Source organism: Pan paniscus, chromosome 5 (genome assembly GCF_029289425.2).
Source record: "Pan paniscus chromosome 5, NHGRI_mPanPan1-v2.0_pri, whole genome shotgun sequence".
NCBI classification, from domain to species: Eukaryota; Metazoa; Chordata; class Mammalia; order Primates; family Hominidae; genus Pan; species Pan paniscus.
In genome coordinates this window covers 37,947,160-38,019,248 of record NC_073254.2, presented here as the reverse complement: position 1 = coordinate 38,019,248, position 72,089 = coordinate 37,947,160, and the positions used below count along the sequence as shown (strand labels likewise).

General features: G+C 37.4%; 1 long non-coding RNA gene across 1 annotated transcript; it reads right to left on the bottom strand.

Annotated features, from left to right (window-relative positions):
• Window positions 1-17,078: 17,078 nt before the first annotated feature.
• On the bottom strand, window positions 17,079-49,336 carry LOC134730541 (uncharacterized). Its single transcript, XR_010112330.1, has 4 exons — window positions 49,232-49,336; window positions 45,188-45,297; window positions 37,514-37,640; window positions 17,079-17,342 (listed from the first exon to the last, which is right to left on the bottom strand). It is a non-coding gene; the product is annotated as an uncharacterized LOC134730541 (long non-coding RNA).
• Window positions 49,337-72,089: the final 22,753 nt, after the last annotated feature.

Below are 72,089 nucleotides of genomic sequence, written 5' to 3'. Positions count from 1 at the left end.
AATTGTGTCTTATATGGATATTTTAATAGAAAATTTGGATGTTATTACTGATGCTTTATACATCTATGCAGATGTTAGATCTTTTGTTGCAATTACACTTGACCCTTGAACAAAATGGGGGAAGGGACACTGTCACCACCACAGCTGAAAATCTATGTGTAACTTTTGACAACTCCAAAATTTAACTACTAATAACCTACTATTCACTGGAAGCCTCACCAATAACATAAACAGTTGATTAACACTTATTTTATATGCTGTACAGTATGTATTACATACTGTATTCTTAAGTTATAAAAAAGAAAATGTTACTAGGAGAGTCACAATAAAAGAGGCCAGCCCCAGTGGCTTATGCCTATAATCCTAGCATTTTGGGAAGCCTAGGCAGGAGGATCACTTGGTGCCAGGAGCTCGATACCAGCCTGGGCAACTTAGTGAGATCGCCATCTCCACAAAAAAGAAAAAAATCAGCCGAGTGTGGCGGTGTGTGCCTGTAGTCTAGGTACACCAGAGGCTGAGGCAGGAAGATCACTTGAGCCCAGAGGAGGTTGAGGCTACAGTGAGCTGTGATTGCTCCAGTGCTGGATGACAGAGCAAGACCCTGTCTCAAAAAAAAAAAAAAAAAAAAAAAGAAAAGAAAAGAAAAGAAAATATATTTACTATTCATTAAGTGGACCTGGATCATCAACATAAAGGTCTTCCTCCTTGTTGTCTTCACTTTGAGTAGGTGGAGGAGAAAGAGGAAGAGGAATGGTTGGTTTTGCTTTCTCAAGGGTGGTAGAGGCAGAAGAAAATCCACATGTAAGTGAATCCATCAAGTTCAAACCCATGTTGTTCAAGAGTCAACTATGTTTAACTGGTTTGAGGGCACATACTAACATGGTTACAGATTCGGCATACTTAGGGGCCGGGTGATTACATTATTACGGACCATAATCTAACTCCAGCTATGCTTCTTCTCTTTTGGGATGTATCAGTCAAGTCAATAAACATTTATGGAGCCCCTACTTAGGAAGGGCTTGGTTCTAGGATTGGGAAAGTTAGCTTACAGTATAAATTAAAAAGCAAATACTACAACTAGAAAAAATCCTCATATCTCCCATTCTACTGACAGTCAATCAGTAACATTAGCTTAGTAAATTGAGAGATGATGTCATCTATCATTAGAAAAAGTTAACATTCCCCTGAAATTATTATGGTCTAATCTCTCTGATAGCAATATTAAACAAACACTAGCTGTAACTTTTTCATTTCACAGACTGAAATTAAACTTACTGTTCTAGTTTTGGAAAGCTATCAAATAAAGGTCTTGGGAAATTATTTTGGCAGTTTCTCCAATTATAAACACAGACTTTCTCCAACATAATCATTGATTAGAGACATACAAGAAAAAGAATGGGTGACTAGATGTAAACATATCTCACCTAGCGTTACTATCCTATTTAACACTGAAATAAAAGAAAAATAATTATGGATAAATTATCAAAAGTTTTACACATGCTAACAGAAAAATCATTTTCAAAGGTTGTTAGTAATCTAGTTTACAGAATATTGAAGTTTACATTTTTTTACCTACTTTAATCAAATTTATCTTTTTCTATACCAAGGCAGTAAAAAGTTAAAAAAAAATTGAAATTCTGGATCAACTTAAAAATAATTTTCGCCTGTAGTCCCAGCTACTTGGGAGGCTGAGGCACGAGAATGGCGTGAACCCGGGAGGCGGAGCTTGCAGTGAGCCAAGATAGCGCCACCGCACTCCGGCCGGGGCAAAACAGCAAGACTCCGTCTAAAAAAAAAAAAAAAAAAAAAAAAAAAAATTTGTGTGTTTTTCCTTTTCTGTCTGCCTTTTAAAAATACTCCAAACTAAGTATGTTCAATGTCCTCAATGTGCGATTTGTGTTCTCAATGTGTCTTTTGTTTGTGACAAATATCTCTTCAATAAAAACTTCAATAGACAATGTTGTAAAAGTATCCAGAATACTTTTATAAAACCAAATTCAGGCCTAACTAACAAAATAGAGAGGATCCTGTTTGCACAAATGCCATTGTTCTGGACTCTTTTCCAAAATCCTCTCTACTTCACTTCTTAACTCCAGCCTTTGCTGCCACAAATATGGTAGCCAGTATACACATATGGCTGAGAACTTGAAATGTAGTTAAACCAAAATGAGATGTGTTGTAAGGATAAAAATACATATAAAATTGTAAAGACTTATTTAAAAAAAGGAAAATATTAATAATGATTATTTAAATTATGTTGGGTTAAATTATTAAATGTTATATATAAAACATACATAGGTACAAAATATATTAGTAAAATTATTTCAATCTATAGCATTTGAATCTTTCATATGAAAATTTAAACATGTCTGTGGCTAACAATATATTAATCTACATTATTTGGAAAACAAGTACTTATAAATAATTTATGGTGAAAGGAGAAATCACAAGGGATATTCAAAACTTTCCAACTGAACAAATATGAGAATGTAACATTAAAAATTGTAGAATGATGATGAAACAATGCTTTGAAGAAAATTTATAGTTATTGGTTTATTGATTGTAAAAGAATGATGTACAGTCATCTTAGTTTCTAGCTTAAGAACTGAAACATTATACCAATTTTAGGGGCAGTCAGAAAAACCTCCCAACCCATTTTATGAGGTTTCTGTACTGTTGAAACAAAGTCTGACAATGACAACTCAGCCAAACAAAAAGTTTAGATCAGAAACTCTCAGACTACACATGCAAAATTCTATAATAATCATTAGCAAATCAAGCCCTCTAATACATCATGACATCATGAAAGAAATACACCGTGACCAGTGGATTTACCCCAGAAATGTAAGCTTGGTTTAACATTAGGAAAAATCAATCAGTTGATATAATTCACCATATGAACAGAATGAAGAGAAAACCCCTATGATTATCTCAACTGATGCTGGAAAGAGGTCTTGACAAAATTCAACACCTATTTATAATAAAACCTCTCAGCAACTAGAAAATGAGAGAAACTTCCTTAAATAATGAAACACATCTATGGAAAATCTACATCTGACATTATTAGTTAAATATTAGAAGAGTTTCACCAAACTTGACAATAAGAAAAACCTAAACACTGAAAAGAAATACAACATTCATCCATCTGGAGAGTCAATATTTTCAATATAGTCTTTCACTCCAAATTTTCAAAATTTCATCAGGGTTTTGGTAAAATTGACAAGCTAATCAAAAAATTTCCATGTATTGTAAACCACCTAGAACAGGTAAAGGAATTTTTAAAAGAAGAACAAAATTGAAAGATCTTTTTATTATCTGATTCCAAAATTTGCTACAGTGCTGTGGTAATCGTGAGAGTGTAGTAATGTACTAAGCACACAAAAATGGATAAATGTAACCCACCACAAATAGACCCTGTAGAACTAATTTATGGCCACAGCACCAATTCAACTTAATGGGGATATCTTTCAACATACAGTGTTGGAACAAATAAATAAATATTTTTACTAAAGACAAGAACCGTGACCTAGATGTTACTTAATGCACAACTTTAATCCAGGAAGAATTATAAACCTAAACATAAAAGCTAGAACAATAAAGCTTCTAGAAAAAAAAAAGGATCATATGTTCATCACATTGGAATAGGACAATTTTTTACAGGATATAAGAAGCACCAAAATGAAAAGGACAAAAAAGAAAAAAATGACAAGTTGGAATTCATAAAAATGAAAATTTAAAGATGTAAAAATCAACCACAAAAAAACAAGTGACTGTGGTAGGCAGAATAATGTCCTCCACTTCAAAGATGCTTATATTATAACCTCCAGCACCTGTGACTATGTTACCTTGCTTGGCAAATGGCACTTGTAGATGTGATGTGATTGAATTAAGGATCTGGAGATGGAAAGATTGTCTTGGAGGACCTGGGTGCTCTCAATCTCATGACAAGCCTTCTTACAATTGGAGAACCTTTCCTTGCTGAGTTCAGAGCAAATTACTTTGAGTGACTACTCTGTACTTTAGTTAGTCAGGGATTTGTGACTACAGAAGAATGGTTAGAGAAATGCAACAGGCTTGGCTTGAAGACAGAGGAAGGGTCCACCGGTAAAGGAATATGTGCAGCCTCTAGAAATTGCAAACAGCAAAGAAAGGGACTCTGCTCTAGAGCCTGCAGAGAGGAGTGCAGCTCTGCCAACACCTCGATTTCAGCCCACTGAGACCTGCATCAGACTTCTCACCTACAGAACTGTAATACAAAATAAATTTGTGCTGTTTTAGGCTACTAAGTTTGTGGGAATTTATTACACAGCAACAGAAATGAAAAATGGGCAAAGACTTGAACAGATACTTCACCAAAGATAAAAAATGGCCAGTAAGCAAACAAGGTGCTCCACTTCGTTAGTCTTTAGGGAAACACAAACTAAAACTAGAATGAGATACCATTCTACACCCACTAGAATGATTATTGTTTGAAAAAACAACAACAACAGGAAACATATTCCGTTGGCAAGGGTTTGAAACAACTCATGGGACTGTAAAATGGCCCCATCATACGTAAACTGCTCAGCACCATTGTGCTAGAGCTAAATATGTACTCTATGACCCAGGAATTCCATTCCTAAGTGTTTACCGCCCCCAAAGAAATATAAACATATTTCCACAAAAAAACTGGTACAAGATTTTTCAGAGCAAACTTATTCATAAGGCCACAAAACGGGAAGCAACAATGCCATCAATAAGGAACTGGATAAGCAAATAGTGATCTATTCCACCAGAAAAATACTAGCCAACAATTTTTTTTAAAAGTGTACTACAGCTACCCATCATCACGTGGATGAACTTCCAAAACGTTATGTTGAGTGACAGAAGCCATGGACAGAGGAACATATACTTCTTTTTATTACATTGTTATAAAACAGATAAATTAAAATTAAATCCCCACTTTACAGTGATAGAAGTCAGAAAATAGTTGGGAAGAATTGAAGAGAAAGAGAATTTAGAGCCCTTCTAGGGTGATGGTAACAGTCATATGAGGTGATGGTTTCGCCTGTAATAGAAGATGCTCAACACCCTTTTAAATGAACCCTTACGATCTGTTCATTTTACGTAAATTTAAAGGAGAAATTTACTCTAGTCTTGCATAGGTATATGTGGGTGACACATTGCCTCACTCCTGTACTGCATACCTCCATTCTCTGCTGTAGCTCTTCTGAATGGCTGAAATGGGGGAACGGGGAGAATTTGCTCTGCTCTCAGGCATACACAACCCAGGAGTGGAGGAGTGTGAATGCCCATTTGACCATCATCGTCCAGCAAATGACGGGAGACAGCAGATAAAAGCTTCTCTTCTTTCATTCCCTAGGGAAGGAGATCTAAGGTCTATTTCATTAGTGTCCTCTGAGGCTTCTTTTGGGATAGAGTGGCTAACACAAAGCCTCACCCACATGTTGCTTTTCTCTGCTAGATCTTTTATACCACAATCTGAATCGCCAACTCCCAAGACACATTACCACATACACTGACTGAATACAAGAATTTGTCTCAATCTCTTCTTGGGGAGTGGGGAACAGGCTAAAGTGTCCTATTAAATGTAACTCCTCCTCCCCAGTAGTACGGATATATATTTTTCCTATCACTGACCCTTTTGCAGCTATGGTATTTTTAATAAAGAGGTTGCCCTCCTAATATAATACTTACATATAATAATTGTATTGAAATTTATGTATCTTTTTTAGATTTATATAATATAAACAATCGTAATCAGAAATTACTACACAGGTTTTTAAAGGTCAAGTTTATTACAGCATGTTTTATATGTTAACTATTTAGAATACTTGCAGAAATGTTTTGTCTACTACTCGCAATCCTTTGATATTGGCATATATCTCACTGCTTAGGTCCTGATTTGTGATTATACATATGCTGAGTATTCCTTTCACATCATTTACATATTAAAATCAATACTACAGTTTACATCTGCAAAAACCTTAGCCATAATTGTGATCAAACTTAACTTAAAATTTATAGAGTTTTAAAGTTGGAAGCTTCTTTATGGCTACTTGACAAAAAGTCATTCAAATAATATTTAATTCCCATGAACCAGCCTGGTGTGATGCCAGTTTTGTGAAGTACCCCAGTTTGCTTTCATTTTGTCTTTTTATGAAATTTTATTTCCCTGAAGATGTCACCTCTCCATCAGGATGTATTAGTCAGGGTTTTCTAGAGGGACAGAACTAATAGGATATCTATGTATACAGAAAGGGGAATTTATTAAGTAGTATTAACTCACACAATCACAAGGTCCCACAATAGGCTGTCTGCAAGCTGAGAAGCAAGGAAGCCAGTTCAAGTCCCAAAGCTGAAGAACTTGGAGTTTGATGTTCGAGGGCAGGAAGCATCCAGCATAGGAGGAAGATGTAGGCTGGGAGGCTAAGCCAGTCTAGCCTTTTCATGTTTTTCTGCCTGCTTTATATTCGCTGGCAACTGATTAGATGGTGCCCACCCAGATTAAGGGTGGGTCTTCATTCCCCAATGCACTGACTCAAATATGAATCTCCTTTGTCAACACCCTCACAGACACACCCAGGATTATACTTTGCATCCTTCAATCCAGTCAAGTTGACACTCGGTATTAACCATCACAAAGGGCTACTCCCATTCAGCTGGGGTTAGTATGTCCTTACTGTTGCATAATTGAAAGAAGGATTTGTTCTCTGCCCCAGACCTTACCAGCTGTGGATCTGCTGAGTAAATCTCTTAACTACTCTATACTATAGTTTCCTCATTGGAGCATATTATATTTTCAAAACAACATCATGGCAATATTTCTGATCCCTCGTGCTCTTCCAGAACCTCGCCCACTTCCTATCAAGAGGTGAAGCCTCCCCTCATCCTCCCTTTCTGCTTGGACCTGGGCAGGCTTTCCACTTTTATTTCTGGGCAGAAATAATACTACATGACTTCCACAGCTAGATTAGGAAAGACCACATAGCTTCCTCTTGGCTGTCTTTCTCTTGGGATATTTGCCCTTGGAACGCAGCAACCATGCTGAAGGGAAGCCCAAACAAGTTCACTTAGAGAGGTCAAATGAAGAGGCCCACAGGGAGAGAAACCAAGGCTCCCAGACCAGTCAGCATCAACAACCACACATTAAGTGACTTCAGTACCTTCAGATGATCCTAGTTCCAAACTTCCAGTCTTCCACTGAGACCCCAGAACACATCAGGGAGCAGAGGAAGCTATCTCCGCTGCATTTTGTCCAAACACCTGAACAACTCAATCCATGAACATAGAAATGGTTGCTTTATGCCACTAAGTTTTGGGATGCTTTGTTATGCAGCCATAGTAACTGGAAGAGATTTGGGTACTTGGGACTACTGGGGGTCTACCACTACAAACCCTAAAAATGTAGCGGTACCTTGAGGACTAAGTGGCTGCCCAGTCTGAAGGACCTTGGAGAGTGTTCCCCGGGTGTGGCCCCACTCACAGCCCAGAGTAACAACAGGAACTGACAACTGTCTGTGGTTTCGATGATGCCTTGAAGTGCTTCCACATCTGAGGGGAAATAGAAAGATGGGAGTTTGGGCATGGTTACTGGGAAATAACTTTCTTATTGACAGCATTAGGACTGATTTCCTGTTTACTATATTTTCGATCCTTCTGAGGCTTGATTTGTCTACTTTTGGTTCAGAGATATAGTATTTGATAAAGAAAGAATACGATATTTTGAATTTCATTGTTTTCTCAAGTGATAAGAGATCACTCCCTATATGTGATTCTATCACTTTCTCAATAAACATTTTCCTCTCCTTCAAGTCCCTTTTATTTTCTTATCCTTTAAATCAATCTACTCCTATCCCAGAGTTTACGGTAAGAAAACAGCTGACAGGGATACAATATAATTTATCAGCTTTACCATTTTCTGCAGTTTTAATAGTTCATTTTTCTTCCTATCTAGACAGTAACTCAGCTTGACTGTTCCATCTTCAAATGCTGAGGAAGCCATGGATACAAAATTCCTGCAAGATTCCTCATTCCTGGATCCTATGCTGGTGAAAGAGTGAACTGAAAGGGATATTATTATGATGTTAGCAATAACTCAAGTTTGTGAGCTCTGTCTATTCTTTTGTTGCCCTTTTTTTGTTTCAATTTTTCTTTCCTGTCCTTTACTCTTTCCCTGAAGTAAAAATGCGATTGTCAAACTGTGCACAGGTAAAGATAAAATGGTTTAAGGAGCACCAAAAAGGTGCTTTGTGTCTTTCAAATAAACGCAACAACTAGAGCCCAGAGAGATTTATCATTGCACTTTGTAAAATCCTTTTGGTTCACTTATTTATTTATTTTTATTACACCTGCCTCTCCCCCTCACCTTCCTCCTTATACTCTATGGCTGCTGGTTCCTGTTTATCATTTATTTAAGGGGCATGTTTTCATTTATTCACAAAAAGGTGACATCACATCTATTTCAAGTGACAGCTACCAAATAGCCTGGTCTAGCCTGATTAAGTGCACAGATAGTTTATTTCCTTTTTCCCTAAAGAAGAATCATCCTCATAGATTGGAGGTAGGTGAGGAAGAAGTAGAAGGGCCGTTGGAACACATTAATCTTTTAATAATAATTGTTAAAATTTAGCTAAGTTTTAAGGCTTTGTAGATTGGGTACATTCTATATTTCTGAAAATATTTGTTTAATTGCCTGAAAAGGGAGAGCTGCATTTACCAAGGTAATTATTCAGTAAACATAGGTAACAATGAGCTACTTGGAGGACTATAATTTTATACTTAAATAAAACATAAACAGTTCAGTTAGCCAGGCTAAGACCAATTTTCTATGAATCAGTCAAGTAAAGATTCGGAAGGAACAGGGTACAAATTTTGGCAAATATATAACCTTGCTAAAGTAGATAGGAAAAGCATAATGACAACCGTTTCTTAGGCCCTTTAAAAGTGGGAGACTGGGCATTCCTCCTCATGTAGAATTAAGGTATTAGTTAAGCATGCTAAGGAAACTAAATTAAGAGACTGTCTAACTTTCTGCACATTTAGTGGTTAGAATTCTGTTTTTTAAAAGTCTAGATGAAAACAAAAATCGCTAATGCCAGCTAGAGACTGGGTGCATATTTTTTGATGTCAGATGGTTCTATCTGGTTAGTTTCTTCTGTCCTGAGAGCAATAGAAACTTGGATAAAAGCAACCATTTAGGTCTGTTAGCCTCTCTGGCTCTCCCTCATGCCTGGAGAGAATTGTGTAAACTGTATATCACTGTACATATCTCCTTGAAATTCAAATATATTGTTTATTTGTTCATGTTGTTTGCTTTCCCACATTTTACAATTGAGCCTCATAAATAGGCAGTCCAGGATTTTCCTCTCAAACTGCTCATCTGAAAACTCTAAAGACACATGGAGTCATACTCAGTTTAAAGGCATTAGGGCTATTTCCAAGTGCCAGAGGGAATCAGAAAATGAGTGTCAAATCAATGAAAGTGATATTCTTGCCTGGCTCTTTTCATGGTGCTGTGTGTGGGACTGTGTCTACTACAATGTCCTTATTAGCTCAGTTCTCTGCACAGGACCTGGTGATACCCCAGAATTGGATGTAAAAAAAAAAAATAGGTTTTTTAGTTTAGACTCACAGACTTGGCTGTTCTCTCCCAGTCATGGCATTATGGCAGGGTAACTGAGCCCTGAGTGTGTATAGCTTCAGCCATGGACTCTGCTGCCATCCAGCCTTCTCCACAAAATGCCAGAGCTTGCTGAAAAACTCAGATGGCCAGTCCAAGCTCTGCTATCCCTACAGGGTGTTCTCCTCTGGGGCCTGTATTGTCCTTTACTGCCCCCATATCACAGTCACAGCCACTCCCATCCATCCACTGAATCTCAAAATGGAGTCAGGTTTGAAATTTTCACCCAGAAGGTCTCCTGAATCCAGGGAAGATTTACCCTGTGACTTCCAGGAATGTGCCAAACAAGAATGGTAAAAACAGTAACACTGGTTCAGCTAGAGAAACGTTTCAGAAGGGAAAATGACACCTCCTAGATTTGCATTTTTATAACTAAAAATGATCATTTAAGAGCTTTAGAAGGAGGCAAAAAAGTTTTCTACCCAGACGACCTTCTATCTAAGTTGCTAAACAGAGAAACCTGGCAGGATGTTTAAAGCTTATCTTACCAGGAGACCTATTTTATATGCTTAGTTGAGTTTTTGTTTCATTATGTTATTATTTGTGAAGATCCCCAGTATATGACACTCATAAGTAACCTCAGTAAAGTTTCAGTTTACAAAATCAATACAGAAAAATTGGTTCCATTTCTATACACCCATAATGTTCAACATGAGAACCAAATCAAGAATGCAATCCCATTTACAATAGCAACACAAAAAATACCTAGGAATACACCTAACCAAGGAGGTGAAGGATCTCTACAAGTGGAACTACAAAACACTGCTGATAGAAATCATAGATGGCATAAACAAATGGAAAAACTTTCCATGCTCATGGACTGGAAGAATAAATACGATTAAAGTGGTCATACTTGCCAAAGAATCTACATATTCAACAATACTCCTACTAAGCTATCAACATAATTTTTCACAGAACTAGGAAAAAAACTATTTTAAAATTAATATGAAACCAAAAAAGAGCCCAAATACCAAAGCAATTCTAAGCAAAAAAGAACAAAGCTGGAGAGGCCTCACATTACCTGACTTCAAACTATAAGGTTACAATAATCAAAACATCACAGTACTAGTACAAAAAGAGAAACAGAGACCAATGAAACAAAGTAGAGAACCAAGAAATAACACCACACACCTACAGCCATCTGATCTTCAATTATATTGACAAAAAAAAGCAATGGAGAAAGGACTCCCTATTCAATAAATGGTGCTGGGATAGACAGCTAACCATATGGAGAACGATGAAATTGGACCCCTACTTTCACCATATACAAAAATTAACTTAAAGTGGATTAAGTATTTAAATATAAGACCGCAAACTCTAAGAATTCTAGAAGAAAACCTAAGAAATACCATTCTGGACATTAACCTTGGGAAATAATTTATGATTAAGTCCTCAAAAGCAATTGCAACAAAAACAAAAATTGACAAGTGGGATCTAATTAAACTAAAGAGCTGCACAACAAAAGAAACTATCAACAGAGTAAACTGACAAGCTACAGAATAGAAGATTTTTCCAAACTATGAATCTGACAAATGCCTAATATCGGGGATCTATAAGGATCTGAAACAATTGAACAAGCAAAAACCAAACAATCCCATTTTATAAAGGGGCAAAAGACATGAACAGACACTTCTCAAAGGAAGACATACAAGTGGCCAGCAAACACATGAAAAAATACTCCACAACACTAATTATCAGAGAAATGCAAATCAAACCCACAATGAGATACCATCTTACACCAGTTAGAATGGCTATTAATAAAGGGTGAAAACCCAACACATGAGGGCAAAGTTGCAGAGAAAAAGAAATGCTTAAACACTGTTGGTGGGAATGTAAATTAGTTCAGCCACTGCGGAAAGCAGTTTGAAGATTGCTCAAAGAACTTAAAACGGAACCACCATTTGATCGAGCAATCCCTTCACTGGGTATGTATCCCAAAGAAAATAAATGTTTCTACCAAAAAGACTTAGGCACTTGTATGTTCAACACAGCACTATTTACAATAGCAAAGACATGTAATCCACCTAGGTGCCCATCAGTGGTGGATTAAAGAAAATGTAGTACATATACAACATGGAATATAACACAACCATAAAAAAGAATGAAATTATATTCTTTGCAGCAACGTGGATGCAGCTGGAGGCCATTATCCTAAGCAAATTAATGCAGGGACAGAAATCCAAATGCCACATGTTCTCATTTATAAGTGGGAGCTAAACTCTGGATACTCGTAGACATAGAGATGGCAACAGTAGACACTGTGGACCAATAGAGGAGGGAGGGAGGGAGCAGGGCAAGGTTTGAAAAACAAACTAATGGAAACTACGCTCACTATCTAGGTAGCAGGATCATTCATATCCCAAACCTCAGCATCATGCAGTATGCCCACGTAACAAACCTGCACATGTACCCCTGAATATAAAATAAAAGTTGAAATTACTTAAAAAATAAGCCCTTTTTTTTTTTTTTTTTCCTTTGAGACAGGATTTTGCTCTGTCACCCTGGCAGGAGTACAGTGCCATGATCTCGGCTCACTGCAACCTCTGTCTCCTGGGTTCAAGTGATCCTCATGCCTCAACCTCCCGAATAGCTGAGATTACAGGCACCCACTATCATGCCTGGCTATTTTTGTACTTTTAGTAGAGATGGGGTTTTGCCATATTGGCCAGGCTGGTCTTGAACTCCTGGCCTCAGGTGATCCGCCCGCCTTGGCCTCCCAAAGTGCTGAGATTATAGGTGTGAGCCACTGTGCCCAGCTCGAAGCTCTTCTTCTTATAGGTTTCAAACTCATTTATATATTTAAAAAATCAATACATGGGGTACGGTATACAGCTACATGGCAGTATAATCCAAATATAACTGTTAGTAATTTTAAAAAGGAATACATTAAGTGTTCATAGCAGCCACTTTTCAGTTGTTTGATAATGCATTACTCCTCTTAATTACTAGTATCAGAAATAAATGTATATGATTTTATAATGAGAAAAATACTAATTTGACATGTAAGAGTTGGTAACTGTGGTTTTTCCTTATTGTTTTTGAAAGTAGAAGTAACATAAATTTCCAAAACATATGTATATAGTCTAAAACATAGAACTATAGGGATTTTTATATTGCTCTATGGTATAACTTTTTAAAGGAGAGTATCTGAAAATAGAAAACAGAAGGAAAATTGGTAGTTGCTGTTCACACAATTCTACTAAAATATTATTAGCTTCTATTTACCCTCCTATTTATCACCTGTTAATTTAAGTCAAATTTCTTAAATTTAGTCTAAGAGTCTCTAATAGCAACACATTCCAGGTGTTTACTTGCAACTGTGTAAAACTGTACTGATCTTAAAACTCTTTCCCTTGCAGTGTAGATTTCATCACCTTTAATACCCTCCATAATGTTGTGTACTGCTATTATGTATTAACTTGCCTTTCACTTTCCCTAATGAAAGATCTTGCTATCATTTTTCACTGTATTCTGTACCAGGAAATGGCTGAAATCTCTTCATAATTTAATTTGTCTTTCTTATAACAATTTCAAAGTTTTCTGGAAGGGTGCTGACCTGACCTGTGTAGGAAGTGTTTGTGGATTGTGTTTTCTTGCTTTTTCAAACCTGGCTAAGATAATTCATTTGACATTATTTTGAATGTCTCTTTTAAAAAATGCCTCAATCAAAAAGGGACTCTTTAGGGAGGGCTTTGGCATCACAGCTCTGCTTCCCACATGCCCCCTCTGCTTTTATTTTCTCTTCAAATATATAAACAAATAAATGAACAGTCTGGACAGCACTTAAGTGAGAAACACAGAAAAATAATTCAAGTAATTTTTAGCAAATTCAAAAGTTAATAGTATTTTCCTATGGTTATATCTGGATTTTGCATATGCTTAATCTCTAATTAGCTCTAGTTCATAAAGAAGGTAGCTCTGGTCCTCAAAGCTTTACTATGAACCCACTCCCGTCTTTATTTATATGCCAACAAACAGCTAAATTTGTTTGTTGGCCTCAATGTTTAGGTTATGTTGGAGTAAAAAAATTATAAAGGCATTAATTATATTCAAATATTATTAAAACCCTTATATTAATCATTTTCTTTGTCTTGCATTTATATATATATATTTATTTGTTAAATTGAAGCACACAAACTAATTTTGTAAATGGAACTTTCTTTCTTTCTCTCTTTCTTTCTCTCTCTCTTTCTTTCTTGGTGTGGGGGACAGGGTCTCACTCTGTCACCCAGGCTGTGATCACGGCTCACTGCCACCTCGACCTCCTGGGTTCAAGTGATCCTCCTACCTCAGGCTCTCAAGTAGCTGGGACCACAGGTACGTGCCACCATGCTTGGCTATTTTTTTTGTTTTTTGGGGTTTTTTTGTTTTTTAAGAGACAAGGTCTCCCTATTTTGCCCAGGCTGGTCACCAACTCCTGGGCTCAAGCAATCCTTCCACCTTGGCCTCCCAAAATGCCAGGATTACAGGGATAAGTCACCATACCCAGCATGAACGTTCTTTTGGTAAAAACAACTACAAGCTATCAATTGATGCTAGAACTACTGAGTGCAAGATGTTGGGATACTGCATATTTACTGGGTTTAAAAATATCATTCACTCATTAATGGAACGGGTGCCTTTATAACACGCAGATTGCACAGTGCCACCTTAACCAAGTGATCAAATTTAGCACCACCAATAGTGAAATAAAATTGAAGTTAAGTGCTACTTGCTATGAAGCAATAAAAAAAGTACACAAGGTCCCCCATGTGGTATTTTTGAAAACAAAAAGTTAACATAAATGTAATCAGTTATGAGGAAACAATCAAAGAGACCCAGACTGTGAGACAGTCTACACAAACTCCAGCCTGAATGTTTAAAAAAAAAAAAAACCATGTCGGGGCCAAGTGCAGTGGCTCACACTTGTAATCCCAGCACTTTGGGAGGCTGAGTCGGGTGGATTACGAGGTCAGGAGTTTAAGACCAGTCTGACCAAGATGGTGAAACCCCGCCTCTACTAAAAATACAAAAAAAAAAAAAATTATCCAGGCACGGTGGCGGGCACCTGTAATCCCAGCTACTCGGAAGGCTAAAGCAGGAGAATCACTTGAACCTGCAGGGCCGAGGTTGCAGTGAGCCGAGATCACACCACTGCACTCCAACCTGGGCGACAGAGTGAGATTCCGTCTCAAAAAAAAAAAAAAAAAGACATGATTCAAAATATGGACTAAATATCAGTATAATTAGATTTACTGCTCACATGTGTTTAATTGTGAGTATTCTGGTTATATGCAAAAATGCCTTTATTCTCAAGAAACGCATGACAAAGTATTTAGAGGTGAAATATCACAATGTCTGCAGTTTACCTTCAAATGGCTGTCCACCACCATTAACAAAGTATTAGCATTTAAGACAGGGAGAAAGAAAACAATAATAGCTAAATATTGAATTAATTTTTAAGTGAAGAATAGATGAATGTTTGTTGTGCTATATTTCAATTTTTTATAGATTTGAGAACTTCCAAAACAAAATATGGGACTGAAGAAAAAAAGAACACTAAATGTGGCAAGAAAATTATCCCTTACGAATAAAGTTGCACAGAGTCCTGAAGTTGCATTTCTGTTTACTGTTTTTGCACTTAGAAACATTGCCCTGATGTCTCAAAAGGAATTGTGTCCTCCTACATAGTTAATGTGACTGCTTGTTATGTTTGCCATTTCCTGAAGGCATGTATTTAGTAGATGCTGAATGATCTCTCCTACTCTTAGCTAAAATATTTGAAAACAAACAAACTGAAGGCAGCTCAAAGCAGCATGTTTCCTTCCAGGGTTTCTTTGCGAGCCATGTGTGCAATTCATTCATAGTCAGGTATCTCTTAATGGCTTGAGATTGTTTAGAGGGTGAGTACAGAATAGATATCACAGAGAGACATCTGGGAGTGAAATTTGTGGCATATGTGACCATAAAAGTATGAATATAAATGTGCGGGTGTGGATAAGAGAGGGAATATATATGTATATATCACTATATGATGTTTATAGCTGTAGTAAATTTAGAAAGAGCTATTTATAATTAAGAGCATATTGAATGGCTTCAGATCATCTATAAGACTGTGCACATTCTCACTCATACATGATTTTTCAAGGTGCATGGGAGAATGACAGGAAGATCAATACCACTCCGGTTGATTATAAGAGGCTGGAAAGATTAGGTTGAATATTTTCACAGACTAAATGACAATATAACAAATCAAAAATGTTGAGGTCGAATAAAAGGCAGCTTAATTCCCACACCTCTGTGGATAGTACTGAGATCATACCTCAGCCTGACACAGAATTAGCAAACACAGATACTTGCTTATATATTTCACCTCTTTATGTCACTGGAAGCCATTGTTCCTATTATCTCAAACCTTCTCTAAGACCAGCGAAAGGAAAGGCTCGTTTTCCCTTCCAGTTAACTTACTATTTCAATTCATTTTATTCAAAAAACCTTAATATTACAAAATACAAACACGGAAGTAAAATCAACTTGAAATTTCTTTGGAAAAAGAATCACTCCTTGGCCATATGTTAAATATATTCAAATAGGTCTGGCAGAATGTTGCATCTGTTCTTGTCTTCCCTTATAGCTTTATCAGCTTTAAAGGTCAGTTATGATGGTGTTTATTAAATAAAAAGAACAAGGGAGTTTGCTTCACTTTTAAATCTTCCACCTACTTTGCATTAGGCTCTCCGCTCGAGACAGATAACCCATTAAAGCAATTTCACCGTATTTGTAGATTATATATCCTGCACTGGTTTTTCTTCCTTATGAAAGGTCTTATTTTCTTTTTAATTATTACAGGTTAATTCAGAGTGTGAGTAATAACTGGAAATTGAAAAAAAGTGTTATGTGCATGTATCTTGAATTAAATCATTAATATTGAATAATATTCTTCTTGAATTACCAGTCAACATAAGTACTTGGGAATTTTGCAGATATAATTCAGTAATGGACACAAAGTGAGATCATCAATGTTTTTGCTTGCATATTATTTTTAATAAAAAAGAATATCATTTTAATAAAAAAGAATATCCATCCAAATTATGTTATTCTTTTAAGGAGAAAAGTGAATATTTTCTATTTATCAACTCCTTTTAAATCAACTCCTGAGTAAACTGACTGGAAGCCTAAAGAAAACTTTAACATTTAGGTAAATATTTTGTGTGGGACAAAGCATTTCTGGAGGTTATGATTGTTTTTGGAATTGAGGTAGATACATTGGCAAAGGAGATGGGGAAGCCATGCCCAGAGACATAGGCTGGCATCCAGGAGAAAGTGACATAGTGGGAATCAAGGACAGAAGGAGCCTTGAAGAAGTCAAGAATGCCAACTGGGTCAAATGCTGCTGAGAAAATATGATAAGGTTGGCAAGGGTCCATTGGATTTATTGTCATAGAAGTCATAGGCGGCCAATTTGGAGGAATGGTGAGCACAAGAACCAGACTGGAGTGGCTACAGAAATTCAAACCAGGAGCCAGCACTGGTTTCAATGTTGAGAACCCCTTACATCCTTCAGAACCGTCTGACGGTGAAATGGACTCCTTAAGAGATCATGTGTTTCCTGTACATGGAAATGCTCAAGGCAAGGTTGAATTGCCAGTTTTCAAAGATGTGATGGCATGAATTGAAACATCTGTTGAGAGATGAAGAAAGGTATCTATTTAATACTCCTAAGGATCTTCCAGATACTAAAAACAAGCTTTCTAACTTTTACAGGGTTTGGTCTTATTCAGCCATAAATAATAATATTATCAATAATAGCATGTATTATTATTATTATTTGAGACAGAATTTTGCTCTGTCGCCCAGGCTTCAGTGCAGTGGCGTGATCTAAGCTCACCACAACCTCCACCTCCCAGGTTCATGCAATTCTCTCACCTCAGCCTCCTGAGTAGCTGAGATTACAGGCGCCCACCACCACGCCTGGCTAATTTTTGTACTTTTAGTAGAGACTGGGTTTTACCATTTTGGCCAGGATGAACTCCTGACCTCAGGTGATCTGCCCACCTCGGCCTCCCAAAGTGCTGGGATTACAGGCGTGAGCCACCATGCCCGGCCAACATGTATTATTGATAGTTAAGTGCTTTATAGCTTATACAAAATAAGTCTTGCTTACACAGTTTGCCTAATCCTCACAACAATCCTAGAAAGTAGGTAGGCAGTCATTAACAGTAGAGCTGTTAAATGTTAAGGCAAAAGCTTCATCCCAGGTCTTCTAACTTTAAATGCAGTGCTCTTTATACCACATTATAATTCTTCACATTTATTCACATGCTTCTGATTCATTCTCTTTTGATTCAGTGGCAGCCAATGTTGCACTTTGTGAGGTTACAAATGGAAGAAAACCCTCTAACCACATAGTTCAGTATTCTGTGCTACAACCATGTCTGAACCTTGGGTCATCTGAGAAGAGGCCCAGGATAGGTGGCAGGAGTGAGGTAATGTACACTGACGATAACCATTGCATTTTTAATCACAAGGAACTATGACAAGTGGCTACCAAAAATAATGGCTGTTGACCCTGCTAAAATAGCAAAGACAGATCATTTATATATTGAGGGTACAGCCTCTGGGGCTCAGTGGATGCCCAATATCTTTTAAACTTAGCTGCTCTCACATTATTGAATACAATATATTTCTTGTGAAAATGAGCTCCATGCCCTTGATTTCATTTCTGGATAAACGTCACTAACCCCACTTTCCTGTCTTGGACAAATTTGTGACATAGGTGAATACCAGGGATGCTCATTTTCTACTAACAGATTCTGAAGGGAAATTGAAAATTCAAATGAAAAATTCAAAAGCACATGCATCAGTACATCATGGTATTGGTATATGCTGACTATGAACAAATATGCCAGATGCCCATTTCTAAGTGTCACCTTCCTAAGCCCTATTCAGAGGTAGGCCATGTCATGGAAAAGGCCTACCTAGATGCTAGAGAGTGGAGAAAACCCTTTGCTACTTGCTCCCTTGAGTCTTTATTGGCAAAGTTGTTGTTGAAATTAACCACAGTTGTAATCTCATAACCACATACATGATGGAAGTTCTCAAAATGGTTTTATAAGGGTCAGGCAACAAAAAACAGAGGGAGAATTTTTGATGTTGGTTCACAATACTATTAAAATGAAAAAATAATTTTTGACTTGAATATTACCCTATTATAATTAATATAACTTATAACCTGAAAATGAGAACATGTACATTTTGATCTATCTAAACTCAATGAGGAAAGACAGTTTATGAGCTAAAGAAAATATAGGAATTTTGTTTATATTTCTATATATTTCCATGCAGCCTTCTTATGCTTTTAACTCTAAATTAGCAGTTACAGATCATGATAGAGATGTACAGATTCTGAGAACTGGCTACAAGATTAAGCAAATAGAAGTCTCATGTAGTTGGAAGGCAAAAAGGAATTAGAAATATCTACAAAATCGTAACAGAAACATCATTCCCTCAAAATTACTGGGGAAAGAGAGATTTTGGTTGACAAATATACAATCCCTCTAAATATAATCTAGAATAATAATGCCTTCAATCTAAAGTAAGTAAAAGTAAGAACGAAAAAACAAACAGAGAAAGTAGGAAGAACTTTGGCCTTAAGAAATTAAAATATATCAATAAACAAAATTTTGAGTATAAACATAAACATATTTGTACATGAGCAAAAAATGGATTGTTAACAGCTAAAAGGTAGATAGTAAAAGTGTCAAAGTTATTCTGAACAATAGTAGATCTCACAATAGGAGATATTCTATTCTGAAACACAAAAATACGAAATATCCTGTCTGTGGCTCCCCATGTCAAAGAAGGCATGGTATTAATAGGTATATGAATATGGGATTAATGTAACAAATATTTATGAATACCTACTCTATCCAAGGCATTTTTCTGGGTACTAGGGAAATATCAACAAACAAAACCGAAAAAAATCCCTGACTTAATGGAATCAGTGTTCTAATACAAGACATCAGCAATTAAAGGATCATTAACTAAAATGCTATGCTAGAAGCAATAAGCATCCAAGGGAAAAAGTAAAATATACAATGAGATATGCAGTGTCAGGGAACAGGAGCCAACATCTTAGATGGGTGCCAAGAGAAGACATCACTAACAAAGTAACTATTTTAGCAAATGACTGAAGAAAAAGAGGGAGGGAACCAGAAGAGTGTCTGAGAGAAGACCATTCCAGGAATAGAAAAACTTCTACCTCAATGCACACTTGAGGTAGAAGTGTGCATGTCTTGTCAAGGAAAAGCCAGAGGCCAGCATGTCCAGGGCAGCAGGAACAAAATGGAGAATAGTTGGGGATGACCTCAGAAAGATAACGAGAAGTTGAGTAGATCCAGTAGGGCTTTGCAGTCGTTGTATGGATTTTATCCTTTACACCAAAATGACAATCCACCAGAGGGTTGAAACAGAGGAGTAATGTTACCTGTCTTAGATTGTAAGGTTCTCTCTGACTACAGGGTTGGGATTGCACTGAAGGGTAGCCCTTGAGGAAACAATTAAAGGGTGACTTAAAACTCCACATGCTCATGCTGGTGGTCTGAGCCAGGAGTATGACTGTGAGGATGGAAATAAATGGTTGCATTACAGACACATTTTGGAGACAGAGCTGACAGTATTGGCTGAGAGATTTTCTGTAAGTTGTGAGTGAAAGAAAAAAGTCAAAGATGGCACCATAGCCTTTGAAGCCTGAACACTGAGAAGAAGAGACAACCCATTTCCTGAGATGAGGGAGGAGTTCATTTGGGGGTGTGGTTAGGTTAAGATCAGGTTCTCCTCTTTTAGATACGTCAAATTCGCAATCCCAAATTAAACATCCAGCTGCAGTTCTTAAAAAGGCAGTTAGTTAGAAAAGTCTGAAATTCAGAAGAGAGATCTGGGCAAAATATAAATTTTGAGACTCATCAGCATATACATGGTAATTAAAGAGTTAAATCCGTGAGAGATGATGATATCATTGAATGAAACCTTTATAGTAATTTAAAAAAAAAGTATAACTAAAATATCAAATGATTTTGTCATGATTTTATATACAAACAGCCCTTTGTATGTGTGGGCTGGGTTCCCACATCTTTAGATTCAACTAAGCATAGATAGAAAAATATTCAATAAGTAAATAACACAATAAAAAAGTACAAATTTAAAAAATGGTATAACAACTATTTACATAGTATTACATTGTAGTAGGTATTATAAGTAATCTAGAGATGACTTAAAGTATATAGGAGGCTGTGTGTAGCTTAAATGTAAATACTACACCAATTTATATAAGGGACTTGAGCATCCCTGGATTTTGTTATCTCTGGGGGTCCTAGAAACAATCTCCCAAGGATACAATTGAACCACTGTAACTTACTAAATGTGCAGATGTCCAGTCACTGTAGCTATGCATGCATGGGTATATATGCACACACTTTTATATATACATATGCATATGTATGTGTATTAATATTGTATAATATTAAAGATATTAATACTGTAAAGAAAAACTAGCCATTGTATGAAAAAGTTGTTCATATGTACACCTAAAGAAGAAAAATATCACAGAAGTGTAGTGTTTCTTTTGTAGAGAAGGCTATCTCTACAGTCAGCTGTCTGTCTATCTATCTATCTATCTATCTATATCTATCTGTCTGTCATCTATCACAGTCTATTCCCACAAGCACCTCATTATGTGACATCTATTACCTTGTGGAATTTACTATTCATTCAAAGGTTGGCTGTCAGCCTTATGGTCTCAGAAAATGGATTTTATCAGTACAATGAGCCTATATTGTGATAGGCTGTTAGTGGTTGAGCAAGGCTATTTTTTCATCTTCTTGGGGACATACTAGACTATATTGCTCATCTCCTTTGCAGTTATATGTGGCAAGAAGCAGTGGAAGTGATGTATGCCGATTCCAGTGCTGGCATCTAAAAATATCCCAGGCATACTTCTCTATGTTCTTTTCTCTTTTACTGAGTTGAATAAAAACTGTTCCAAATGATCTAAGAGCTACATCTGCATACATTTTTACTGTTTTGTTATTCCTGTACTGTTAAGTGAATAAGAACTAAACGTTTATTCTTTCTAAGCCATCATTGTTAATCTATCAAATAAGTAGATTTGCATTAATCTTTCTGTTCTGAAATATAAAACAGAACACCATTGAGAACACCAGCTTGAGCCTACCAAGGTTTCCATAAATTCTTCCTGCAAACCTACCCAATTTAAATGCAACCAAATTTTATTTTAAATTTTCACATTATTTGAATGCAGCCTTGAGCCTCCCCTTTAATTCTATACTTCCAGCTAATATCTCCCCAGATTGAAATTTTAAAGCTTCTAATGTAGATGTGTATAAGAAGCTAAAACATAATCAAAATGTTGCTTGGTGAACACATATTTGGAGCAAAGAGAACTGAGTGAATTAAGTATTTATCAGGATAAGATGGCCAAATATATTTATTTAATAATAGAATAGGGATACATGTGGGTGGTGCCAAGATGGCTGAATAGGAAGAGCTCCAGTCTACAGCTCCCAGCATGAGTGACAGAGAAGACAAATGATTTCTGCATTTCCAACTGAGGTACCGGGTTCATCTCACTGGGGATTGGCAGACAGTGGGTACAAGACAATGGGTGCAGCGCACCGAGCATGAGCCGAAACAGGGCGAGGCATTGCCTCACCCGGGAAGCGCAAGGGGTCAGGGAATTCCCTTTCCTAGCCAAGGAAAGAAGTGACAGATGGAACCTGGAAAATCGGGTCACTCCCACCCTAATACTGCGCTTTTCCAACCATCTTAGCAAACGGCACACCAGGAGATTGTATCCCGCACATGGCTCGGAGGGTCCCACACCCACGGAGCCTCGTTCATTGCTAGCACAGCAGTCTGAGATCAAACTACAAGGTGGCAGCGAGGCTGGGAAAGGGGCGCCCACCATTGCCAAGGCTTGAGTAGGTAAACAAAGCAGCCAGGAAGCTCGAACTGGGTGGAGCCCAACGCAGCTCAAGGAGGCCTGCCTGCCTCTGTAGACTCCACCTCTGGGGGCAGGGCATAGCCAAACAAAAGGCAGTAGAAACCTCTGCAGACTTAAATGTCCTTGTCTGACAGCTTTGAAGAGAGTAGTGGTTCTCCCAGCACGCAGCTGGAGATCTGAGAATGGACAGACTGCCTCCTCAAGTGGGTCCCTGACCCTCGAGTAGCCTAACTGGGAGGCACCCCCCAGTAGGGGTGGATTGACACATCACACAGCCGGGTACTCCTCTGAGACAAAATTTCCAGAGGAACGATCAGGCAGCAACATTTGCTGTTCATCAATATCCGCTGTTCTACAGCCTCTGCTGCTGATACCCAGGCAAAAAGGGTTTGAAGTGGACCTCCAGCAAACTGCAACAGACCTGCAGCTGAGGGTGCTGACTATTAGAAGGAAAACTAACAAACAGAAAGGACATCCACACCAAAACCCCATCTGTACGTCACCATCATCAAATACCAAAGGTAGATAAAACCACAAAGATGGGGACAAAACAGCAGAAAAACTGAAAATTCTAAAAATCAGAGTGCCTCTCCTCCTCCAAAGGAATGCAGCTCCTCACCAGCAATGGAACAAAGCTGGACAGAGAATGACTTTGATGAATTGAGAGAAGAAGGCTTCAGACGATCAAACTACTCCGAGCTAAAGGAGGAAGTTCGAACTCATGGAAAAGAAGTTAAAAACTTTGAAAAAAGATTAGACGACTGGCTAACTAGAATAACCAATGCAGAGAAGTCCTTAAAGGACCTGATGGAGCTGAAAACCACGGCACAAGAACTACTTGACGAATGCACAAGCCTCAGTAACCAATTCGATCAACTGGAAGAACGGGTATCAGTGATGGAAGATCAAATGAATGAAATGAAGCAAGAAGAGAAGTTTAGAGAAAACAGAATAAAAAGAAATGAACAAAGCCTCCAAGAAATATGGGACTATGTGAAAAGACCAAATCTACATCTGATTGGTGTACCTGAAAGTGATGGGGAGAGCGGAATAAAGTTGGAAAACACTCTGCAGGATATTATCCAGGAGAACTTCCCCAATCTAGCAAGGCAGGCCAACGTTCAGATTCAGGAAATACAGAGAACGCCACAAAGATACTCCTCGAGAAGAACAACTCCAAGACACATAATTGTTAGATTCACCAAAGTTGAAATGAAGGAAAAAATGTTAAGGGCAGCCAGAGAGAAAGGTCAGGTTACCCACAAGGGGAAGCCCATCAGACTAACAGCAGATCTCTCGGCAGAAACTCTACAAGCCAGGAGAGAGTGGGGGCCAATATTCAACATTCTTAAAGGAAAGAATTTTCAACCCAGAATTTCATATCCAGCCAAACTAAGCTTCATAAGTGAAGGAGAAATAAAATCCTTTACAGACAAGCAAATGCTGAGAGATTTTGTCACCACCAGGCCCGCCCTAAAAGAGCTCCTGAAGGAAGCAGTAAACATGGAAAGGAACAACCGGTATCAGCCGCTGCAAAAACATACCAAATTGTAAAGACCATCGATGCTAGGAAGAAACTGCATCAACTAACAAGCAAAATAACCAGCTAACATCATAATGACAGGATCAAATTCACACATAACAATATTAACCTTAAATGTAAATGGGCTAAATGCTCCAATTAAAAGACACAGACTGGCAAATTGGATAAAGAGTCAAGACCCATCAGTGTGCTGTATTCAGGAAACCCATCTCACGTGCAGAGACACACATAGGCTCAAAATAAAAGGATGGAGGAAGATCTACCAAGCAAATGGAAAACAAAAAAAGGCAGGGGTTGCAATCCTAGTCTCTGATAAAACAGACTTTAAATCAACAAAGATCGAAAGAGACAAAGAAGGCCATTACATAATGGTAAAGGGATCAATTCAACAAAAAGAGCTAACTATCATAAATATATATGCACCCAATACAGGAGCACCCAGATTCATAAAGCAAGCCCTTAGAGACCTACAAAGAGACTTAGACTCCCACACAATAATAATGGGAGAGTTTAACACCCCACTGTCAACATTAGACAGGTCAACGAGACAGAAAGTTAACAAGGATATCCAGGAATTGAACTCAGCTCTGCACCAAGCCGACCTAATAGACATCTACAGAACTGTCCACCCCAAATCAACAGAGTATACATTCTTTTCAGCCCCACACCACACCTATTCCAAAATTGACCACATAGTTGGAAGTAAAGCACTCCTCAGCAAATGTAAAAGAACGGAAATTACAACAAACTGTCTCTCAGACCACAGTGCAATCAAACTAGAACTCAGGATTAAGAAACTCACTCAAAACTGCTCAACTACGTGGAAACTGAACAATCTGCTCCTGAATGACTACTGAGTACATAATGAAATGAAGGTAGAAATAAAGATGTTCTTTGAAACCAACGAGAACAAAGACACAACATACCAGAATCTCTGGGACACATTCAAAGCAGTGTGTACAGGGAAATTTATAGCACTAAATGCCCACAAGAGAAAGCAGGAAAGGTCTAAAATTGACACCCTAACATCACAATTAAAAGAACTAGAGAAGCAAGAGCAAACACATTCAAAAGCTAGCAGAAGGCAAGAAATAACTAAGATCAGAGAAGAACTGAAGGAAATAGAGACACAAAAAACCCTTCAAAAAAGCAATGAATCCAGGAGCTGGTTTTTTGAAAGGATCAACAAAATTGATAGACAGCTAGCAAGACTAATAAAGAAGAAAAGAGAGAAGAATCAATGCAATAAAAAATGATAAAGGGGATATCACCACCGATCCCACAGAAATACAAACTACCATCAGAGAATACTACAAACACCTCTACGCAAATAAACTAGAAAATCTAGAAGAAATGGATAAATTCCTCAACACATACACCCTCCCAAGACTAAACCAGGAAGAAATTGAATCTCTGAATAGTCCAATAACAGGCTCTCAAATTGAGGCAATAATTAATAGCTTACCAACCAAAAAAAGTCCAGGACCAGACAGATTCACAGCCAAATTCTACCAGAGGTACAAGGAGGAACTGGTACCATTCCTTCTGAAACTATTCCAATGAATAGAAAAAGGGGGAATCCTCCCTAACTCATTTTATGAGGCCAGCATCATCCTGATACCAAAGCCTGGCAGAGACACAACAAAAAAGAGAATTTTAGACCAATATCCCTGATGAACTTTGATGCAAAAATCCTCAATAAAATACTGGCAAAACGAATCCAGCAGCACATCAAAAAGCTTATCCACCATGATCAAGTGGGCTTCATCCCTGGGATGCAAGGCTGGTTCAACATATGAAAATCAATAAACATAATCCAGCATATAAACAGAACCACTGACAAAAACCACATGAATATCTCAATAGATGCAGAAAAGGCATTTGACAAAATTCAACAACCTTCACGCTAAAAACTCTCAATAAATTAGGTATTGATGGAACGTATCTCAAAATAATAAGAGCTATCTATGACAAACCCACAGCCAATATCATACTGAATGGACAAAAACTGGAAGCATTCCCTTTGAAAACTGGCACAAGACAGGGATGCCCTCTCTCACCACTCCTATTCAACATAGTGTTGGAAGTTCTGGCCAGGGCAATTAGGCAGGAGAAGGAAATAAGGAGTATTCAATTAGGAAAAGAGGAAGTCAAATTGTCCCTGTTTGCAGATGACATGATTGTACATCTATAAAACCCCATCGCCTCAGCCCAAAATCCCCTTAAGCTGATAAGCAACTTCAGTAAACTCTCAGGATACAAAAGCAATGTGCAAAAATCACAAGCATTCTTATACACCAATAACAGACAAACAGAGAGTCAAATCATGAGTGAACTCCCATTCTCAATTGCTTCAAAGAGAATAAAATACCTAGGAATCCAACTTACAAGGGATGTGAAGAAACTCTTCAAGGAGACCTACAAACCACTGCTCAATGAAATAAAAGAGGATACAAACAAATGGAAGAACATTCCATGCTCATGGGTAAGAAGAATCAATATCATGAAAATGGCCATACTGCCCAAGGTAATTTATAGATTCAATGCCATCCCCATCAAGCTACCAATGACTTTCTTCACAGAATTGGAAAAAACTACTTTAAAGTTCATACAGCACCAAAAAAGAGCCCACATCGCCAAGTCAATCCTAAGCCAAAAGAACAAAGCTGGAGGCATCACGCTACCTGACTTCAAACTATACTACAAGGCTACAGTAACCAAAACAACATGGTACTGGTACCAAAACAGAGATATAGATCAATGGAACAGAACAGAGCCCTCAGAAATAATGCCGCATATCTACAACTATCTGATCTTTGACAAACCTGACAAAAACAAGCAATGGGGAAAGGATTCCCTATTTAATAAATGGTGCTGGGAAAACTGGCTAGCCATATGTAGAAAGCTGAAACTGGATCCCTTCCTTACACCTTACACAAGAATTAATTCAAGATGGATTAAAGACTTAAACGTTAGACCTAAAACCATAAAAACCCTAGAAGAAAACCTAGGCATTACCATTCAGGACATAGGCATGGGCAAGGACTTCATGTCTAAAACACCAAAAGCAATGGCAACAAAAGCCAAAATTGACAAATGGGATCTAATTAAACTAAAGAGCTTCTGCACAGCAAAAGAATCTACCATCAGATTGAACAGGTAACATACAGAATGGGAGAAAATTTTTACAATCTACTCATCTGACAAAGGGCTATTATCCAGAATCTACAATGAACTCAAACAAATTTACAAGAAAAAAAAAACTCCATCAACAAGTGGGCGAAGGATATGAACAGATACTTCTCAAAAGAAGACATTTATGAAGCCAAAAAAACACATGAAAAAATGCTCATCATCACTGGCCATCAGAGAAATGCAGATCAAAACCACAATGAGATACCATCTCACACCAGTTAGAATGGCAATCAGTAAAAAGTCAGGCAACAACAGGTGCTGGAGAGGATGTGGAGAAATAGGAACACTTTTACACTGTTGGTGGGACTGTAAACTAGTTCAACCATTGTGGAAGTCAGTGTGGCGATTCCTCAGGGATCTAGAACTAGAAATACCATTTGACCCAGCCATCCCATTACTGGGTATATACCCAAAGGAATATAAATCATGCTGCTATAAAGACATATGCGCATTTATGTTTATTGCGGCACTACTCACAATAGCAAAGACATGGAACCAACCCAAATGTCCAACAATGATAGACTGGATTAAGAAAATGTGGCACATATACACCATGGAATACTATGCAACCATAAAAAATGATGAGTTCATGTCCTTTGTAGGGACATGGATGAAGCTGGAAACCATCATTCTCAGCAAACTATCGCAAGGACAAAAAACCAAACACCACATGTTCTCACTCATAGGTGGGAATTGAACAATGAGAACACTTGGACACAGGAAGGGGAACATCACACACCGGGGCCTTTTGTGGGGTTGGGGGAGAGGGGAGGGATAGCATTAGGAGATATACCTAATGTTAAATGACGAGTTAATGGGTGCAGCACACCAGCATGGCACATCTATACATATGTAACAAACCTGCACGTTGTGCACATGTACCCTAAAACTTAAAAGTATAATAAAAATAATAGAATAGGGATAATCTCGTCAATGACACCAGGATAAGATTAATTTTAATTTAGGTTTTCTATATCTGAAACACTCCTCCGAGGACACGACCAACAACTAATTTTGTTTTTTTTCCATGCTTCTACTACCTGACCATCCTTGTTTTGATTAACCCTCCCCTTCTTCACACTACTGTTACTATGATGTCTCCCTGGTCCAGAACATTCAACTCTAACTGATTGGGCTTTGCTTTTACATTTTAATAGAAGATAAGTTGTTATCCATTTTCTAAGTTCTTGGGGAACAGGTTGAACTTCAAGTCCAGAGATATAGTTTAAGCTAATAATCTTTGGCCCCCTCCAAGATCTCTAGAAACTTATTCCCATAATGCCCAAAGATTAATGATACAAGCTTCTAAACCACAGATGTCAAAAGCCTTTCCTCTACTGAATGCTCCTGAGAAAAATTATCGTGAACTCCCAAAGTTTATGCTGGTCGTCAGTTGTCACTAACTTAGCCTCCTAACCTGCCAGAGCATTTCATCTTGGATCTTTGTGGATTAACTCTTACAACAGGCTTCTCCATATGTCTGCCAATTACTTTGCTGGGAACTGCTTGCCCCAAGCATCGACATAACTAGTCCCTCCATTCCCCAGAGCACAGCTTACACTAAGCTCTCTCTATTGCAACTTTAGAGGTCACTGGAAAATAACAAAACTAAAATACCAAGAGAAATTACAATTGCTGGGACCTGTCTTGTAGGCTAACTTGGGGACAAGGTGAACCTCTCATTCACCACTTCAAGCCCATCTCCCTCCTTTCCTGCTCTAAGATATATGATATGAGACTAGCCACTCCACTCAGGGGAAATCACTCATCCCAACCATGGAGATGGTCTTCAGATAGAAAGACACACATATTTCCAAATGTCTGTCCTATTCTGTCTTAAATTATGTCATTCACATGATGCCAATAGTTCAATGTATTTTGTGCTACATTAAGTCCTGTGCAGTTTTTTTGTCAAAATTTCCCTCTAAGGTGAGATCAAAAAGAAGTTCAAATCTTTAGGATTTTTAGGTACTATACTTTTATTTCAATTCTGCCACATTGTTTTTCAGTACAGAGAATATTTAAATACATATTTTTTAAACTTCCCTTGTTGTCACTTTCTTACAGTTGGCAGGCAGGCAGTTTCCCTGACCCATTTGTTATAAATCTAAAAGTGTTGCTTGGGGTCAGTCCTATTCTAGCAAGAAGTCTATGTCCTGATACATGTGACCGTCCCCATCTCTCACTGTCCAAGGATTCTTAGCCATGGCTCTGGAAATGAAGTTTTTTTAGAGGAGTCAAAAGTTATTAGGAAAACTGTAGACATCTGAAATGCCCATATGTTTCAAACACCACTGTCAAGAATGCATGTGGTGTGTGCCTGCAAGACAGAATATAATTTAATCTTTTTTTAAAAGGCAAGGCAAAGAAAATATTTTAATATCATTATACATAACTGGTGGAAAAAAGCCATGATTCCCTGAAATGTTACATACTGTTTTGTGTAAAATGGAGAAATTTACCAGAAAGATACTATAGTAATTTGGAGTCCACATACTCATAGATTCTTCTAATTCTAATTTGTCCTTTCCTGGTAGTCAGCAAGATCCTAATGCTTTGCTTGACTACTCAAAGAGGTGATTTCTTTTCAGTAAATTAAATCAATTTCCATTTGTTCTGGGTCTAGGAAATTTTATTTTCTCTTGTCTTTATTCAATTTTCAATTCATTCTTCCCAGAGCATAAATCAATGTCTTCCTTTGATTTCATGGCAGGTATTCCTATTTCTTCTGCATTATAGTAAAGCCAGAAAATAAATCATTATATTAAGCATTATTCCAGGCTTTAAAACTATAGTGGTAAAAGTAATGAACTAATATCAGGGCATTTCTAATGCTATGGAAAATATCAAAAGCTTAATGTCCAAATATATTAAAAATTTAGGAGAAATAATTAGATCCCCTTGGATAGGTTTACCATTTCAGCACTGTATCATGGAGCAGGAATAGTATAAACCGAGTGAAAAAAATGTTATTCCTGTCTTAACTCTCAGAAGAACTTAGGTCATAATGATAATTTTACTAAGACTCTTCTCTTCCTAGCACAATTCTACCTGTCTTGGTTTAGATTTGCAATTATATATAGAGAGAACTAATATAGTTCTCTCTATAATATATAATATATAATTATAATATAGTTCTTTATATATTATAGATAGTATCATATATATTATATATTATAGATAGTATCATATATATTATATATTATAGATAGTATCACATATATTATATATTATAGATAGTATCATATATATTATATATTATAGATAGTATCATATATATAATATATTATTATATATCCTATAATATATAATATTCTTTATATATTATATATATTTATGTATATATTTATATATTGTATATATTTATATATTATATATAAAGTACTATATATTATAGTATAATATATAATTATATATTATAATTATACTATATATATATATATAATATACAGAGAGAACTATATTAGTTCTCTAGGGCTGCCATTGCAAGGCACCACAGACTGGGTGGCTTCAGCAACAGAAACAGAAATTTGTTTTCTCACAATTCTGGGGCTGGAAGTCTGAGATTAAGTTGTCAACAGGACTGGTTTCTTCTGAGGCTTCTCTCCTTGGCTTGAAGACGGCCATCTTCTCTTCCCTTTATCTTTACATGGCCTTCCCTGTGTGCATCTGTGTCCTAATCTTCCTTCTTAAAAGGACACCAATTATATTGCATTGGGGCCCCCCAATACAATATAATTAGCTTAATAATTATACTTTTGTATAAACCCTGTCTCCAAATAAAGCCACATTCTGAGGTCCTAGAGATCAGGACTTCAACATAAGAACTTGGTGGGAGAGGGACACAATTCAGTTCATAACAGGAACAATTATTCCTAAAGAGCACTATGTGTGGCCTGGCAGAGATCATAGAGACATTTTGTCAGGAAACTAAACACTGAGATGAAATTTGTATCTGCCCTAATAAAAGGTAAAATATAAAAAATAAGAATGCATACTTTTAGCCATATGTGTCAAAACAATGGTGGATCAATGAAAACTTTAAACTTTTCCTGTTAAATAGCATTGAGTGGTTCAATTCTTTCTCCAGCCCTGTACTCTCTTACTCCCTTGCATTCCCCTCCATTTTCATGGACATTATGAATACAGGGCTTTGATGTTTCCTGCGTTTATGAAAGGAGTGATTTATTTTTGACCAATTGAATCAATATCCCATCAGTTTCAAGAATTCTCTTATCATTATGTAACTTATCATTTAATCTTTGTAGTGTATACATAATTTTTATTCTTCTTAAAATTATTAACCAATGCAGAAATATTGGATTAAAAAGTAGAATATTCCTAATGTAGATGATGGGTTGATGGGTGCAGCAAACCACCATGGCAAGTGTATACTTATGTAACAAACCTGCACGTTCTGCACCTGTATCCCAGAACTTAGTTATAATAAAACAAACTTTTTAAAATGTAGAACATTTGTTTTAAATCACTATTTACCATAAAACAACAGAGTTGGAGATTAAATGGATTTTTAAAATTAGAATTCATTTATACCAGTTGATATGTTCATGCAATACTAAAAAAAAAAAAAAAAAAGAGAGAGCTATAGCAAATGACATCATGCCAGAACCTTACTCCTATGGGTATTAGGAATTACAGGTTAATCCTGGTGGCAGGGAATAGTGGTGAGAGTGACCCAGAGCCACAATATCTGGACATGTACTTCCTTAGTTTAAAAGTCACTTTTAATGTCCTCTTAGATGAATTTGTAATTGTACAGTTTTTAACTTATACTCTCTTAGAGCAATAAACTCAAGCTGATTTACATTCAATGCTGTCAAATTAATGGAAAGTGTAAAAATACAATAAAAAATTGCTAAATTCCAACCCATTCAGGTGGAAAGTATATTGCATATTTATATCATATTAAATATCCATACATTTAAGAAAATCTAGTCAGTAATGCTCAATAATTCAATTAATTGTCACTCCAGTTGGTGACAAGCTTATTAACTGATATTTTACATTATATGAGGAAAAATATAGATGGTTGATAGTTTCACTTTTATCATCAATTCCAGGTGCTCTTTAAACTCACTCTTTATTGTTCTGAGTTTACTTCTGCAGTTGCCCTTGACTTTTTTTGTGTTTCTTTTAACTTCAGAAATGTTAAATGGTGAGAAATAAACTTAAGGTCTAAGAAAATCTCCAAGGTGTTTAATTCTGTGGCTTTACCAAAACATGAAAGCCAAGGACAATTATGGCTTAATTCATTTCAATCACTGAGAGGTTTTTAATGCAGTTGTTGATATTAAAAATGTATAGCAATCAAAAATTTTCTTGTGGAACATGCTCCTAAGATGCCAAGATACATTAAAAGAAAGATCATTTCAATAGAACTTTCACTCAAATGACATACAGTGTCAAACTATAAAGAACAGAGATTAAATAAAGTGGACCAAATGGTTCTAAGCTTTCCCAGCTCAGTTATTAGACCTGCTTGAATAAAATAAACATGTCAGATCAAGACATTTGCTTTATCTCAATTTATGTATATGAGCACCTAGCAAACTGATAACAGTTTTTCAGCACTGATTCTCACAAATATTATATTTAAAGCCTTTTTAAGTGTCATTATTTTTTAATATTACATTAAAATTATGTATGCATATGTATAACAGATATATATACACACACATATATATTTATATTCCTAAGTAATTTATAGTCATGACACATGTAAGAAACCACAAATGCAAATGCTGGACCATATGTAAAATGTAAAGAATCGTATAACTTCTCATTTTATGTGGCTTGTTTTTGTAAAACAAAAAATACAATATTTTCTGAGAGCACATATTTCCTTGAACCCTATCAGCACCCAGAATATTGTTGCTCACGTATTAGATACTCAATAGATGTTTGTTTATTTAATTTAGTTTGAACTGGATAGACAGATATACACTTTGTTAATGACAGGAATTTTTTTCCTCCCTCTTAAATTGTTTTTGGTTTAACAAAAATAACACTTGGATAAGGACCAACAAAACAAAACAACAACAACAACAAAAGCAAGAAATGGCTTTTATCTCTTACGTTTTATAAAAGGAGAACGCTGACCTAAATTCTTTTGGTCCTTTTAATAGAAGTAAAAAAGACTGAAGACTATAGTTGTATTTTTTTAGCTTTCTCATAAAAAAGAATTACAATATAAAGTAGTATGTAATTACTGACTATATTATGTGCAAGGCATTGTTCAAGGTATTTACAAACAAAAACACATAAAAGGTTGAAAGAAAATGGATTATATAATATATACAAAAAGCATTCTATTAAAAATTGTGTGTCATATAACACACATTAATTTATTATAACACACTTAATTTATTAGAAGATAGACATCAGGATCTTTCTTTAAAATATTAATAGTGGAAGGCCTAGCCAGAGTAATCAGGGAAGAGAAAGAAATAAAAGGCATCCAGAAGTAGTCAAACGATCTCTCTTTGCTGTCAACATGATTTTATACATAGAAAACCCTAAAGACTGTGCCAAAAGGTTCCTGGAACTGATACACAGTTTCAGGAAAGTTTCAGGATACAAAATCAATGTACAAAAATTAGTAGCATTTCTATACACCAATAACGTCCAAGCTGAGTGACAAATCAAGAACACAATCCCATTTACAATTAACCAGAAAATAAATAAAATCCCGAGGAATACATCTAACCAAGGATGAAAAAGATTTCGATAAGGAGAACTACAAAACACTACTATGAAATAAATCATAGATGGCACACACACACACAAAACGGAAAAACATTCCACATTCATGGATTGGAAGAATCAATATGGTTAAAATGGTCATACCGTCCAAAGCAATCTACAGATTCAATGCTATCACTATAAAACTACGCACATCGGCCGGGCGCGGTGGCTCACGCCTGTAATCCCAGCACTTTGGGAGGCCGAGATGGGCGGATCACGATGTCAGGAGATCAAGACCATCCTGGCTAACATGGTGAAACCCTGTCTCTACTAAAAAATAAAAAAAAATTAGCCAGGCATGGTGGCGGGCGCCTATAGTCCCAGCTACTCAGGAGGCTGAGGCAGGAGAATGGTGTGAACCCGGGAGGCGGAGCTTGCAGTGAGCAGAGATCACGCCACTGCACTCCAGCCTGCGAGACAGAGCGAGTCTCAAAAAGAAAAAGAAAAAGAAAAAAAATCTACACAGATCATTTTTCACAGAACGAGAGAAAACTATTCTAATATTAATGTGGAGCCAAAAAAAACAGCTTGTATAGCCAAAGCAATCTAAAGCAAAAAGAACAAAGCCGGAGGCATCACACTGACTTCAAACTATATTATAAGAATACAGTAACCAAAAGAGCATGGTACTAATACAAAAACAGAAACATAGACACATATCAAAGTTTTTAACCATCTGGTCAACAGCCCTGGATATCTTTGTACTAATATATATTAGTCATATTAGATAAGGAAGAATTATAATTTTATCCTTGTTGCTCTTAAAATTACAGATAGATTGTGAATTATGATGTGGTCATAATGTCTTTGCTATAGGTTTTCTGAAATCTCTAAAACTCTTTGTTTATATTAACTTGGTAATTATTTGAATAAGTAGGATTATGATGTTATTATTTTGAAATCTCAGGTTATAGTATAAAAACCCTCTCCCATTCTGGTCAATCACTTAAAAGATTTTTGGGCATTCCCACTGTCCAGATACACAATAATTTAGGATTTTGCCACAACCAAACTTGAAACTGCATTACAAGTTGCATATGAATCTGAGGAGTCACTTATTTGTGATTCTAACTGATATTTGAATTCTAACTGATGGTTAAAATTAACATTCTCTGAACAGGTTCAAATTTTAATACCTTTTCTTAAGAAAGAGAACCAAGAAGGCTATGCTATAAAAAATGTGGCTTTTTTAAATAAAGAAAAAATAGTGGTTTTTTATTCCATTAATCCCTGAATCTGAATAGATGGATATTCCTTTTCAACCAGGTACGTGCACATATACCTTATCTATATATAAGATAATAGAGGAGACAAATAAATAGAGAAAGAGATTAATGCAATCTGGAGTTAGACTTCTACTGCAAGAGGTGATAATCAAATGGCATTCATCATTATTTAACAATCTTACATACTTAGGATAAATACTTGCTGCTACAGCTTAGAGACAAGGACATCAACCAGAATTCTATTCCTTCCATTTGTCAATTCATCTCCTCTATTGCCTCCTTATCTCACTCATTCTCCCATGCCAAAGCAGGATTATTAGTAGATCTTTGGGTTTGGCTAACCAATTTAGTGTCAGGATGAATGGAGAATAACATTTGTTCCAAAGTGTATTGGGACAAAGAAAAAAATGATAAGATTAACTAGCTATGACAATGTAACATATGTATTCTTTCTTCCTAATTAAAGACAAATGTTGAACTGGAAATTAAAAAGCAACATATTCTGAGTAAATGTGATGCTTAAATTACTCTAGTTTAATTTTTTACCTCCCTCTTTCTGAAAAAAAAAAAAAACAAAACAATTTTTCAGAGCAGGGAGTGACAAAGATGGTTCATAGCAGGGTGAGTAGTTGGGAGGTTGTTGAAAGATGATCTATTCCAAACATAACAGATGACATGGTGTTGGAAGAATGTGACTATCAGGGCTACCTGTGATGATGACAGGACTTTCTATGCATACTTTATTCATGTCAACAGAACCAGGAGTTGACTCTTAAATATTCTTTTCAATTTCAATAAGAACTTCAGATTAATTCAGAACAGGTTCAACTGGAGTCCAACCATAGTAACAGTGAAGTACTCAGTCTGTGGCAAGAAATGATGTCCAATACTCTTCTAAATATTGGTGATTTCATATGAAAAAGAAAAATAATGGAAGTCTAACATACAAGATAAAAGTTTTCTCTTTACTATTGGTCTTTCTATGTGCATAGTCATGATGACATAATTCCTTTCCCTATGGTCTTATTTATCTAAAAATGCAGTTCCTGGAACTTGGAAAGCACCTTAGAAGAGTGGGGAAGAGGATGTCATTGAATAATGTTACTTCCTAAATCACAAATCTCTATGTTAGGATTATATCATAGAAGTCTGCCTGAAACTACATTGTGAAGGAGAAATACTCTATCTTGGGCTCCATCTCACTCTCTGTTCTTTACTTCTAGTTCACAATTTGCTTTCCATGCCACAGAAGATCCAGGGAGTTTGCTATTCCTTCCTAGAATAACTAACTATAACAGAATCCCCAGTGTCAGGTCTTCCTTGGGACATCACCTTTCCAGAGAGCAGGTCTTCTGTTCCAGGTCAGGAGGGCAAACAATCTGAACATGTGAAAGATTTTCACATAGTAAGAGGGAGATTTCATGAAATAATAATATGTTGGCAACCATAAGCTCTAGCCAGGCTATATATGAGTAGGACAAATAAATAATGCAAAATTCCTCTCCCTAAAGGGTTAATTAACGTTTGGTAAAATTCAGATCAGACTTAGGCACGTCTTTCTAAACAGCTTACACATTCATCTCAGTTTCAATTTTACTTACCCTAAATGCAAATCAAGTCAAATCAAAACATTTACTTTGAGAAAGTGAGAAACATATGCCAGTTCATGGTCTCTATGTATACTTGGTATAGATTCATGCTACCCAAGAACCTCAACATGCATTTTAAACTCAGTGCTCTTTTGGTCAATTATATTCCCAAAAGTTTGTCATAATCAACTGAAGTGAAGCAAAGTGATTTTTCCTCTAGGGAGTCACTAATTAGAATAGAAATATTGGTGATTCAGGCCACTCTTTAAAGTCCAGAGAGTGCTCTGGTTTCGGCATTAGGCACTAATTCAGTTTGTTTGACTGTTAGAGTTGATCCTCCAGGCATAAAAGGATGTTTAGTCATCAAACAAACAGGATTACTGCATCTTGGACTCCTGCCACTGGAAACCATTAGTGGGGTGTGTCATGGGAGAAGGAGATGGAGATACAGATGGGGAAAGTTGGGTTCCTATCCTACAGAGACCCATTTCAATGAAATAAATTTATACTTACTAAAAGACTTTAAATGCCAGTCCCTCTCTGTTCCCAGTCCATTCCATATAATCTTGGATTGTAAAGAATTGAAAGGAGCCTTAGGTTTTAAGCAAGTTGCCATCTTGGGCAAAAAGAAAAAAAATCTCTAGAAAATAATTATGACAAATGGTTATCACAGACTCAAATGTAAAAATACATCTTATATTCAGTAGAAATTTGCTTTCTGTATATTTTATCTCTTGGAGATATTTTACCCACTGGAGCAATGAAGATCAATAAATCAAATCCCAATTTCTTTTTGACAAACCTGGCAGACAATCTAAAACAATTATATCCTCTAAATTCGCTTTTTCTAAGATTAACAAGCACAGCTTTGTTATTTCCAATTCTTTTCATGAGCCAAATAACGTAACCTCACATATCTGTGGAACAGATTGTATTTGGAAATTCAGTTTCCTGAAGAAGTACTCTGAAGCCTTGTGACTTATGAGGTTATGAAGGAGATTATATTGGGGTTTGAACCATTGCTTATTGGGTTCAAAGTCAACTGCCCTAACACTATTCCACAGTCTCCTCAACACATATGACCACCTCATTAAAGATGACTCCTTCCCCAAACTATATCAGCCAAAAGCAAAATTAAGACTTATCTATGAGTGGGTTTTCTTATAAAAGAAAAGAAGGCTGCCAAAATAGATAATCTGTGAATAATTCAGGCACTGAAATTCCTCATGCAGTTTCATTGCCCCACATGTCACAGTCTTCTCTCTGGTCCCTCAGTGTGTTTTCATTTTAATATATCCTTGATGGTGGCTGCACCCTAAAGCCCTGTTCACTTGAAGTGGTAATTATATGTTTTTTCAAAGTTTAAACTAGAATGCATGCAGAGAAATACTGAGTTATAAAGAAATACTGAGTTATAAACGTGTTGCATGTTGTTGCTAAATATGAATTTGCAGGAATGGTAATGGCAAGAGTATGTTGTTACATCATCAAATTAAATAGTTAAAACTATTTCCCCCATACATACACGCCCCCCCGTCACCAGCTTTATGGCCAATAATTATAACAATGCACTTAGATGCAAGCATGGATATTATTAAATAATGCCTTAAATTCAAAGTGGCCTCATCAGCCACCCAAGGCAAAGCATAATTGCCCTGTTTTTGTGAATACCAGAGAGCAGACAATGTTGCTGAATGTTATTACTTAAGCATTTTAATTTTTCACTGGGTAAGGAAATTAAATTCCAGCTCTAAAAAGTGATGTGTCTGGTCAGGGAAGGGGTTGCTCTGTGGAGGAGACCTGGGCGCATAGTTGGAAAGGGTGAGGTTTGCGTTGAGAAGACATGCATTTTTCCTTTCTTGTAACACACAGGGAAGAGAATCTTCTTAGCCCCTGCCTTCTAAGGAAAGCAAAGCTCACTGTTCTCAGTTCACTGAAGACATAAGTGTAACAAAAAATTTTCTGACAATCTGTCAAGCTTTTAATTTTTTTTTTTTTTTTTAGACGGAGTCTCACTTTGTTGCCAGGCTGGAGTGTAGTGGTGCGATCTTGGCTCACTGCAACTTCTGCCTCCTGGATTCAAGCGATTCTCCTGCCTCAGCCTCCCAAGTAGCTGGGACTACAGGCACATGCCACCATGCCTGGCTAATTTTTGTATTTTTAGTAGAGATGGAGTTTCACCATGTTGGCCAGGATGGTCTCGATCTCTTGACCACAGGTGATCTGCCCGCCTTGGCCTCCCAGAGTCCTGGGATTACAGGTGTGAGCCACCGTGCCCAGCCTTGTTATAATTTTGATAGCGGAAACTATCCTTCTTCACTAGAAGGCAGAGGCCATGAGGCATTTAGTATTATCACAAGCCACCAAGATAGATTCTCCTTGGCCCATGGTGCATCTTTATACTGCTGTTGCTGATACAAGCAGCCATGCCAGATGTGTGACCTCTGCTAGGCTGATAGAGTATGTATCTATCTGTTGGAAGAGACTCAAGACTGCAAGGGAATGAGCTGTGTCTCTTGCAGTCTGGTCCCTCTTGGAGTAGAAACCAATTGCTGTATTAGGGACTAGTAGCAGGTCACACAGAATAAGCATTACATTTCCCTGTTCATCTCACACTTTATAAGCATTTCATTATGTTAGAGTTCATCCAATGGCATTGCTGGAGTTCAGTTTCTTTGTTGGTTGTTTTTTGAGTGTTTTGTTTTGGCAAACCTCAGAATCATTTTCATTAAACTTTGCTTTGGTTCACTGTCCTCATGTTGAAGGCCAGATTTGTTAACACGGCTTATGAATCCCTTTATGATCTAGTTACCAGCATACCACTGTAATCTCCCCTTTCCTTCGTTCTTCATGCCCTCTGTGCACTGTGCAAACTTTCAGTTCTCAGAATGGCCATTACTTTCTCCCTTCAGGGTCTTTGCAGTCTTTACCCCTATGCTTAGAAGACGCTTCTCATTACTTCTCCAATCATAGGACTCACTTGCCTATCTTTTCATAGCTCCACTAGGCTGCAAGCACCGTGAGGGTCGGGAGGGTGTCTCTCCTTCACCATTGCTTCCCTAACACCCAGCACTCATTATATATGCCACCAACAACTGTTGAATAAATGGGTCATGGGAAATTATTAGCCATTATTGTCATAATCATTAAACATTAAAATAAAAAGTCAAAAGAAACTTCATATCACATCTATGACCAGGAGGTTTTAAAGACTTAATCCAATCTCCCTGCTTGTGGGTCCATGGTGGAAATTCCTTTCAGTTCTCACTTCCAGAAAATATTTCAGAATCGAGAAACTGGTTTGCTTCATTTATTTATTCATGCATTTTTAATTTATTTATTTATATGAACTAACAAAATATGTTTTGTTCTTTTTGCTGGCTGCTGTGAAGCACAGATCGAAATTTGAGGCTGTATTTGGTTCACTGATGTAACTCCTGGGTACATCATATTTTACTTTAATTCTCTTTTTTTTTGTGTTGGTTCTGAATGTCTGAAAGTTGCTTCATAGGATCCCTCATCTTTATTTTTATTTGGTATATTTTTGCAGAATGAGACAAAACATAAAATTGTTAAATGAATTCATTTTCATTTTCAAAGTTTTCAGAATTTTATTTTATTGGAAATCGGGCTCGAAATACGTTTTTCCCAATTATGCTATGAAAATTTAAAGAATTCCTTTTTACAAATGGATAAACAAAGGCAGAGACAGAAAGGAATTTTTTTTTTTTAGTTGTACAAAAAGCCACTACTCTTACCTGAATGAAACAAGCAGTTTTTCAACTCAATGCTGGAGTCCCATTTAAAAATATATTTTATGCCTTACACAAGAAACTATTAGACTGAAAATTCAGACTGAGCTATTTGGTCTGAAAATTCAGACTGAGGTACATGTTATTGTCAGAAAAGTTCTAAGTAATGGGTTTGGGTTAACAGCTGCCGTTTTCCTAAAAAGGTGTTAAATGGTTCTAGAAATAATCATTTCTCTAATCCTCCTATTGTATAGCTGATTTTTGCTAATTGATTTGAGCCTGTTTTAGTCAAATATAAGCTCAGAAATATTCCATTTGTAACCATGTTTATTCTGCCTCAAAGAGCTCAGGGAAGATAAACCTTAAAACATGCACTGCTGTGGGGCCATCTCTTGCCACAGTTTATAGCCTGTGCTTTGAATGGATATTATGAGGGTCTGATCGAAAGTGAAGAAAAGGAAAAACATCCAGCAAATTATCTTTAAGCTACTTTTTAAAATTTTATTAGTTCAATACCTCCATTTAAAAAGTATGAATTTTAACTGTTCTTTCATTATCTTATTTTGAAGTGCACCACTTGACTAGTGAGGTATCGCGATCATTTCATAGCTAGTAAAATGACCTCACAGTTTTTTCTTAGTAAATAAAAATGCTCATGGAGCTTTTACTGAAAATTTTGAAAAATAAAACAGTTAAGGACGCCAAAGGTCCTAACTCCGTGGATGTTAAATCTTAACTGATCAAATCTGGTTTTTCCAAAGATTTGAACTAACAATACTGATATTTTCTGTGAAAACTGATTTAAAAAGCAATGCTATGGTTATTTTTTGTTTGTTTTCTGTTCTGTTCTTAGTCTCTACATCTAATTGAATTGTGATATGTAAAAATATAACTGACCACCTAGGACTGTGTTTTGATTGTGAAAAGCATTCAATGTAGCATACTTGATCAAAACATCCTGTGGTAGAGACTGCCATGAATTCCCATGTCTGGTTCTATACTCCTTAACAAGCACAACCAGTGACCCTGACCTTTGAACTAGATGCAGAGACTGGATGCCTTTACATTGGGTCACTTGGAGAGAGGTCAGTCCATTATGCTTATGGAAAGGAGAGTGCATTTAATTAATACATGGTGACAAGGGGGGATAACTAGGTAGAAACTGGCCAAGGTAGGGTCTAGCACGTCTTTATGACTAGTTTTAGCCAAATAAAGGACACCAACAGTGACATATAATTTTGGTCCAAAGCAATGGAGAGCTCACCTGCTGCCTCCAGGGCTGCTTACCATGCTGCAACCAGGCTGAATGGTGCATATTGGACTGGAACCTGGATCCCTGAGTAAATGAAAGGAGAAAAGCCCCTATCCAGTATATCAGATTTGTGTAAACCAAAAAATAAACTTTCAATATGGTAAGTCTCCGAGATTTAATTGTTATCTAAATTAATATATCACCACTAAACCACATTGTGGTCCAGCCTTTTCAGTTTTGTAAACACAAACTCAGTTCTGCCAACTCAATTGTGTTCTAGTTTATTTTCACACCTTCTCTTTGGAAATAATAAAATGAATTAATATTCTACCTGTGTTTCTTGGGTACATGAATATCAATCAATCCAAAAGAACTTCATTGCTAATTTTTTGAAGAATGGTTCAAATGAACTCTAAAGTATCTTTAAGTGGTAAGATTTTATAACGTTTGGGTACAATGTAATTAATTTCCATGCAGATTTTTGATGAGACTTAAAGAGTGTCTTAAAGATAACAAAATAGAAATCTGAGAAACCAACAATTCGTTCAAAGATTGCTTTGGGAAGACTCAATTAAAGAATATAGCAAATATTTTGAATTTTTAAAAAATGGAACTATATGGTGAAACGGCTTCTAAACATTGGTGTTAGTCTAAGGATGAGCATGGTTATTGTCACATTTTTATTGATGTAATTTGAAACAAACAATAAAAAATAGATTGGGTAAAGGTAATTATGATAAATAAAATTTTATCTTTGAATATAAATAAAAATTAGCTGACATTTATTTATTTTGACATCTATAGTTATTTACTGAACTACTTACACCCACTCACAATGCGAGGTGCTGAAAATAGAGTTGAAAAAGATCAGACTTGTGCCCTCAAGGATTTCACTGTTACTATGGGGAACAGATTAGAAAAACACATGATAGCAATACAGACTAAAAGAGATGCTATGAGTACATTCAATAAGCTAGGGAACCATGGGGTAGGAGTCGGGGGTAATATGAGCTAGGTAGGGAAGATTTTTATAATACTGGTGTGTATTTTGAGTCTGCAAGAGATATATAAACAAGTCGTTCTACATTAGAATTTCTCTTTGAAGTAATGAAAATAACCAAATTAAACAATTTTCTATGAACTAGATAATTACTTCTAATAAAGGAAAGGCTAGGATCATAAGAGAGGGAGAAAATGCAAAATTGATGAGCAATGCAATAAAATAATGTAGGAATAGAGAAGCATCCTTACAAAATCTTTCACTTGACAGTATGTCGGGAAACACAAGGTCATCTTTAACAGGTAACACACAAGAAAAAGATAAATTACATACAGTAGATCTCTTACTAATTACAGACACATGGTTATTTATCTGTAAATAAATACAAAGTCATTTTTTTCATAAGTCCACTTCCCAGAGCCCTACAAGTCTGAAAAAATAGACTCCTCTTTTTAATGAAATATTTAATTTTAACTATGAAAAGCTAGACTATAATGTCAAATGTTTTCTATATAAAATCACTATTGAGGAAACCAAGCATGGAAAAGGAAAGGAATTTTTAAAAAATGTCTCTAATAATAGTTGAGTAGGATAAGGGGAAGGAAGAGAGAAAAGTAATGGTAAAATTTAAGTTGATGTTTTAAGGAAAGAGATCATGAAGCCTTGGCCAAAATTGGACAGAAGAGCATTGATTTGATTTTTAGAAGCTCACACATGTTGAAATAGGTGCTTAGCTTATGTAGTAAACACTAATTCTGGCAAGTTTATTTTGTAGGTAACTAAACTGGAATAATGCATATGACGGGGGAGAGTTCCCTGACCCTCTTGTGAGTCTTGCCACAGGGAGGGTGTGGGGGGTTGGTGGTAGCTTGTTTTGCTTTGTTGCTGAACTCAAGCCCCTTGCAGGAGGGGGAGCATGTAGGTAAGTGGGTACGGGAACCAGGGCTAGTGCCTTTGGGCGCCAGGGGCAGCATCTAGCAGTTGACCACAACCTCTGGAGCCCCAGAGGGCATGTGTTACAATTAATGCTCTTTTAGCAGTTGCTGTCCACAGAGGGCTAAGTGTTAAACAGTCCCGTGGAGAATCAGGGTGACATATACCCTGCCCTCTTGGAACCTGGATTCTTGTCCAGAGTACAAGAAGAATCAGGTCACATGGACTTGAAGGATGGTGAATGCAGAGGTTTTACTGAGTGATGGAGGTGGCTCTCTGTGGGTTGGGGGGCTGGAAAGGGGATGGAGTGGGAAGATGATCTTCCCCTGGAGCTCAGCTGTCCCCAGCCAAACTCCTCTCTGACTGTCCAGCTCCCTCTTCGACATTCAGACACTTCTATTCTTTCCTTCTCTGCTGTGCCACTCTATTCCTCTGCCAGTGGAGTTTGGGGTTTTTATAGGTACAGGATAGGGGGCATGGTGGGCCAGGGTGGTTTTGGAAAAAGCAACCTTTGGGCAGGAAAGCAGCAATGCCTGTTCTCATTCAGGGCCATGGGTCCAGGCTTGAGGGTGGAGCTCTCATCAGGGACTCTGCCCTCCTGTCTCCTCTCCGTATCACATACAATGTGGAGTGCATGTAACATTCCTTCCCAATTTCTTTAATTTTATAAGTAACCTCAGGAGGTAGCCTCACCACCGTTAGTCGATGAAGACAGAATGTCAGAAAAGAAAAAAGAGCAGCTTTATAATGAGGAATGGATATAATTATAGTTATTATTACAGAGAAAACGAGGCAGAACATGTTTAAAAGAATAAAAATATGATCAAAGATCAATTTAAAATACATTCTCATCTTGCTGTAAATACCACACAATATACCTCTGAAAAATTTTGATCACATATTTAGATTGGCCCATTTAATATTTTGGAAAGTCCTAATCCATTCCTGCCCACAAAACACTCAAAATAGAGACCCAAATTTATCTCACGTAATCATCATACACATAGATGTTAACATTTATGTCTCATTTTTCTTTTCTGTAAAATTGGAATAATAAGCCACTTGTCCATTTCACATAGTTAGTAGTTCACTAGGATTTCAATTCTGATGTCTTTCCATGTTGCTGGAAAATTTTCCTTTATTATATAAGGTTTAACAAAAATTCCTTCCCACTTCTTTAGCCTTTTTCAACCCTTCAGAACAAAATACATTTCAGTTCAACAAAATGTGTTTTCAAAAAGTCTACTTACAAGCAAAGGTTAGGGTGGTACAAAATCAAGCATGGTTACAGCCTCCCACCTCCAACCTGTTTCCTCAATGGAAAGTATTTTGATACCTTCATCTAATAAATCTGCCTTGCCTATAGGGGATAAATGTGCAAGTCCCCCATGAGTTATTATTATTATTATTTGTAGAAAGAGTCTTGCTCTGTTGCCTATGCTGGAGCACAGTGGTGCAATCTTGGCTCACTTCAGCCTCTGCCTCCCAGGTTCAACCGACTCTCCCGTCTCCCGAGTAGCTGGGACTACAGGTGCGCGCCACCACGCCCGGCTAATTTTTGTATTTTTAGTAGATATGAAGTTTCACCATGTTGCCCAGGCTGGTCTTGAACTCCTGGCCTCAAGTGATCCACCTGCCTCAGCTTTACAAAGTGTTGGGATTATAGGGGTGAGCCACTATACCCCATTTAATTAATCTTGTGTACAAAAGAGTCTGGAAAACATTCTAGTTGAGAGGCAGCACTCTTCTCTACCAGAAACATTTAAAGTATCTTTATTAATAAAACAGAATAAAAAGATACCAGGGCCAAAGTCCATCAATGTGACCAAACAGGCCTGAATTCATCCTTTTGATTGGCCTGACTCCTTATGTTTCTTTGGCCCTACCACCATATGACCTGACCCAATTGAACAACATTGGTCTTGCTATCAAAAAAAGTGGGAAAGTGGATCCTGATAAAGTGAAAGAGTCTGTACCTGAGTCAACCACAGAATGAAGTTCTTGAAGTTGTGGTTACTCAGACCTTAGTGACATTGAAGATATTGCCAAAATCTTCTAATTATCCCCAAAGCACTTAGGTCTCTTAGGCTCTATTATCATGTTACACCGTGCCTCCTACAGTCCCCTTTTTTGCACAGTGCTTTTGCTTAGATTTTTATGAGCCATTTGTCACAAGAGTCCTGTAAGATGTACCAGCCATCATCGCTCTATTGTTACAAGGCAGGGAGGTAAGAGACATGGATACATTAAATGATTTGCCCCTGGGCTCCAAGTCTTTGCTAGCCTGTTACGCACAATGTCACTGCAATCGGCTGGGGGTGGAGGTTGCTGAACCTTGTTCCAGCGTGCTTGCAGTCATTTTTCTGGATTACATATCTGTGTTCAGGGCAAATGAGCACGTGTAACACGAACAAGGTTTCGTTAGGCCATTCTTCTACTGCAAGTCAGTTAGAAGGATAGATGCCAAAATCTCCACATCTTTGAGACACGGGACTGGTCTCTGACTTCCCATGGCTGATTTTAAGTCTCTTAAAGTTAGTGGAGCAAAACAAGTGCAGAAGATTCCTGTGGGTCTGGAAAGCATTAGTGGTAAATCTTGAGTATAAAGCTCATATACACCACTTTCCCTTAATGAACATCTAATCCAGCAATACAACACAGTCCCCGTTGTCAGGACTACACATCTGCTATCCACATCCCGGCAGGGGTTCCAGTTTTCTTGGAAGAGGACTCCAAGTCCCTGCAATATCCATTATGCCCTTGAAATCATGCATGGGCATTTGGAGTAAATATAGCCAACATACTTGGCTGAATGCAAACTGATCAGGACTTTTCACTATCCCTGAAATGCTTGAAAATAAATGTAAAAAATAAGTATGCCAAAATATGTATATTGATGCCTCTTCTTTATTTTCGGTAAATATTTAGCACTAATTGCAGTGAAGGTGCTAAGGTAAGTAATGAAAATGTAAAGTGTTTGAGGTAAACAAAGCGTTTTAATATAAGAGGAATCCTAATAGGAAAACAGATATATAAAACAGAATCAATAGGAGCCTGGGTAATCCCAGATGGTGTAATTTCCAGTCCAAGAGCAGAAGACCAATGTTCCAAATCAAGTAGGCAGGCAGAAATGAAAACAGGCAAATTCCTCCTTCTGCCACCTATGTTAGACGCTGTTCACCTACACTGGGGAGGCAACCTACTTTATTGGGTCAATTGATTCAAATGTTAATCTCTTCTGGAAACACCCCCCAAGACATACCCAAAAATAATGTTTAATCTGGGCACCCCATGATGCAGTCAAGTTGACAGATAAAAGTAACCATCACAAACACATAATCTAGAAATATTTCATACACAGGAATACCTCTATAGGCATACACGTAGTTCTTTCTTACACCAGTTCTGCAAAACCCAGGTCAAGAAGACCCATCAATCACCAGGTCCTGGTATTCATGCTTTTGTGTAGTTTCCTCCCACACTGAATTAAGCTGACCTGTGTAACTCACAAGACATTGCAGGAATGATGGTGTGTGTGCTCAGGCTGAACATAAAAGACTCTGAGACTTCTGCCTTGCCCTCTTGTAGCAGTCTCCAGGAAAAGCTGCCTGCTAGATAACATGAAGACACTCCAGCAGCCTCATGGGGGTGGAGGGAAGAGAGGCCTCATGGTGAGGAACTGAGGCCTCCTACTAAAAGCCAGCACTAACTTGTCAGGCATGAAAGTGAGCCACCTGGAAGCGCATCTTCAGCCCCTGTGGACCCTTTAGATGACTGCAGGCCCTGCTGACATCTTGACTGAAACCTCATGAGACGGCTAGAACCAGAATCGCCCAGGTAAGCTCCTCCTGGATTTCTGACCCATAGAGACTGTATGAGACAGTTTCAATAAATATATTAGGCCTCTATGTCACTGAGTAATTTATTATGCAATGATTAACAGATAATGAATACAACTTCTATATTATAAATCAACATTATCCACATTGTACTTAAGTCAAGAATAAGGCATAATCTTTGAACTGCTGTCATATGATTTGTGGTAAACTTAGTGAAGGGACACCTTATCTAAATCCCCTCATCACCAGAAATTCAAACTGATAAGATGGCTGGTCAGAAAGGTACGGTCTGCAGCCATACAGGGAGAAGCTTTCTGTCTGTTCGAATATTTAAGTCTACCTTAATTGTGCTCTAACCTATTCAAAGAGTCTGGAGTACTGGTGTGATTTTTAAAAAATATTTGTTACTAATAGCTATGTTAGAATTTATAAAAGTACTAACTTAGAGATGATTTAATGTTATTCCTATAACATAATTCATATTCATTATGAATAGGAGGAAAAAAGGAGAATTTACTGCAAGTGCTCAGGGAAAAGATGAGCATTCCCAGGTGTCCTCATGAAGAGTATGCTATCCTAGTGAATACCATATATCCTGTGTGTCTCCATGCAAAAACAATCTGAAGCTAATCCACTCATAAAAATAGCAGATGAGTTATACCATTGAGTTAGTATTTTGTAAGGAGTCTCTGACAACTTCATAAAGGAGGTGAGGTTTTCTCGTGCGTTTACAAGAGACAAGTTTGACTGCAAAACAGGCAGAAAGGTTGCCTTGAAATCTCAGATAATCCATGCAATGCTCAGAGGTGGAACAGAGAGACCAGGTACAATGTGGGTGAGTTGGTTAAGAGGGTGAGATGAGGATGTATACATGTAAGTAAAATAAAATGAGTCATTCAAGACATGGTGGAATTAAGTGGAACTAAACAACTTAGGCTGGAGAAAGAAAGTGGAGACAGACGTGTGATCACATCATGTCTAATTGTATTTAAGTGCAGAGAGAAGAACATCAAAGGTGCGGGTTTAGGGCCCAGAAAGCCACTGGCCCCTTAATATCCAGAAAAGGACAAAAACTCAGGGGAGTCAAGCTCTGTTTGCCTGGAAGAAGAAAGATAAAGACACTGACAAGCCTCCCTCCCCCACCAGTCAAAAGTACTATTCTACCTGTTTCCTGATTCTGACCCACGTATATTCACTTGTTTCATCATTATCTCATTCAAAAATATATTCATTCAATTAATAATGATTTACTGAGTGTGTATTATGTAGCCAGTGCTTGCATGGAACTCAGGTTACAGCTGGAAATGAAACAGATCTGGTCTTACACCCTCTGTACATCTTCCTCCTGTTACCACTCTATCCTGTCTTCAACCTCAACTTCACTACTAATTTCATACTTAATAACTTAACAGCTCTCAATAAAAATGTAAAAACATAGACAAAATTATTCCTTACTCAATATTTCTGGCAAGGCTACTGCTGTTCTCTTCTCTCTCTCAATTATCTGAAAAGAGGAATAATACAATCACCTCCTCTTAATCCCTCAATCCTTAGCACTCTGATTCTATTCCCACCTCTGCAGGGAAACCACAGTGGACTTCTTTATGAGGTCATTTATAAATTCCTTCTGAGTGCTCTATGGCATTTAAAGCAGTTTTCCACAACTGCTTCCATTGTCACCTGGGACCTCATTATCTCTTGTTTTTCCTAATTCCTCAGTGCTGCTTTTTTGGCATCAAATGACATTATCCATCCAATGTTTTGCCTACGGTTTCACTCTATGCCCTATTTCATGTCCATTGCATATAAGAAGTAAACTCCTCTGAAGACACCTTTTCAACTACAATTCTGAATAATTCATCTTTTTAGTAAATTTTTCCTGAGTGCTCCCTGTGGTTCAGGCACAGTTCTAGATGGTGGAAATAAAGCAAAGTTCTCACCCTCGTGAAGTTTATTTCTAGTCAGGGAAGACATGAAATCAAGAATGTGTCAAGAGATCATACATGCTATGATAAAGCACTGCACAATCTCAACCTCTCAAATTTTTCTTCTCTCTCTTATGCCCAAATCTTGTCTTTCCCACTACCCTAAACATTTCTCTGAATATGTGAATTCAACATATTCCAAACTGAGTTCATCATGAATTCCCCTCTACTTGCCACCCCCTTAGGTCTCTATCAGTTCTCATTCTCAGCGACTTGAACCATGATGTACCCAGTGGCTTCAACTTTGATACATTTTCTGTATTGCCAGTGGTATCATTTTTTCTAAAATGTAATAGTTGTGTCTTTGCCTTACCCAAATTCTCCTAGCAGTTCTCCATCCAGGGTCAAGCCCAAACTCTTTAGGATACCAGAGATAGCCTTCCTGCCTCTTGTCCCTTCTGTGTCCTTCAGGATACACTTTCTTGCCTTCACCTCTTGGCTCAAGCTCTTTCTTTTGCTAATCATGTCCCCTCTCACTCAACCACACCTCCATTTAGCTAACTCCAACTCAGGCATTCTTCAAGGTGACAAAGTAACATTTTCTTGGAAATATGTAGCATTCTTTGCCTTTCTACCTTTCTACTTGAGAGTCACATGTCTAATCAATGTATCTCTTTTTTTTTTTTTTTGAGATGGAGTCTCGCTCTGTCACCAGGCTGGAATGCAGTGGCACCATCTCAGCTCACTGCAGCCTCTCCCTCCTGGGTTCAAGCGATTCTCCTGCCTAAGCCTCTTGAGTAGCTGGGACTACAGGCGCGCACCACCACACTCGGCTAATTTTTGTATTTTTAGTAGAGACGCGGTTTCACCATCTTGGCCAGGATGGTCTCGATTTCTTGACCTTTTGATCTGCTCACCTCGGCCTCCCAAAGTGCTGGGATTACAGGCATGAGCCACGGCACCCAGCCCCCAATGCCTCTTTATGTTCCCTTAACACTCAGAAACTTACCTTGTCATTGATTGTAACCACAATATATGATAAGTTATTCTATTTCTTGTCTTTCTCCCGCATTCATCTGTGACTTCCCTGGAGGGAAAGACAGTTTCCTGCATCTTTTCCCCCAAAGTATAGTGCAATGCTACCCAAAGAGGAAGTTTAATACTTTGCAATTATGAATGAGCTTAGTATATTACTAACTCACAAGGTTGGCAAGCAGATCGATACATTGTACCAATATTATGCTGAATAATGTTTCCACATGTTTACAGGTATTGCGCTGTTGGAAAATAGTAGCTCCCCCAGTCACAGTTTCACCTTCTGCAGTTTCAGTTACCCACAGTCAATGGCAGTCCAAAAATATTAAATGAAAAATTCCAGCAATAAACAATTTATAAGTTTTAAATTACCCACTATTCTGTGTAGCATGATGAAACCTGGTGCCCTCCTGCTCTACTCTGCCTGGGACGGGAATCATCCCTTTGTCCAATAAATGCAAGCTGTAGATGCTCTCCACACAAGTCACTCAGTAGCCATCTGTGATCAGATTGACTGACGTGGTATCACAGTGCTTGTTTTCAAGTAACTCTTGTGTTACTTGATAATGGGCCCAAAGTGCAAATATTTAATAAGGAAAGAAAAAAAAATCCTAATGCTGAGGTTGCTGAGATCTACAGTTAGAAGGAATCTTCTATACGTGAAATTGCAAAGGAAGAAAAAGAAATTCAGGCTAATTTTACTGTCACACCTCAAACCACAAAAGTTACGGCCACAGTGCATGATAAGTGCTTAGTTAAGATGGAAAGGCATTAAATTTGTGGGTGGAAGACAAGAAAAGAAATGTTCCAACTGATGGTGGTTTCGGGCATTCACTGGGGAGGGTAGGGGCTTGGAACTTATGCCCTTTGAAGAAGTGCAGACTACCATCATTTCATACATCGGTATTCATACACAGCCGTGTGCTCTTCTGCAATTTTAAACTTGAAGTGGTAACTTAGGGAAGTATCCTGTTCAAGTCAGTTGCTGGGCAAGGTCGTTTTGTTTATTCTCAATTCTCCTTAAGAGTAGAGCAGTGTAGTTTCCATATGCAGCCAACTGTTTTAATCCAAGAGAGTTTCATTAGAATACTGTGAATCATTCCTCAGCAGCCATACCTGACCCTCTCATGCTGTGGCATGAGCCTCTCCCATCGTGTCTGCCCAAATAAAAACAAAGAAACTGTTGTTCATGTTTTCTCTCTGAAACCATCTGTCATCTTCCTCACCTTAATTTATGCCCCTTGTATTTATAGGAAAAGGGAAGAGAAGAAGAGGGGTAATTTGCAGAATATTGTTTAAGAGAAAGTAATCTTTAAACTCTTCACTATTTACCTTACCTCCAACATCCTTTGTATGTTCAGTTCCATCCAGGAGCACATTATTTGACTGTGGCGTGACTCCTCCTTTCTCATTACCAGCAGTTAAGCTGGGCATAGTCTGTCAGAGGCTTAACTCATAGCCAATGGTCCCGGTGTCTGGTGGAGACAGAGGGACCCAGGCAATGGCAGCTATGGCTGAAAAGTAGATCCTGAGCTGACTTTATATTGCAGGGCATAAAAAAGAGAGAAACTGTGGCCCTTGGCAAGGTCGAGTTTTGTGGAGATTTTTCCCCCCCACAGCAAGACTACAAAAAAAACAAGCAGTGTTCTTTGGAGACTCTTGAATGCTCACTCAAAGGCATACTGCCGCGCAGCTATTTTGTAAAAGTGGAGAAATGGGAAATGATCATGTTCCGAGGTAGCTGGAGGCTGTCTGGGCTCACAACCAGGCTGCACTTCCTTGGGAAGAATAATTACCCTGTCATATGTGGCACTCTGGAGAAGAATGAGACAAGAAGAGGCTATGAACTAAGTCGTAAGAAAGTAAATTAGGCCAAGTACTAATGTAAAAACTCACTACCACTTACTAATTATTCATTCATCAAATATTTTTTGAGCACCTACTTTATGCCAAGCACTCTTATAGGTGTGGGGGATAAGTGAGTGAACAAAGCTGACAAGAACAACAACAAAAAATATATTTTTATGATGCAACATTCTAGTGAGGGAAAAAATAAATAAAAAACATACCAAATCAATGATATAGTATATTAGAGAGGGTCAGGTGTTATAGAAAAAAACAGAACAGGATGGAGGGAATCAGGCGGGCTAAGAGAAGGACTGTCGTTTTAAATGGAGCCACACTGAGAAGGTGGTGACTGAGCCAAGAGTTGAAGGAGGAGAGGAAGCGAACTATGTGGCTTTTGGAGGAAGGTTATTCCCTGCAGGTTAACAGTGCAAAGGTTCTGAGACAGGAACGTGGCTATAAGGTTTGTGAAGAATCAAGGAGAACAGGCCATCGGAGCAGCCTGAGCCAAGAGAGGGTTATAGGAAATGAAGATGAGCAGATAACAGGCCAGCAACGAGGACAGATAGTGCTGGGTCTTCTGGGCCACTGTCTGGACTTTCGCTTTCACTGTGAAAGTATTGAGGGGACATCCATTAAAGAATTTTGAGCAGAGGAGTGGCATAAGATGACTTCAGTGTTTATAAGGGCTATGTTTGCTGCATTGAGAATGGTTTGTAGGAAGATTGTGTTAAGTCCTGGTCACTAAGGCACTGAGAAATACAAGTTATCTTGTTAAATCATTTTAGCAAAATAGATATTATTATCTATTTTGTAGGTGAGGAAACAGAAAGGGGCAATCACCTGAACAACGTTACATAAATAGAAAATGATAGGTCTAAGATTTAAACCATGAAGTAAGCAATAACATATATTCTCCAAGCCCTATAGCAGTGTCAATTCTGGTTTAATTGCAGTGAGGCTCAGGGTTACCAATGGAGTGTTGTCTGTGTCAGGAAACAGTCTACAGACTTTTGGAGTTACCACATGAACTAATTTCCGGGCCATATATGACTGATATAATTAAAAACTTTCACTAAAATTGTGGATGCTTTTAATAGTTAATCAACTAGTTTTCTACATAAAGAAGAAAGAGTTCCCTGTCTCTCCTCATAGATGTATCTGCAGATTGCTTTGTTCTCCTGCGCAAGGATTCCTGCATCATTGAAGAGGTAGAACACTTGTTAGGTTACTAGCACAGGCTGAGTTGACATCTTAATAATTTCCTAATAACTCCACACTGTTTCTGAAAGATACAGTATTTTTCAGAAGCAAATATCAGAAAAAGTGATCAAACTAAATAAAAGCAGGGACCACAGGCATAATCAGTGGTTTTTAGTGAAGGCTACCTGTTGAAGTAAATCCTCATGATTCCTGTATCAGTTTGTTTTTAACAAATAATATCCCTCCTTTTAGCTAAGAAATACGCAGAAAGGCTTGTAGGGAAAGATCAAAAAAGGTAAAAAAATATATATATATACAAAAACTGAAATCTGCAAGATTTGGTACCTGCTCTAGAATCAAAATATTGAAAAGAATTAATACACTATGAGGACTTCACATTCATCAAAGCAGGTGAGGCATCACTTTAAGATGCAGATCAAAAAGCAAAGATGTAAAAATATTTTCTGCAAATGTATTTGATTATAAATGTTACAATTACTTGAGGAGGTAATTTAGAGGATATTGTTAATTTGCTAACTTATTTAATTATTTAATTGCACACATTAGTTTTCAAACCATTTAAATTCCAGACTTCCTGAATATAATCAGATGTGATTGGACATGACTTTCTTGAGCTAGACCTGCCAAGAATATTGCTCTTGTTATTTTCCTAGTGGCAGATGACCAAAATATAGGCTTCTGCTATTTTCTTCAGGTAAAATTTAGTCAGGTTTCAAAGATCATCATAGAATTCAAAAGAACTGAATTTCAGAAATTTTAAAACTCCACTCGAGGGAAGAAAATCCCAAAGTCTATTTAAACCATATAAGGCTCACAATTATATCCATGCACTACCACATGAAACTGTTTTGCTTATGTGATGTGAAGCATGAGAAAATAATTAGTAGCATTCAAAGGTTTGGCCTCACATGGAGAAGAACATCTGGATAATCAATTTATTAACTAAAAGAATCTGAATGTTTGGGTGTAAAGAATTGTTCCTGTTCTTTGGTTAGAAAAGTGGACTTGAAGTCATTAGAGAGAAGTTCCTTAGGAGAAGGAATCTCATTAAAGTTTCAGTGCGACTTATTTTAAGCTTGACTGGAAAATACATAATAGTTCTGATAGAAACCAGGAATAGAGCAAATCAACATCCCAGTAAAGTGCCTGCTTCTACATAGATGCCATAAAGATTCCTAGGAAAGTTGACACTTTTCAATGTATAGCATCTGAATGGAAACACAGTTGTATGTGAGATTGGTTAAATAAGTTTCATTACTTTACAGTCACAGTGTACTTGGGTTTGTGCATTCTACTAAATTATTCTTACCAAATTATTTTATAACATTAAAAAAAACTGTCTCTGGTTCTGATGCTGTCATAATATTCAGGGAACTTTTCTGTCATTTTATTTTTATTGCCCTCTGCAGATGGCTTTCAGAAGTTCATCTACAACAATTTATTGTATATATATTGTCTTTGTTTCTTATTGATTCAAAGCTACATTCAGTTGCTTTTAGGTATGCTTCTATATGAAGTAATGTGACCCATCTTTCAAAACCATTTTACAAAGACTAATGCTGTTGGACTCCTGAATTCTGATATTTTTTCAACTGCAGAAACACTAGCTAGCTATTGAAATTATGGCAGGTATTTCTTTGATTGATTGACCCACATCAAATTCCAGTGAGAAGCCATAATGAGTGAGTGGCTTGACTTTCTATCACTGAGGTATCTGATTCATTTTATTAGTCAGAACTACATTTTAACCTTATAGAAAGATTTTTTTTTCATTAGACACACATACATACATAAATACCCCTAGCCTAGGCACACCCCATATGTAAGAAAGTTAACACTAGAAGAAAAAGCATGTGCATGTGTGTGTGTGCTTATTTTATCTGTCTATCCATATGTAGATACTATATCATCAGATCTAGATCTAGATATACAGCTAACTAGATAGGGAAATCACTTTTGTCTGAGAAAAAGATAGGGACTTATAGTAATATGGGTAATGCATTTCTGTTCCCTTAAGTGAGTGTCTTCATCTCATTTTACCTGTTGGATCCAGGCTCCAGGTTACTAACATAAATCTGTCAGTCTCAAAGGCTATGGTGTAAGGTTTCCTTTAGAGGAAAAGACATAGTAAAGCATACATCATCTTATTGCTATGGATTAGTTTAAAATGAATTAATCATTTTTGTCAATAATTTTCTTTCATCTCTCTGTTCTCACCTCATGGCAATGTCCCTGAGGCCATCATCTCCCCAAAAGGCATGGGGTGGAAAAAGAGGTAAAATCCTATGATAACTATTTTACTATTTAGGTCTAGCAGCTCTTCTAAAGAACACAGTAGAAAATGAAAAACAGAATCTTCATTAATTTCATTATGATTGGTTTAGATTGTGCAAGCAGTTCTCAAAGTTTCATTTCTTTTATGCCCTGTTTTTGAACAGGCTTACAAAACAAAGATCATTGGCAATGATATGGTTTGGCTGTGTCCTCACCCAAATCTCATCTTTAATTGTAGTTCCCGTAATCCCCACATGTTGTAGGAGAGACCAGGTGGAGATAATTGAATCATGGGGCGGTTTCCCCCATTCCGTTCTTGTGACAGTGAGTTCTCATGAGAACTGATGGTTTCATAAGGGGCTTCCCCTTTTGCTGGGCACTCATTATTCTTCTTCCTGCTGCCATGGTGAAGAAGGACATATTTGCTTCCCTTCCACCATGATAGTAAGTTTCCTGAGGCCTCCCCAGCCCTGCAGAACTGTGAGTCACTTAAACTTCTTTCCTTTATAAATTACCCACTTTCCTTTATAAATTACCCAGTCTCATGTATGACCTTATGCAGCAGGAGAACAGACTAATACAGGCGGCCAGTTAACCTTTTTTTAGCATATTGCCTCTAGTTATCCATAGTGTTCAATTATAGGAGTTCAACTTATGTTATTATGTCCTGGTAATGCCCTTTTAACACTCCACTTATTAAACTATCTGGTTTTCTTTCACAATCCCAATATAAAAATAACTATTCCTTAACTTCGACAATTCAGAAAATTGGCTATAAATGTGCTAGGGGATAAGAGACAGGCATGAAGAATAAAGATTATAAATACCAGTTGTCGTCTTCATTCCAAGATCAAAGTACTCATCCAGTTACAAAAGTTTCCATAGTAGAGTATTTCCTGAATCTTGAAAATATCTGCCTTTGTCTTTTTATATTCTCTAGATGTACAGTTTATTAGTCTCAACTCTTCCTTTGATAACTCTATAGATATTGTTCCAACATTTGTAGACACTTTTATTTGCTTGGCTGCTTGTAGTATTTTTTTTATATCCATGTAATTTCAAACATGCGTCGGATTATTTGGAGTGAGAATTTCCAGTCTGTATAATCCCTGACTTTCTGACATAAGAAGCTTCTTATAAAGAGTCTCATGGGATATAAAGAGCCTTTTTTACCTCTTTAAAGATGATTTTCTGAAGAACCATGTAGCTAGGCCTTGTGACTTACATTGGGTAGATTACTTTCTATTTAACTTTGTTTTTGCCATCGCCAATGTTTATTAGTCTGCACTTTATGTTATAGATCCTCTTGTCTTTAGTGTATTTTCATAAGCATTCTGGTGGGATATTGGGAGAGGCCATATTAGTGGGTTAGAGAAGGGTGTAATGTTTTAAAGCTGAAGCCTATCAGTAATGAATATGAGTGACCTGTAAAGAGAAGGGCTACCAGGATTAAACAAATAAAAATTGTTGCATTTTCTTAAAAAAAAAATTATAAATACCAAATAGCCCAGGGCATATTAAAATAGCAATAATAAAAATCATACTATTCCATAACCAAATCAAGTTTTGATGGAAAGAAACACAACTGATTGCCTTCTCATTAGAACAACAGAAAATCAGTTGTCCTATTGGGCTCTAATTGAGAAGCCAGATGGAGGCTGGCAGAGTGGCATTCCTGGGACACACAGAACCACAGGAGGCAGTGAGCAATAGGTTCATATTTCTATTTGCATATAGCCAGAACTGCATTTGACAGCAAGAACAGATTTCCCAAACCAAGCATCTCTCATCAAACATATATTCCTCTGGTAGACAGCAGGCAGCAGCTTCTCTTTTAACAGGCATTTTCTAGTTTTTATGCACACTCCTAATGATTTTAATGTAGAGAGAAGAGGTAGGTACAAATATATGAAGATTTGAAGAAACGATAGGTAATGAATTATTTCTCTGCTATTTCTGATTTGAACAAACATGCTGCTAGAATGAATAAGGATGTTTAGCAATATCACATGATACACAGTCTATACATATAAGTCAATTGTACTTCTGTATACTAACAATGAAAAATTGGAAATTGAAAAAACAGCTGTGATAGCATCATAATGTGATAATTTAGGGATGACTTTCATAGAATGTGTGCAATACATGTACCTTAAGATTACAAAATATTGCTGAGAGAAATTAAAGAAGACCTAAACCAATAAAGACATACACTGTGTTTGTGGACTGGGAGTCTATATATCATTAGGATGTGTATTCTCCCCACAGTGAAATATACACCAAAAACATTTCAATCAACATTGATACATTATTTTTGTAACAATAGGCAATTTGATTCTTAAATTTACATGACAATACAAAAGCAATAGAGAACCAAGATGATTTTTAATGAGAATGGCAAAACAGACTACTTACACTACCTGATTTCAAAACATGATAAAGTTACTGTAATGAAGATGATATGGTATTGACATAAGAATAGACATGTAGGTAAATGAAATAGAATAGTGTGTTCAAAAATAGACATATACAGTATAGTCATTTGATTTTTGACAATGTTGCCCAAGTAAATTAATGGGGAAAGAGTAGCTTTTCAATAAATGGTGCCGAAACAATAGAATATTTGTACTTAATTATACCATATACAAAAATTAAATTAAAATGAAGCATAGGCCTAAACATTACATTTAAAACTATGAAACTTCTAGAATACACGGCAGAAAAAATTCTGGCATTTGCTTAAGCCAAAATATTTTTATGACACAAAGCATATGAGAGAAAAAGTGATTTTGTATATGGTATCGGATGGGGTGGAGTTTCACTGTTTCCATATTTCCAGCATATTAAAAATTTTGATGAATATCAAAATTATTATTATAATTTAATATTTTTTCCAGAATTTTTGTTTCATGAAGATTGTGGAGTACAATCCATCTCCAAATAACCTATCTGAAGCCCCTATTTGAGATTTCATTATTAATGTTGAGGTCTAGTTGTCTATATCTTCATCTTATGATTTTAAACTTTTCAATGTGTCATAACTTTTTTCTCAAGTAGATACAAACCTTGAGAATCATCCTTGTTATATGCTTGTTGACATGATTTATTAGCTGAAGGGATATATTAGTGGGCCAACTGGCATTTGTTCATATTTTTATTACATCTCTCAGAAAAGAGAGAGGGAAAGACAGCAAGGGAGAGATATGGGTCTTAGCAAAGATAAGAAGTATAAGAGAAAACAAGAGCGCCGTGTTTTCCTCTTTTTCTCACAGTGGTGTTCTGGCACAGCACTCAGCCTCTATTGGAACCACCTGGCTCCCTTCACTTCCGCAACCAAGAATTACAAAATATACCTGAAAGGACACTGAAACTCTTCAAGATGGTGATAGTGATGGTGGTCTCTTTGTTCCTATGCATATCAATCTCTTGTGTTTCCCTCTTCTGATGCCTTTACCATTATCTTCAAATGTTAGTTGCTTATACAAAGAGAGGTGGTCAGGGATCTTAAGACCGACAAAATTTATTTGTGTTAGCAACTGATTATTAACTTGGTTGTCATACTGACAGTGAGAAGAACACAAGATTAGAAATAAAGATCTAATATTTACTTAACTCCAATTCCATGATAAGCCCTTTTTAACTTTTCTCTTGCTTAGTTCTCAAAAATTTCATACAATGCTAATGACTTTGGTATTATTTCCACTTTAAAGATAAGGAAATTGAGACTCATTGAGGAAAAAGACACTTGACGAAGCCTAAAGAGAAAGTAGACAGCAGTGTTTTAATTCAAACTGAGATCTGTCTGAAGTCAGAATCTGTGCTCTTTTTGCTACTTTATCCTACATGCAGGAGGATCAGTAACCTAGATTCACTTTTTTGGCCCTGTCAATGAGTAGTGGCAAAGATGGTGCATTCATCATCTATTGCTGTGTAACAAATTCTCCCAATAATTACAGCTTAACATAGAAGTAAACATTTATTTTACGTAATTTCTGTGGATCAGAAATTAGGGAGTAGCTTTGTTAAAAATGCATCCATAAAATTTTATTTTATTTTATTTTTTTGAGACGGAGTCTCGCTCTGTCACCCAGGCTGGAGTGCAGTGGCGCAATCTCGGCTCATGCAAGCTCTGCCTCCTGGGTTCACGCCATCCTTCTGCCTCAGCCTCCCAAGTAGCTGGGACTACAGGCACCTGCCACCATGCCCAGCTAATTTTTTTTTGTTTTTTTTTGTATTTTTAGTAGAGACAAGGTTTCACTGTGTTAGCCAGGATGGTCGAATTTTAATTTTTTGAGTGATGGCATAGGGAGGTATATTCATTGAAGGAAGAACGTCTTACTTGCATTTCCCCAGAGCAGGTGGGTAGGCCACTCTGCACAGGGTCATGTGGGGATGCGCCAGAGTTGGTCAGGAGGCAGAGGAAAGAAGGGAGGAGAAACTATGGCCCAGAGTCTTTATTGTGTTTTCTGTGAAAGAGGCACAGCGGGTCAGGGATAACGTTTAGCACTGACTGACTAGAATAATGGGGGTTTCTGTGCTGTAGGGGTGGTCTCTAGTTGTGTGATACCTTCCTGGCCTTGGGTTGATTTAGGGCAGGAAAATATTGGCTTGGTGTGTGAGTCAAATAAAGCAGGTGGTTGGAGGTATTGACTTGAGATTGAGATTGGCTGGTTCACATAGGAAATATGCATTTTTGATCATCAGTGAGTTGTTTATTATCTCTGAATTTGCTAGCCATAGGAGGAGGAGTTTATCCTGCCAGCTAGGCCTCTAAAGATGTTAAAACATTATAAAATATATTTTTAACCAAACAGGATGTGTACAGCAGCCTAGTTGCGCTGTTCTGACTTAGAGTCTCTCATGAGATTCCAGTTAAGATGTCAGCCAGGATTGCAGTCCTTGAGGATTTGATGGGGGTTGGAAGATCCACTTCCAAGATGGTTCATTCATATGATGGTGGTTATTGGCAGAAGGCCTGAGTGCCTTTCAGTATTAGTTTTGCATTGCTCTATAACAAAGTACTACAAATGTAATGACCCAAATGTACACACGTTTGTTATCTTACAGTTTCCATGGGTCAGGAGTCAGGGCATATGTTAGATGGAGGCCTCTGCTCAGAGTTTCTTCTGAAGCCGAAATCAAGACATTGGCTGGGCCGTGTTCTCACCAGGCTCAGGGTCCCTCTCCAAGCTCACTCAGGTTGTTTGTCAAATACAGTTTCTTATGGTTGTAGGGATGAGGTCCCTGTTTCCTTGCTGATTGTTGGCCAGGCATCTCTTCCAGCTCCTGGAGGCTGTCCTCAGGTCCTAGCATGTGGCCTTCTCGCAGCATGGCAACTTACTTCTTCAAAGGCTGCAGGAGAATCTCCTTCCAGTCTGCTATGACAGTGTTACATCACATAATATAACCAAGGGGTAACTGTCCCTTTACCCTTTCCATATATGCTTATTTGTTCATGCATGTCTGATGGTATTCATATGTTCTGCCCACACTCATGGGGCAGGGCATGCACATCAGGGGGTAGGAAGCTTGGGGTCCTGTTAGAATTGGCCACATGTAGCCACTACATAGGAAGGTTATGTTTCAGAAATATGAGTGTCTTATAATAAAGATGTTTTCTTCATGAGGCAATGTTCCTAAAATATATGCTGGGTAATCTATGATCCACTAGTGAGTCTGAAGCTTGGGGCCCTGTTAGAATTCTCTGTTGACATGGACATGGCAGCTGGCTACTCCCAGACCAAGCTATCCAAGAGACAGCAAAGAGCCGTGCTATTTATGACCTAGTCTCACAAGCCCTGTACCACTACTTCTGCCACATTCTATTCTTTGAAAATATTAATAAGTTGCTAAATCTGCTCTACCCTCAAGGACAGGGAAATTGGGCTCCACCGTTTGAGTGGAGCTTATAAAAACTTGTGGACTTATTTTAGAACTACCATAGATGACATTTAAATACTTTAGCTCTCTGTCTAATCAGCTACAGAATGAAAAGCTTCAGCCAGTTGGTTATTAAGGTTCTTGGAGTATAATATGTGCATGTTTATGTATTTGTCTCTTTAGTAACTTCACTTGTGCCTCCAGAAGGAATATCATTGGTGAGGGTGTGACCCTTTCTAAGGAAAATATAATTTATGTTGAAATTAATTGGTCTTGATTTTATATTATTGCCTTTTTCCATCAAAGTGAACAATTTTTCTCATTTCTATAATTGAAATAATAGATAAGAACTTACGTGAATGATTTTAATGTGTGTGTGTATGTGTGTGTTGGGGGGATTATCACAACATGTTTTGCCACATTTCAAACTATGAAATTGTTTTTATTGCTTCTTTTTTTGCAGAAGGATTTTTTTTAATAAGTAACTTTTTCTTCTGAAATAACGAGTGGAGTTAACTTTGTCTATTTTGTGAAAGGAAAGGAGAAAAGTGAAAAAAAGTTAACTTTAGTCATCCTCACCACTCTTGACATTCAGGGAAATATACAAATCCACATCGAGTTTTCCCATCATGGAATTGCTGTGGTTTATGGCATATATCTCAGACCCATTACTTCATGGATTTAGTGGATCATGGATTACCTAGCATACATTTTAGGAACATTGCCTCATGAAGAAAATATCTTTATTATAAGGCACTCATATTTCTGAAACATAACCTTCCTATATAGTGACTACATGTGGCTGCACTGCCTAGGAATATATATTAATAAAAAGCCTCTGTCATTAAGATACCTGATCTTAGACAAAACAGTTTCTTCTGGAGGGCCAAGTGAGCTAACACTATTTCTTGCTGACATTTTGTGAATTAAATACTGCTATGCAATTCAAGAGAATATTTGCCAGAGGAAATTCCATTAAAGAAAGCTACAGCCATGTTTTCCTCTTTTCAGAGTTTCCAAATCAGCAACAGTCCAAAATTAATCTCAGAAACTGGTCTTCTCAAGTGGTCAACTAGCTGTCACTTGATTTTAGCACTGTTTATTTAATAAGTTTAAATAATTGGCTGGGCATGGTGGCTCACGCCTATAATCCCAGCACTTTGGGAGGCAGAAGTGGAAGGATTGCTTGAGCCCAAGAGTTCAAGACCACCATGGGCAACATAATGAGATCCTGTCTCTTTAGAAATACAAATAAAAATAAATATATAAATGATCAAAGAAGATACTGAAAACCATTTTTTAAGGCCCTTAAAACCGAACCCAAATTAAAGAGTGGAAATCCAGGCACTTCTTCAGGGTGCCATTATTCTAGGGCTACTAAAAAGTCATATGGCAGCACACAAAAGAGACGCACTGGAATGAAGAAGAAGGTTGGATGAAATAGTCTAAAAATGTAACATAGGTATGGAAGAGTTATGATCTAGAAATGTCTAATTTCTTATGTGTATATATTTTTTGAACTTTTAGGTTCAGGGGTACATGTGCAGGTTTGTTACATGGGTAAATTGTGTGTTGTGGGGGTTTGGTGTACATATAATTTTGTCACCCAGGTAATAAGGATAGTACCTGATAGGTAGTTTTTCAATCCTTAACCCCTTGTCACCCTTCACCCTCAAGTAGGTGCCAGTGGCTATTGTTCCCTTCTTGGTGTCCATGTGTATTCAGTGTTTAGCTCCCACTTATAAGTGATAACGTGGTATTTGGTTTTCTGTTCCTGTGTTAGTTTGCTTAGGATAATGGCCTTCGGGCCCATCCATGTTGCTGCAAAGGACATGATCTCATTCTTTTCATGGCTGTATACTACTCCATGGTATATATGCCCCACATTTTCTTTATCTGGTCTACTGTTGATGTGCATTTAGGTTGATTCCACGTCTTTGCTATTGTGAACAGTGATACCTAATTTTTAACAATTTACTATTTGCCAGAAACTGTCCTAAGCACTGTACCTTTATCTTAATCCTCATTACCTTGTAAAAGAAATACTATTTTATATGCAAATGAGAAGAAAAAGGTACGTCAAGAAAAGTCAAGTAATTTGCGCCCAAGGTTGTCTTAGTGGGAAAGTGGCAGAATTAAGGTTTCACCCAAGGAAGGCTGATTCCAAAGCTTGAACTTTTAAACATGGTACTCAAAAAATCTGACACAGCAGCTACTAAGGAATGTTAGTTCAGGTAATTCCGAACTTCTGATTTGCTAAATGAAATATCTAAGCTAGGCACTGCCACCAGTAGAGCACCTTCTTTGTTCTTCCATGCCATAACACTCAGCCTCTTTTCTAAAGAAATACAATGAAACAATAAGAATATTTGCTCAAAAGGATATTTCATTAGTTATATTTATTTTCTGCAATAATACTACATAATAAAAAGCTCCCAAAATCTAAGTGGTTTTTTGTTTTTGTTTTTGTTTTTGTTTTTGTTTTCGTTTTTGAGACGGAGTCTCGCTTTGTCACCCAGGCTGGAGTGCAGTGGTGTGATCTCGGCTCACTGCAAGCTCCACCTCCTGGATTCACACCATTCTCCTGCCTCAGCCTCCCGAGTAGCTGGGACTACAGGCACCTGCCACCAAGCCCAGCTAATGTTTTTTGTATTTTTAGTAGAAACAGGGTTTCACTGTGTTAGCCAGGATGGTCTCGATCTCCTGACTTTGTGATCCACTCACCTCAGCCTCCCAAAGTGCTAGGATTACCAAAGTGCTGGGATTACAGGCATGAGCCACCGCGCCTTGCCATCTAAGTGGTTTTTAATGATTAACATATCTATAATTTTTTCCTGCGGACAGGCCTATGGGCTGACGGAGATGGCTCTGCTTCAGATAAAGTTCTGGGATCTTCCACATGTGAGTCACCCTGATAAAGAGGTGTCTAAGGCATGCTCTTCTCATGGCAGATGCTAGAAGTATAAGAGCCACGACAAACTGCATATGCATACTTCAGCCCATGTTCACAGCAAAATGGCTTATATTCCATTGGCTAAAGCAAGTCATGTTCAAGATCAGAACCAATGGGGCAGCGAAGTCATGGCAAGGGTAAGGAGTGAACAAAGAATTGTGGGCAAGTAATACCATCCACCACAAGCACCAATTCATTAGCTCTCTCATGTTTAAGTGACTTTATGGGGCTTTCCTTTAGAGTAGCCAGCCTTTCTTCAAATGCCATGTTACCCATTTTCTTGTTTTAACACTCTAATTCTCATAGTTTCTTTGTTTACTAGGGCTTCCCTTATTTTTTGGTTATTTATTTGATTTATAGAGGAAACATTCTCTCTGTATGAAGCCATACCATTGACTGCCAGTCTTGGGTATTCTATATCTGCATATCCACCCCATTCCCTGTACCAAGACACATACACACTTTCTTACCCTAATGATCTAAAGACCATTTTTCTGGGCACAGTATGCAATCTGCTAAGCCTTTTATCTTACCACTCAAAAATTCAGAAAGTAAGGCCATCTCTTTCTCATAAGCAGGTCACAGCGATGCCATCTTCTCTAAGAAATCTTCCTCCTCCTCTCAAGTTCTGATTAACTGACCATAGAAATATGATCCCTTAGGCCCTTGAACAAACTCTCTTAGCCCTCATCACACTGTACAGCCTCTGCCCATTTTCTCACCTGTATGCCCATTAAATTGTAAGATCCTGGAAGGCAGACTTACTACTATATCAAGTACCTTGATTAGTGTCTGACACTCTTAGATAAATGTTATTTCTTTTTATTGTTACAGTCTTCACAATTATATCCCTATACTTAGAACATTTTCTAGCACAGAGTGAATGCTCAACAATTACTAATTGAACTTTTTTTTTTTTTTTTTTTTTTTTTTTTTTGTACCTTGAGAGCAAGTATGACGAATTTCCAATCAGGAGATAAGAGTGAAAAGTAGCTGGTGCTCACTTTGGGTCAGGACATCATTTACTGTGTCACATTTAGTAATCACAAAAATCATGTGAATAGGTTTTATAACTGAGGAATCAGAGAACAAGCAACTTGTTCAGGATTTGACAGCATTGAATTTAAACCCAGATCTGTCCCCCAAATTTGAGCTCCTATCACAGAGGTTATAAGCACAGCAGCATTGTGAGAGTAGAGGCAGTGGTCACTGTAAACTAGGCTTGCTTCACTCAGTTCAAGAATGAGAAAAACATCTTTGCTCTTGGCTTGTGATATGTGTCCTGCAGGATTTTTACTTTCTCTCCTTTATTAAGTTTGTATATTCCTGATTTTGAAACAGATCATAATAGGTATGTACTCCAAACTCATTTTCAACCTTAAGATTGTGCAATCCCCAAACCCTATCTACTAGCCAAGAGTTTTGCCAATTTGATTTTCTAGTAAGACAGAAAATTCTATTGCAAATTTATCCTGAGGCTTATAACCAGTATCTATTGGCAAGATTTAGGAAGACAAACATAAAATGCATGCTCTGTAGCAAAGCACCCTCCTGAATTGCCTCCATATTTCCTAGCAAACATACCGAGGGCTTTTATACCCACAGTATATAAAACTATGAGCCCAGCTCATATGGTTCAGCATACTTTCACAACATACATTAAAAGATATTACCTGTACCTTGTAACATGTTTGCAATTTTCCCATGAGTTAGCATTTATTTTCAATAACTCAGAGAGAAAGTCTGTAATGCTTATAAATTGATTTCTTTTGGCATGCTGATGGAATGAAACAGAAACTAAATGCATAGGAACATCAGTGAAAAGATGAGCATAAACCTTTTGTGAGAACTGTAGCTTTAAAATCACCTAAATTTTCTTCTCTTCAGAGAGAGAGAAAAAGACAAAGAGAGAGGCAAACAAACAAACAAAAAATCATGAACATTGAGATTTGAGTTTTATGCTTGGGCTACAGTTATTCTGCGTCCCATAATATACTTTTCTTGGTAGAACCAAGATTATTTTTGAGCAGATATTTAATAACGTATTCTTCCATTAGGTATTATTCCCTACATATGCTTTAGGTTATGTTCTTTTACTTAAAACACAAGGTTACCTCTTCTACTAGAAAATTTTAATGAAATGTTTCCTGATGCAGTGATTTGAAGGCTGACCCTGAAGAGGCAGGGTTTCCTGTGTCCTGTTACAATGGATTTTTCATGTCCTGGGATCTCCAAAGGATACGGGAGCATAGTGGTAAATTCAGTCTTGCTACAGAGAGCTTACATATGTATGTACACTTCCCTCACCTTTCCTTCCAAAGGCCCCAGGAGCAGATGTTTGCAGATTGATTTATGCTCCATTATATTTAGCTGTCACTTCACCCGGAACTGAAAAGCAGTCATCTCTGGAGAAAATATGACAGTAGTTTAATGAAGTACATGGATACTGCAACGAAGGGCAGGAAGTGAAGGCGCGTGTGAATCTCAACCTGCTATCATAGAAATGTAAGAATGGTTTTTCTGTCAGGTGTTCTGTGAACAAATTTGCAACATGGAATTAACATTCAGAGAGGACTTGGTAATCACTCTAGACCGTAAATTCTAATGCTTTCAAACATCTCCATTTATGGGGACCTCTGCCCTTCAAATGTAATGTCATCCAAGAAAAGTACCATCTTCCTCTTTAATTCTTTATCTCATTGAGCAAATAAAACTTTGTTTACTCTTCTGCTTTATTATATACTTTATTTGTTGCTTTGTGCAGCACTACATTATGCATTTATTGACATATATGTTTATTTTTAGTAGAGTCTTGGTGCATAGGAAGCTTTTGGTCATTATTAGTGAGATTGGATTACATTTGATTAATCTGTGGAGAAGCAATTTATGCTTTCCCTGTTTTGCAGGAGCTCATCTCATGGTTATTGAAACAAATAATTTCAAGAGTCTGGGGAGTTTCCTTGGGCTCTGAGTGGCCCAGTATGACACTAAGAACCCGAGGTGAGATTTGGGAAGGATCTTCTTACCTCAAGACAGGGCAGGCATTTCTGTAAACACTCTATAAGGATTTCAATACACTGTCTGCACTAGGCTGGCCATGCTCCTCTGTCTTCATCTCAGTCATTGCCCCTCATGTTTTGCAAGTCAATGGCTGTTTCATCTGGGAAAAAGGTATTTCCCAACAGTCAAATTAAACTCATTCATATTTTTATCCAATAGTCAATTATTGGAAGCTTTCTGTACCCCAGGTCTTTGCTAGGTACTTTAATATGCAAAAGCAATTTAAGGCCTTCAAAACCACTGTGTGATAGGCATTATTACACCATTTTACAGTTGAGAATACTGGAGTTTAGGGAGGTTAAGGAAGTTGCTCAAAATTAAGCATCTAATATGTGAAACAGACTTCAAATTTACAACCAAATCTGCTGACTCCAGGCCCAACATCTTTTTCACTTTACATCACAACTGCTCATCAAAAAAGATTCAAGTTGTGTTCAGTCTTATCTGATTACTCCCAGGTGTTTATCACTTTCCACAAAGTGTGGCATTAAAATTTTGGACTAAATCTACCAGATCAGATTCGAAGTGCTGCCTACCACTCTCTGGACAAATAATTTTTGCAAATATGGTCCAGTGCAATTAATGGAACCCAACACACTCAATTTCAGCTCTGGTTCTTTGTGTCAGAGTGTACACCTGTTGAAAATAAATCATAATTCAATCAAGAGATCAAATATTACTCTAGGAAATGTTACAGAATAGTTCTTTAAAAGAGACAAGTATTGTGAGCCTGATTTAGGTTATTTTATTTGAGCCTGTTTTTTTTCTTTTTTTAATCCATGTGTATGTTCTGGCCTGTTGCCAATGCAGTACCATCCTCATCTGCCTAATTGGATACTGATACTGGTCCATGTATATCTGTATATGTGTATTGTTTTGAAAGAAACTCTTTTTCTATGCAATTTACGAATAAGTTTATTTGAAACAGGGCAGAAACCCTAGCCAGTTTCTAGACTTTTGACCCCAAATGGGAGAATAACAGCATATTTAGTGATGGAATTGGGTGGAGGAAAGCAGTGGTAAAATACAGTGCTAACAGCCTGTCTTCATCAGGAATATTCTCCATGTGTGCCTTGCTGAAACATTTTCAAAGCAACTTTTTCCTCTATTCTGAAAGGTGTTAAGTATCTCAGAGTGCCAGAAACACATCATTCCCAGCCAATTCTAGTGAATTATTTTTTGCCAATATTGCATTTCTTCCTTCCTGCCTGAAGGTATGAAGCTAACTGAGAGTTAGGAAAGTTATACATATCAAGAAGAAAAGCCTGTATTTTTTTAAAGTGTGGTTTACATGCCTTTTAAAATTGCAAATATCCCCCCAAATGCTCGACTTCTCATTGTTCCCTCATGGAGGCAGGCCACCTATTCCTTGGGGATGGTCTGATCATAGATATACTTCACACCCATTTGGTAGACTGTCAAGAAAATCTTTGTTTGTGTGTCCTGTAGATAATAAAATTCCCATAGCTGGTTATTTATAGAGAAATTTGGAAATATGATGGAAGAATGCCAGGTGTTCTGTGAACAAAGTAGGGATGTGAAATCAGCATTCAGAAGAGATAAAGAAATGCAAGAAGAGGGGCTGAATCTTCTCCAGATGAATACCTCTTCTCCAAAGCACCAGGGAGAGTTAGGTTTTGAAAGGAGAATAAAAGTCAATGAAATTGAGAGGACAGAGAGGAGAAAATCATAAAGAGGAAGCTAAAGAAGACAGAACAGATAAAGGCTCTGAAACTCCCAGAACACAAAAGTAAAGTATATTTATGTACAATAACTTTGCCTATGGGAGAAAAAAAAATATACTATCAACTTTGTTTCCTGTTTCTTCTTATCACCTTGCTTGACCCACTTCCCTTCCAACTGTCTATAGCAAAGTTTTGTTTTTGTTTTTTTAGGAAAAGCTTCATGTTACAGCAAATGATACTTATCACCTCCTGCCCAGATCCAAATTTCCTGCCTGATTCATCCTCTTTGTGTACTTTATGCTCTTGAAGTGCTTACTTGCCATGCGCTCTGAGCTCCACACACATGCACACCATACTGTTCCATACCCTCATTCCTTTGCTCATGCTGTTCCCTCTGCCTGATCAGCACCCCCTGCAAACATACCTATTCATTCTTCAATGTCTGCTCTAGAGAACAACTGCAGACATTAGCCTTTCCTGAACCTCACAGACCTCAAGCTTCAGCTGTGTTTTATATTCTGAATTTATATATTCTTCTGTTATTATAACTTCTAACAAATATATTTTTTCTATACCTTTTCTTCCACATGAATGTGAAATTCTGGAAGTCAGGAACCGTGTTTGTCCACATTTTTATCTCTAGTACACAGTACAGTGCCTGGTATAAGAAAAACTCAATGTATTTTACCATCCTAACATATTAAATAGAGCTCTATGGCAGATAAATGTTAACTCTCATGATCATATCACTAAGAAGATGTAGCTGTAACAGCCTGTCGTTGCTCCGAAAATAAAGAGCCAAATTCTCACCGCTGCTGCAAAGGCCTGCCTGATGGGTGCCCTTCCTTCCTGTCTACGTTCTCGCTTTTCCCATCCCTCTTCCCTTCTCAGCCTGGTTACCACCTACCCTTCCTTCAAAACCTGTTGAAGCCTCACTTCCCCTTGGATGCTTCCCTGCCACCCTTGAATAGATCTATAGCTTCTATTAATCACTTCCATAGCACCCAGTAATTGTCCATTAAGTATCCTGCCTAGCTCTTATCACAGCTATCATTTTACATTTATTTGTATAATTCTTTCATATATTTATGTCTCTCTCACTAAGTTCTATGAAGATAAAAACCATGTTTCTCTCTTTTTTTAAATTTCTATTTTCCAGAGCTCAGAACAATGCCTGGTACACAATAGATACTCGATAAATATATGTTGACTAGATGAACAAATGGTGTCTTCATTTTTATATTTAAATATTTTAGATAATGAGTCAAGATTGATCCTTTTTTTTCTCTTTTAGGGGAACAATAATTTTAAACACTGGCAACTTCAGATATTTGTCAATTCAAAGGCAGAGCATGACCAAATGGCCTATTCATTTCTATGGTTTGTTATTTTATTATTTTAAGTAGGTGATACAGTTTGGCTGTGTCCTCGCCCAAATCTCATCTTGAATTGTAGTTTTCATAATCCCTACGTGTCGTGGGAGGAACCCAGTAAGATGTAATTGAATCATGGGGGCAGTTACCCCCATGTTGCTGTTCTCGTGATAGTTTCCGTGAGATCTGATGGTTTTATAAGGGGCTTTTCCCTCTTTTGCTTGGCACTTCTCTATCCTGCCATCATGTGAAGAAGGACATGTTTGCTTCCCCTCTGCCATGACTGTAAGTTTCCTGAGGCTTCCCCAGCCATGCATAACTGTGTGTCAACTAAACCTCTTTCCTTTATAAATTATCCAGTCTTGGGCAGTCCTTTATGTATAGTTCTCACTTTACAGAAGTGAGAACAGACTAATACAGCAGGTTACAGGGCATAGGGTAAGAAAAAAAAAAAAAAAGGCTGGGTGCTGGAAATTCAAAGAATAGAAAAGACCTGATTCCTGCCCTCATATTGCTGCTGTTTCGTAGAGGCGTAGAGAAGAAAAAATTTTAACTACAATGTGAAGAGGAGTAGAATGGTGAACTTAAAAGATATAATGGGCATACAGGAGAAGGGATGTCTCAGGGCCAACTCAGGGAGTAGACGGCTTTCAGAGAAGGAACTGTCCTCACACTGAGACCTGAGGGCAGGTCGCATGAGTACTGCATCAGGTAAACCAACAAGGAAAGGGTCTTCCAGGCAAAAGGACTAGTGTGAGCCTGGCCCAGAGACGGAATCAATAGCAAAGTCAAGTTGTTACAATTCACTGGCTATTGGTAAAGTTTTACATTCCCATGCAGGAGCAGAAAGGAAGGAAGCTAGAGAGCAAGGTGAGAACAGGAAGGCCTTGCCCTGAAGAGGAGCTTAGATTTAATTCATGATCAGGATTATGAAGACTCCATTTTACAATTGATACAACTGACTTTCATTCTTTAGAGACTATAAAAATTATTCAGGAACTTTTAACATTTTCTCAGAGTCATTTTAGGATCAGATACTACGCTGTCTTGGGAGGTACC